The sequence below is a fragment of the Carya illinoinensis genome, chromosome 15, assembly GCF_018687715.1.
Source record: "Carya illinoinensis cultivar Pawnee chromosome 15, C.illinoinensisPawnee_v1, whole genome shotgun sequence".
Classification (NCBI taxonomy): Eukaryota; Viridiplantae; Streptophyta; class Magnoliopsida; order Fagales; family Juglandaceae; genus Carya; species Carya illinoinensis.
Window position 1 is genome coordinate 42,090,761 of NC_056766.1, and position 54,127 is coordinate 42,144,887.

A 54,127-nucleotide genomic window follows, 5' to 3' on the forward strand; every position below is an offset into this window, starting at 1 on the left:
AAAAAAGACAGTAAGATTTTTGGTCAGAGAACTCACCTCGCTCGTAACAAAGCCTCCCTGTATTCGAATCAAATACTTTAAAACCTTCCCTTGTGCCTATCACAAAGAGACTAAAAATTTCCAACAGGAAAAAAAAAATATTAACTTTATCATTCTTTTTCGTATCCATAGTATTTCGCTATAAGTTATCCAACAAAACTGTCTCCGGGAAATATCTTCCATGAAAAGAAATCCCAAAGCTCAGGAATTTCCCAGATTGAATGGAAAGCTACGGAATTCGTTCGAGAAATAGAAAAAACAGTAACAATTGCAAAAGTACCTGGCGTCCTGATTGAAGGAAGCGCAGAGGATAGGGTAGGAGGACGAGGAGGACTGATTGGCCATTGAAGGAAGGAAGATGAGCTCGATGGCTTGCTTCCCGAGGTTTATTTGGAGCTTCGAAGTTCGAAGGCTTCAACGGTGGAGTCTGTTTTCGGAAAGGGATGGAAAAGAAAGATGGACGTTGTACGACCTCTACGTGGGTCCCGCCAAAAGATTCTGACGTGGACGGTCCAGATTGGACTACGTACCAAACAGCCATTTTATTTATTTATTTGAATGTATATTATAGAGATTAAATCGGTATAAGTTTAATTATTAGACTATATCACTTTGTTTAATTTAGGTATAATACTTCCATCAAAAAAAAAAAAAAAATTTAAGTATAATACCAAATTTTAAAATAAAAATAATATTCTAATAATATTGAATAATAATCACTTTTATATATTTTTTATATATTATACTGATGTGATTAACTAAATTAATTATTTTATATTAAAACAATATGATGCAGCTAATCACATTAGTAAAGTGCAGAGTAAGTAAAAGTAATTATACATATAATTTTTTATTTCTTCTAATACATAAAGGTGCAATTAGAATTCGAGTAATGTTAGGTATCATTGTGCAAGTATCGCATACTCCTTTTTAAAAAAAGTAAAATTTAACATTAAAAAATTAATTTTTTCTTATTTACTCGTTTTTTGCAAAAATAGTATGTACCATTTGCACATTTTATATAACGAATTTTGCTATATACAAGTACAGTCGAGTATTAATTTATGTATCAATACTGATTCATTCATACTTAAAATTTAAATTAACATTGTTTTCAATAAAATTTATTTTTTAATCAATCACATCATATTAATACATAGATTAGTACACAATTATACTTACAATTATATTTTTCCTTATATAATTGTAAATATTTTTTAACAATCAAATTCTATATGTTTCTAGTGTCTATCTTGAGAAGGGCTTGTTTGATCTTGATAATACAAGAGGATGGTCCAAGTGGATAATTCATTTTTGTCCAAATATCTTATAAAAGTAAATTTATAATACGTGACTTTGTAATTTATATGAGGCATGAGATTATAAAAATAAAATTTTAAAAAAAAACTTTTACAAATTAAATCTAACATCTTATTATTTTTATATGATTCAAGTAGATTTAACATTTTTCTTATTTGCCAAAAGTGGTCTAAGATTCGAAAATAAAGGTCTTAGATTCAAACCCCTCCCCAAGGGCCCAATATATAAAAGCACTTGTGTTATTTAAGATTATAATAAAGTAATTTTATCTTTCAACTTTTCGAGAGAAATGAGATCAAGGCCTATTTGGATTGACTCATCTCGTCTTATCTTATTATTATAAATTTTTTTAATTTTTATATAAAATATAATAAATAATTTAATTTTTTTTAATTTTAAAATAATAATAATAATATTTTATTTAATTTTTATTTTTCATTTAAAATTATATAACTAGAAACTCATCTTAAACAATAATAAGGGGTATTTTGATTTACCAAAATGAGAAACCCAAGACAAAAGCGGTGGAGTGAGCCTGCAAAAGCATCAAAGGAAAAGGACCCGACCTTACACAGCTCACACTTCTAGAAACCACCACCCTTCACTTCAATTCACTTCACAGTTTCACTCTCCCCCATCAGAGAGCTAAGTTAAAACCGTGAAAACCTGATATACCAACTTTCAGTCAAAACCGTCAAAATCAACCTGTTGAAAGACTTTGGGAGCAGAGCATCTTGTGATGATGGACTCTCCCGTAGTCCTACTCCTATTTCCCTATACATCCACACTGTATATAATGTACCAAATAGACCTAATACAAAAGAACGGAAATACTTTTTACATTGCCAGGCTCAGAAATTCCAGGACAAAGTTTATGAAACAGTAAACCAAACCAAAACAAAGATACCTTGGCCTGTGGAACTAAGGCAAAGAATTCTTCTTCTTTTTTTCTTTTTCTTTTTTTTTCCAAATCTGTTTTCTGCTTTTTACTTTCTTTTCTATCTTGGGCCAGAGAGTTCCATGGCAAAGGAATCCAAAGAATGTTCATCATCATCCTCATCCATGGTTGTGCCAAACAAGCTTGATCGATCATTTCCATCATCATCATGTTTTGATGCAGTGGTAGGGCGGGACGACATGCTTTTGTTAGCATTAGTGTGAGAGTGGTTCATACTGGGATTGGTATTATTATGTGAGGCTGCCCACTTCTCGGCTAAGCCATCACCTTCGAGCATCCGGACCACTTCCGACATCTTGGGGCGGTGGGCTGGCAAGTATTGAGTGCATAGCAAAGCTACCTGCAGCATCTCCCCTACCTCTATACGGTCGTAGTAGTTGCTCCCAAGCTCTCTGTCCACCAAGACTTCCACGTTCTTCTCCTGCTGAACTTTTTTCACCTGTTACCAAAGTCATAAACTTTAATTCTTTAGCTTGTACATGAGAATGCTAGGCTTTTGGGTTAGATCTACATCTTTTTGGAGAAAAAGTATAGCTCCAATACCAACAAAACGTATAATTTGTTAAAAAAAAAAATTAACGGCTAGTTTCATATGGGGGTGCACAAGAACCATTTTAGGCCTTTTACGAAATCCATTATTATTTAAATAAGAATATGGTCAAACAAATCTATATGCATTCGTCAAAAAGAAAATATTAAGGATGGGTGTTAAGCTTTAGCATATGTTGCATTTGCTTGTAAACTTATAGATACAACCTTAGCTTGCAATAGTTTAAGAGGAAACCTACCCACTCAAGCATGGCTCCTTTCTGATTAACCGTTTTGCCAAAGTCAAGAGCTCGCATTCCAGTTATTAGCTCTAACAAGAGAATGCCAAATCCAAATACATCCGTTTTCTCAGATGACTGGCCAGTTGAAAGATATTCCGGTGCAATATGCCCAACAGTGCCACGGACAGCAGTGGTAACATGGGAGTCTTTATGGTCAAGGAGCTTTGCAAGGCCAAAATCACCAACCACTGCCTCATAGTCATCATCAAGGAGAACATTAGCAGCCTTTACATCTCTGTGAATTATCTTTGGATCGCATTGCTCGTGTAGATAAAGAAGGCCCCTAGCAGCTCCAATCGCTATCCTCTTTCTTGCATTCCAATCAAGTACTGATTTTCCTATCACAAGAAACAGGATATTGGCGGTTCATTAAAACATACGGTAGAGTGGTTTAAGAACAGTTGTTTGCAGTTTATTTATTTATTTTAATAAGTAAAAAAAAAAAAAAAGAATTGTTTGCAGCTGTTTGCAGTTAACAAAAAGAGTAAGTTGGAATTGACAAAACATTGAGGCCTCAGAAAAAATAATGGGGGGGAGCATAGCTCTAAAAACTAGTGTCAGAAGGAAAATCATTCTGCAACCACTACTCATTTTCCCCCTTTTCTGTTCGATTCACACAAGATTTCACCAAACGCAGAATACATCAAGATTAACTTCTCACGCCATGTTCATCAGAAAAATTATTAATCAGGGTGGTATTATGATCGGTGCTGTTGCTATCTATTTAGTACTTGTAGGTGGATAATCCCAGATCGGGAATCAGCATCTGCAGACCTTCTACCCCGTTTGCCTCTTGATTTGATCAGATAGTAATAAGATCACAATAAAAATTAACCTTCTACCATGACAAACTTTAGCGACAGCATTTGCAGCGAAGTAAGATAGGACCAACCTCTAAGCCTGGAGGCCACACTTCCATTAGCCATGTAAGGATACACCAGGAGCCTCTCATTAGGAGTCGCACAATATCCAGTGAGGCGAAGCAGGTTCCTGTGAACTGCCAAGCTGATCATCTCCAGTTCTGTTCGAAACTGTGATTCCCCAGTGGTTCCAGTCACGTCTTTCAGCCGCTTAACTGCCACCATGATTCCATCTCCTAGCTTTCCCTTATATACATTCCCAAAACCTCCAGCACCAAGGATGTTCTTAGAGCTAAAATTGTCAGTTGCTGATTGAAGCTCCTTGAAAGTGAACTTTCTTAGGTTGCCCAAGCGCATCAGTCCCTCTTCTTGGTTGTCTGCAACAAATATCAAAGACCAGTTTGAAGTTATTATCAGCTGTTGTAGTTGTTTACTAAAGGATTTTATTAAATTGAATTCTGAAGCTACTAACCATTCATGTGTAGGATGGTTTGCTTTTTCTGTCTCTTTCTGCACCATAGTCCAAGTGCCAAGCATATGAGAAAGATAGAACTGAAAGTGACTCCAAGTGCAATTGCTAGTTTCCTGGACTTGTGTTTTCCTGTGAGCAAAAAATACAAATCTTGTTTTGAGGAAAAAAAAAAGTAAAGATAAAGAAAGAAATGGATTAAACAGAGGATTGAGGTTTAGAGCGTGACCAGATGATGATTTCAGAGAGAAGGAAGGGGGGACAAGAGTGACTGATCCAGCGCAACTTTCACTGGAGCTGCTTCCACAAATCAACGGGTTTCCCACAATACTAGGTAGGACAATTTTGAAACAGAAAGCAAAATCAGGTCATACGTACTAATTAACCACAGAGAGAGAGAGAGAGAGAGAGAGAGAGAGAGAGAGAGAGAGAGAGAGAGAGAGAGAGCAACCATACTTGAAGGACCTAGCCGGAAATTTGGGCACTGGTCCACTCAGATTGTTATAAGACAAGTCCCTGAGTGATGTGATTATTATGAACAGAACCAATTGATCAGATTTGAACAAAAGCTTCTACCAGTTAGAAAGAAAACACATTGCACCTTGTTTCTAATTCCAAGACGCGCTGATATCAAACAAATTTGAGGAAGAGAAAGTAAGAAACAAACGAAAGAAAAAACCCATACTCACAAGAAAGTAAGCTGAGAGATCTTAGCCAAAGACACGGGAAAAGGCCCAGACAAGCTATTGTTGTTCAGCCTCCTAATCTCATTACATGACAAAAGAACACAGCATCAATATCTTACATCTAAAAACAAAGGCGAATAATACAGTCAAATTTAACTGCTCAGAAGGCAAGGAAATAGTAGAAGAGAAACCATTATATTTTATTTAAAATTATGTACATATGTAACCTTATATTTCACCTAGAAGACTATTGCAACAGTATGGCTCTGCGTCTGAGGTTTATATTTCGCTTTTCAACAAGGACGGCAGAAAACAATAAAAATCAGATTACGTTTCATGTTCTTTTCCTCGACTTTCTTGAATACCGAATAGGGGATAATAAGGATACAAAGTGAAACAGCATACTCACAGATATTGGAGAGTATTCAACTGGCCCAGAGACTCGGGGACAACACTAGATAATCGGTTGTTAGAGAGATCCAACGTCTGAAGTTTTGGAAGCATGCCGAGCTCCGGTGGTATTTTTCCAGAGATATTGTTGTTTTGCAGCAATCTACAAGTTCGCCCAGACACAGTGAGACATATAAAATAAGAATCCAAAGTGGGTTGGTAACATTCTTATGCCCTCATTCGTTGCACAAAAGTGTAGGAAATGAAAAGATAAACATGAAAACATTCAACAAGGCTGCCTTGTTCAACTACCTGGCCCAGTAGACTTGGTTCTTTCACTCTTTTCAAAAAGGCAAAGCAATAGAAAATTGAGGCTCAGAATTTCATTTTCTTTTCTTGGCAACCAAGCGGGGAAAAAAAAAAAAGAAAAAGGTGTTGCGAAAGCCAAAATATACTCATTTTTCTTACACTTGTCTAAGGTTTGTGAGATTTGCAATGGCTCCAGATAAAGTGCCAGATAGAGATTGGCTTGGCGCTCCCCTGTGACACCCAGAAACGAACATGGACTTTTTTAGCTCAGTTATCAAATCCTGTTTTAGTTAATGAAATTACAAAATAATGAAGAATACAAACTCACAGGCCTATGACGAGGTTTTCAGGAGAGCAGGTAATCATGGCCCAGCTACAAGGATCCACAGAGTCTTCGTCCCAGTTGTTCAACACTCCATGTGGATCATTCAGGCCTATTTTTATGTTTATCAACGCTTCCACTACACCAAATAAAAAAACAAACAAACAAAACTCAGAAAAAAAATTTCAAACTTTGTACGCATCAGATATTATCATATTCAGGCAAAATAGAAAAGAGGACTGGTTGTTCTCAAAGTTTCGTGCCTACCTTCATGATTGCGAGGCTCATAGGATAAACAGAGTGTAGCAGAAGAGAGAAGGAGAAGAAGAATAGGAAGAAGAAGGTCAAAGAAATTTGAAGCCATGGTCATAGGATGGTAGTGATGAACATGTTCCACTCGACCACGAAAATGTTGAACACTCTCTCTCTCTCTCTGTGTCTTGCCCTCTCTTTCTTGAGTCTTTCCACAGCGTTTCTTTTTCAGTCACCAACCTTTGCTTTGCAAAAGACGAGAGACAAAAGAAGCTACATTGTTTACAAAATATATACAAAAGGGAGAACAAGTATGCTTTTTTCGTGTGATTGAGAGAGAGAGAGAAAGAGAGAAGCGAATCAGGTGTGTGATATGAGTTGTCTAGAAGCGAGGGGTGCGTCTTTGTGAGTGTGTGTGCAGAAACTGAGAGGGACGTAGGTGGGGTACCGAGTCTGAGATTGTAAGTCGGTCTGACTGAGGGGACTCACTGGGGGCTTGGACACGCGCCACCCTGCCTTACTGCCTCTCCCTGAATCTTTACTCGTTACAGCTTAAACATGGAGAGGGTGAGCCGTGAGCCCCAAATTGCCAGAGAGAATTAAGACCCCATAAATGGATGTGTTTACGCTGATTTGATTTTAGACCTTTCACTCTCTGATTTCTGATCTCTGGGTGGCTACCTATATCTTCTTTTTTGATAGTCTATTGGTCTATCAAGAGGTGCTCCTTAGCATTCCATAATTATGGAGCCAGTGGTTCCAGGAGAGTTTACTGAACTTAATTGTTTTTTCAGAGAAATCTTCCTCACATGATTTCCTGCATTTTACCATTCATCTTAAATTCTGTGCATATTTTTTACTAAAATTTGGTAGAAATTTGACAAATGACCATCATTTGGTGGAAACTTGAAAAATAACCATAGAATGAAACTGAATGGAGCCATGAGGATCTGCAAAATGCTCTGTAGAAATTTTGAGTCGTGCATTTTGTTGTTAATACGAAGTGGTTGATCTAGAAATGTTCACGACTTCTGTGTGCTGGCAGATATCAAAACTAAACACCATCCCCCCACCATATTGAAGTCTTATTTGAATTACATAAAAGATAATCTCTGTTATGAATTTGTTAGATCTACTTTATAATAAATAACTTTATAATATAGTAAATTATACCAAATCACATCAATTTGTGAGATTATTTTTATGTAATCTCTCTGCGACTCTAGTATTGAATAATATTCATGGGTATTCTTTGTTTCAAAAAAACAACCAAAATGCTACAAAAAAAAAATGCTTAGCATTTCTCAGTTTGAATTTGAAGTTCAGATCCAAAGATTTGGGTGATGAATAAAAAAAAAAAAAAACACAAATGTTCTTGATACGTGTAGCTAGATATTTTGTCATAATGTTACATCCAATTGTTATGATTATAACAATATTCTTATGTAGAGACCCAAAAAGCTGGAAACTGTTGGATCCCAGCTTATATAAATGACGAACTATATGCAGTATGGGTACCATAATTACAAGAGAGCAAAAGTTATAAATTAAAGAATACAAAATACAGTTAAAATAATTGAAAAAAAAAACAACAAAATACTAAAAAGCTCGGCTTCTGTAGGGGCCTCTTTCTTAGAACATGCAAAAAAGCTGCTATGGGAATACAACTTTTCCAATAAAAATTCTTTGCCATCATCTAAGGGGCCACCTCTATCCTACTCCAGGGTTTCAGATTAAAATTCTCAGATGAAAAACATTTCTTTTAGGGTTCAAATCATCACATTATCTTTTTGATTTTAAGTAGGATTCTCACGGTGAATGACATGAGCAGTGAGCACAAGCATATATGGTTAAGGAATGGTGAAAAAAAGAAATTTTCTGAGACAATTCCAAGTTGTGGGTGGGGGCATATTCTCTGATGCAAATTCCATAAATGGAGGATTGATTATTCAGCTTGTTTTCTTGTCATTTTTTAGGGTTTTCTGCTCATGATACCTTGTGCAATTTGCCCATTGTTGAAAGGATCATTTGGTTCCTCTACTAAAATCAAGTCTACCTGCTGTTTTGTTCTTCATCCACAAGGGAAAGTATTTGTTTTTTGGGGCCAAAACAACTAATGAAAAAGGATATCCCCGATAAGGTCGTTTGACTTTTTTTGTTCATACATTTCTTTTATATCCTTCAACATTTTAAAAAGAAAATTTATAAGATTAGTAAAAACTACTTCCTTAATCACTAAATTAAAAAAAAAAATGAATCGAGATCCACTGTCGATAGCATTCATCCTGAGATGCATAGCATTATTCAATGAAAAATACGTCTCATTCATTCATCAAAATCGAAACCAATTATTGTGATGCTTGACAATACACCATGTTAATGTTGGTTGATTTCTTTTATTTAGTTTCTTCTCCATAGAGTTATGTGCATTAATTGCCCTTTTGTGGCCATATATATTCATCATAATCCTCAATATATATGAAGAAAGTCATCCTTCTTGCAGTCCTGGTCACTGACATTATGCTTTATTAGTAAGAACAGGCAAGAGATAACGATATTTCATAAGAATCATTGCATCATTATCCATTCATTCAATGGCCAGTACTTGAAAGGTGAACATATATCATCAACAGGAATTTTTGATTCCCGGCTATCACAACAAGCAATTAGCACAAACCCTTTTTTGACCAACTTGTTCCAATATCATTTGTCAATTTCAAAACCCACCTTCAATTTTCACTAAGATCAAATCCTTCTTATGTCTATAATAACCCAAGTGGCATAGATTAAGTCTCTGGAAGAATGCAATGGTTTTCGATTATTTAATATTATTTTGGATATTTATTGTTAAAATGATGATGAATAGTGTTGAAGTTTTTGTGATTCTGTATACAATTTATATTGATTACGAGTTTTGCTACATATAACTATTTTTACATATTCTTTATTTATTTTATTGATGTGATTAATTAAAATAATTATTTTATATTAAAAAAAGTGACGAGCTAATCAAATTAATAGAGTATATAAAAAGTACATAAAAGTAATTTCACATAAAATTTTTAATTACATAATAGTGGTGTAATATTCTCAAACATTCTCATGAGACTACTCTCATGGATTCATAGAATGATATATATTTTGCTTAACAAAATCATTGGTCGGCTTTTTAATTTAAACTATGAGGGGCAGATGCTCTACTCTCTCTCTGTTTTTATTTTTTATTTAAAAAAAACAATCATGTTTTTCTGCATATTTTATAGTAATGACTGTAGCAACTATGATGTTATGCTAGAAATGATCACACAACCAAATCTTCGTTGGAGTGCGTTTATTCTTCCATGCGATTGGCATTGATTCTTCCACGTTGGCTTTTCTTGATCTTTTGCGTCTTTCTCAGAGCTTTTTAAGATAAAAATAAAAATTGAAAACCAAAGTGAAAAAAGCAAAAGGGTGAGGCAGTACAACCCGTGCCATACACTTTTCTCAGCTTTTGGGACCCATGATATGTGTGTGAGTGCTTGTGTGTCAGTACAGAAACTATGCCATTTCGATAGCCCAAAGCTGGGTCTGTTTTCTTATGGGATTTTCACCTTGCTTGCTGTTTTGGTACTATTTTAAAGACCAGACCCCAAGCGAAAACAGTAAACAGATTGGTGCACCCTTTCCAGGTAGTGCATGAGCATGCATGATGGCTGGACATGGGCCTTCACTGCTGAATATACAGCATGGAAATGCTGAGTTGGTGTACGTTTTTTATTTTTATTTTTATATCGAGAACCTCTTTGAGGTAGGCCCTCTAAATCTACACTAAACCTAAATTTCGTGAACGGCACTCTTAAAAATTTCTCTGCACGAACCTGAATATATAGTATTAAAATGTATAAATTTTTACATTTTTTAAAAAAAATTAATCTATTATTAAAAAAGTAATTTATTCACACAAATTTAAAATTTGTCTACCTTTTCTAAAGAAAATGCACAGAAGTTATATCATTTAAAACTATAAATAACATTTATCTTATTATTTACAAGCAATGAACTTCGAATATATATATATATGTTTCTATTTACTTTTATCAGTAGAAAAAAAGAGAATAATTTTCCTATTATTTTATTTTTAGTATTATATTTTATTTCAATTATTAAATGAATTGATGCATCAACATATTATTTTTACGAGATTTACTCGTGAATGTGATTAATTTTATATTATCTCATTATTATAATTTTTTTAAAATTTTTATATAAAATATAATAAATAATTTAATTTTCATTTAAAATCATCTCATCTTATCGTATCTCATTAACCAAAACCGTAGCTGAAAGGTCGGAATACCAATATTTATTCGTGGGAAATGATTTCTATGGTCTCGTTAGTGTGTTGCTACCACATAGATCTTTTGAAAAAAGTGAGTCTTATAAAAAAAATCTTTTTCATAACAGGTCCCCTTTTTTATTCAAAGGCTGTGCTTGCATACCCTAAACATGTAGACAGCAAGACCCATTTTTCATTATTATTGCACCCACTTCAATGGTTTTTCAGGCTTGTCAAAAATCAAGTTTGCAAATAGATTTTTTCTAAGCTTCTCCATTTTATAGTTCTGTCCACAAGAAAATTGTGTCACATATACATTTTATTTCAGTCCATACTACACTACGTGACTTGATATAATATGTTAGATTATAAAATTATTAGTACTTATACTTAATAATCTCATAACACTCCAACATCTATCTTATATATAGTTTTCATTTTTAAAATTTAGACCAAATCCCTCGTAAATGAGCTCCACTAAAGTTGTCAGTCACATTTATATTTAGCTAGATGCCACGTGACACGCACCATTATATAATAAATATAAAAGCAACATATCTCTCCGGTCTCCCTTTCTTTCATATTTTTTTATTTATTTCTTTTCTTTCATAAATCATGAGGGCTATTGGTTTTTTCCTTTTCCTTTGCTCTCCTTGTAAGCAGTAGGGCTGCAGAATTTCCTGTTTGATTTGATTTTGCCTTCGTCTGCAGATCATCATGCTTGCAAGTTGGACAAGCATTAACGAACGGATAGCGTGGAGAATTGGGTACGTAAAGTCTAGCTTCGTCTCTATTTTCTACTGTATTTCCAAGCAAAACAGGGTACTTGACAACACGATGATAAAAATTGGTAAAAGTTAAAGAACACAGAAAAGTGAAGCTGGGATTGACAGATGAAGACGAGGAGGACTCTGTTGTGCATGGTGGAATCTTCACATGAGTAAGATGCTCTCTGCTTGTTTTCAGGACTGACCATGTGCAGATTGCCTTGAAGACATTGAGTTTGAGAAAGAATTGGGTTATTGAACATACAAAAATGGTTCTCACTAAGTTTGGTGCTTCTTTGGGTTGGAGAGCCCATTGTGATTTTGAAGAAATTCATTGGTTAACTCATTTCATAAAATTGGTTCCACAAGATATGATTGCTCATTACTTATAAACATGTTCAAGACCATGTCCACAGACAATATGAGATTTATTCATCAACACTCTCTCACGTGTAGGCTAATATTTTTTTCTGGACTTGTCACCGAATAAGTAGTATAGATCCTCATTCGTTCTATGGCAGATTCTGATGCCATGAAAAAATTCATTAGCCTAACTCATATCTTAAAACCAATTCTATAAAAGAGAATTGCTCATTACTTATAAACATACCTAAGACTATGTCTACACGCAATATAAGATTTATTTCTCAACAAATTTGAGTTTATAATATTGGTTGCGAAAAAGAAAACTCGTGGGATTTTATCATCTTAGTCATACCTGCTAATGTGGGATATTTGAAGTAGTTTTATATGTCTACTACTTAAATGAACAGCAGCATATGTGATTGGGAGTGACCTGATCAAAGAATATCCAGTGGCTGTGAAAGCTTTTATGTATATGCTATTTCACAACCAAGTGAACATGGTAAGGCAGAAAGGAGTATGAATTCATGCTCTTATCTTCAATTTCTCACTGTATAAGCCCTGGAACTGCAGCTTAATCAGTGAGAACTTAAACACTTAGTACAATGCTTATTGCACATTCACTTTCAAAGTAAATTTTAGCAAACAGACATGATTGGGTCCCAGACAATCCTAAAGTTGCAATCAGGATCTCCAAAATCATATCAAAATGATATTGAGCTTAATCTTTACTCCAACTTACATCCTGTTGAGTTTGGGAAAGAATAAAGTTGCATCCAAGATCCCACAATGATGTCCAAATCATTATGAAAGTCTTGGTATTTTCGTACCACTTTCTCTAGTCTTTTGATTCCACTTCACTGATTGTGTTCAAACCAGATTCTAGATATGTGTTTAGACTTGTAATCTCTATAGCATGACTAATGATTGAGGCAAAAGGAAATGGGCTAATGTAATCTCTCTGCCCATCTATTTGTCAGCACCCAATTGGCCAGATGGAGGTGGGACTCTCATACTGATGCATGAATATAAGTCTATGAGATGGCTCAAAACTTTCAAGGACACCAATATATTGTTCATGCATTTTTTTCTGTTGTTTTCCTCATGCTTTTATAACATACCAAGATAAAGCATATCACTAAACTCAAAACACAGTTCAAGCCACCGATGGCCTTGCGATTGTCTTCTCGAGTTGTGGAATCTGCACGCTCCTCCCATATTGTTTGATCAAATTTTTTAACAATTCGACTGGAAACCCAGACCGTATCCCGATGCCATTAGACTAGTGTTTTCTCTAGATCATTGAGAATACAACTATTTTTATGTATTCTCATATGTTTATAAACTATTTTTATTACTATTCACAGATATCTTAATATATTCTTAATATCCAAATGAGCCGTCTATCTAAAATTAGAACCAAAACAGTAACTGAGCCTCAACAATGGATGCCATCAAGGTAAGACTGGTAATCAGGATTCAAGCAAATCGACAGATTGATCACCAAGGCTCACTGCTTCAAGTTCAAGTCATTGAGATGGGAGGCCGAAGATTGATTCCTAAGAGAAAAATTGATAGGGGCCAGTCTTTTGTACTACTACTTAAACAGTGAAGTGCTGGCCCAGGAGGAAACAGATATCCTGAATAGCTTTATGATGTTATCTGATATTTTGGAGCCCACTACAAATCCATCCTTCTCCTGCTTTCTAGCTCCCCTTCTTTTCTCAGTTTGATTCATGTTGTGGAGGACCTATGTCCCTTACCTGGTCCGTTTGTTGGTGGGTAAACACATCACTTATCGAGGACTCATTGCATCTATTAAGAAAAAGAAAATACCAACACTTTTGTTAGAATTATATTAGCAAGAGAAATAATATTTATAGTCGTGAGTGCATAAACGCCGCTCAACTACTTTGAAAAAAGTGAATAAATATAAAATCTATATAAAAAAATTAATTATGAAAAAATTAATTTTGTAATAATAATAAAGAGAAATGCTTTAGTTATAGAGTGATTTCAAAAGTGTAAATCTATAATTTAATGTGATTTGATGCGATACATCATATTATAAAATTATTTTTATTATAAATTAAATCACATAAAAATATACGTTAATTTATAGTTTTTATATATTCTCTTTATGTTTATAATGCTTCTCTTTTATCCACTTGAAAGAAGTAGTAGCTCTAGAAAAAAATTGCATGGAAGTGTTCCAACGTTGATGGCCCCTACCAATCAATAAGTAGCCTTTCAAATGCAAACAAACTAAAGCTAGCAAAAGCCAAGATTGATATGGATAGATCTACCTAGCTCAGCTTGTTTTTAGTGTTTTATGGTAGATGTGGAAAAGCAGTCCAATTTCTGCATTGCTGACTCCTGAGAGATTCTGTACCGAGTGTGATTTCATGGGTTGCAGCTGTATGAAATGGACACATGAGAGGAAAAGTTAGGCCCACAACCTTCCCTTTCAGCAACTGAATCCCACAACCTCCATACATCCCAAGCGATTGTTCCGTTTTGTATGCAAAAGCTACCCGCAGTCTAAGGACAATAGGACAATTTTAACTTACTTTTCCCTGCACTTCGTCCATACCATACATTTTATATATTTTAAAATTATATTTTTTATATTTTTTAATTTAAATTTTATTTTATTTTTATTAAATTAATTAAATTATTCTAATTATCATTCATACATTATATATTTATTATAAAAAAATAAAAAAAATAAAAAATAAATAAATATAATATATAATATATAGTGTGTATAGATAATAAATAGAATTATTCTATTCAAAATCAAAATACTAGATACAATATCAAGGTGAGTAAGTTTTATGTATTTTCTTTAAAAGAAGTAGGACCCTAGATAATTTTAAAAAAAATGTTATTTTTTCACATAAGACTCATATTTTCCGTACTTTATTCAAAGTTAATTCACAGAATTTATATATTTTAAGATTGTATAAATAATTTTTCTTTAAAATTTTTTATTTTGCTAAAATGTATTATCTATATTTAGATAATATATATATATATATACTCGTATCCTTGTTGCTAACATAGCACATATCATCGAATCATTAAAATATATGAAAAATATACTCTTATTAAAATTAGAGAATGATAAATGACTCAACACAATTTAATGGTAATTGGATGTTAAAAAAATAATATATGTTGTAAGATTTGATTAATTTATGAAATGTGACATGAAAAATTGTTGATAATTTAGATTATATATTATAAAAGGGAACATGGATGAAAGGAATTTTATCATATACTTATATTTAGGCTCGATTTATACTCATATCTTTGGTATGACCTTTTTTTCTTTTATTTTTGTAACTGTAAGTTTCGTATAATTTCTTTAAAATAATAGACAAATATAAGACTCACATGCACACGATTCTTACACATCATAAAACTGTATTTAACATTACTCTTTATATATTTATGGGATAAAACAAAAGAGGCACTCGATTATATATTTGAACAAAAAAAAAAAAAAAACCCCACCGAAACAGAAGGAAAAGGCAACCTGAAATTCTTTGCGTATGGCACCTTTTGGCTTTTGTAATGCATGCCTAGAGCATGATTGGAGTTGGACAAACTACAACAACAGACACATCAAAATGGTTCCAGCCAAAATTGGAGCTGCCTTTCTCTCTTTACAGGAGTCACTCCCTTTCGATTGATTATAAAAACTGAACTGAGAAAATATATAAATATATATATATATATATATATATATATATATTATATGGTCTCATATATTACCAAATTCCTCCAATGTATGTGGATATCCAACTCAAAAACAAGATTATGGTCATTTTTATTTTCTTACTCTAATGTTTCCAATTTTAAAAAATATACATTGGGAGATTTGATAATATACAATAAGAAATGATATTTACAATTTTAGGATATGCAAGTCACACGCACTCTCATTAAAAAAGAAATAAGTATATGAAAAAAATGACAAAATGGTTGGTTATTCAAATAATAAAAATTATATCTAACATTACTCGTATACGGGATCATAATGGCGCAATGGTTGGTTACTCAGATGATAAGAAAATATGGAATTCATTACTGGATAAAGTTAGAAAATTGAGTAGATAAATGCATAATTTTATGAGTTTTACTACGTATAAGTAAAATTGCATATTAATTTACGTATCAATACTGATTCCTTCATATTCGAAATTTAAATTAGTATTGTTTTCAATAAGATTTACTTTTTGACCAATCACATTAGATTAGTATGCATATGAATAAGTAATTATACTTTAACTAGATTTTTCTTAATTTTATATGCATGTCATTGCACTCCCTTATCCCTAATCATTCAAAAAGTTAAAAAGTACTATATTTTTTTAATTTTCCCAAATAGAGCACAATACATAGATCTGATTTTATGGTATATTTAGTGCACTGAAAGTACTAAAACATGTACCCTTCATCCATTCCTTTTATTCTCCCAATATCATTGTGTTCTTTTCAGATTGTGTAGTGGATGCTGAGTCCTTGCCCAAGAGGATGGCATTATATATGAATAATTTAACATGCATATAGCTAAACAAGAGTACAACACAGCTAGATTTGGCAATCTTAGCTTTTATCATAATTATATTTCTATATAATATGTTAAAATTAGATATATTAAAATATATATATATATATATATTCACATGAATCCAAAATTGTTTTGTATTTTAGGGAGACATTGCTCATCTTTTGGACTTTTATATGTCTATAATGCTTAATAATGACAAACCATGAGCAGAAGGAGACTCCAATGGTGTTTATAAATTAATACATACCTTTGATCCACAAAAACTGGCAGATCTTGAGTCTTGACAAAACTTTCAACTTCTTGTTTGACTCAAAAACAATGTTTTATATCTTTCCAAAATGAACCTCCCCTTTCATATGGACATCTGTCCCCTTTATTATATATATAATTTATATTTATATTAGTTTTCTAGGCTAAAATATCATGGTATAATATGACTTTTTATTTAAATAATTGATATATAAAATATATTAAAAAAATATTTATATTAATATAAAGTTTAGCTTTTGTGAAATCATCACTTGTCTTAAGGTAGAGTGTAAAGTTAAGGTTCGAACCCAAGATCAGGACCTCTACCCTGATATTATGCGATATTTTCACTTATTCTAAAAGTTTAAGCTAATAGAAAGATATAGATTTTATTATTTAATTTACATCTTAACAGCTTTAAAATTTAAAATAAAAAATAATATTAATTAAAAAAACTAACATAGCTAGGGAGCTTTGTGCCCGAGTTTACTAGCTTTATCCATTTATATTTTTTTATATGGAGAGGTGCATGACCTTTTGAATAGATAGTGATTATAATGGGTCAATTATTATTTTATTTTATTAATTAGATAGGCTAGGCACATTTGGAGTATAGCTCCATGACAATGCGTGACACGAATATCATACATAGGCAAATTGCATAATAACATGCACATGTACTCTACTTCATTGGTGACTTTAATCTATTCCAATATTATATAATATAGTACATGAAATCATAGTCGAGGTTTTACAAGTGGGGTTTTCAATAAGACTCATTTATATATATAATTTCTTGTGAGTTGGATATGATTGTGATTTCTTATAATTTATGTCACCAATACTTTTTATAATTAGTAGATTTCAAAATATCTATTGCTCTGTCCAATAACATTATTAATAAAAAAATCATTTTTAAAGTATATATATGTTTACAGTCAGTATTTGATTCATATAAAAAATAAATTTTTTAATAATAGACTTTACTCTTTTTTTTAAAAAAATATACGATACTTATACAATCTATAAGTAAATATATATTACTTTTATTTAATATGTATATATAATACTGAATCATAGAAATAATATCTCTCTAAGTCATAGAAAACTATTATTTTTAGTAAAAAACTATGAAGAATTCTTGTCCAATTGAATTTAAGGATACCTCGACTAATATATGCGCTCGCGCGTGTGTTTAGAGAGAGAGTAATGCTAACTACTCTGCCGCCTAGTGGTCATCGTTGGGCGTGCCTTATAAGATAAATGTCCCTTTTTAATTTTTTTTTCTTTTTTACTTTTTCACATTTTTTAACATGTTTAAATAATTTTAAAAAATAAAAAATACACTTATATACTAATATTCACTTTATTAATCATTAAGTAAAAATAATAATTAAAAAAATTTAAATACAAGAGCAGTCAAAATGATAGGACAAATTCATGGGATACACTAACATTTTCCATATATATATATATAGTAATTAGATGTAAATAAGAACATTACTAACAATCATGTTAATTAATAATCTAAGGGTATTACCTAAACACAAAGCTATTAATTTGTAGAAGATTCCCTATGTCTAGGTCACATTATGCATTACTATTTATATATTCTCTAGTAATTATCTTTCCAGCTCATGTCTTCATCTGACTAACAATATCACAAATTTTAATATATTATAGCCTAAATACATGAAGCTAGCTGCATATGCTATCCCTCTTAATTGCAACAACAATTTGACCCTAATGATTCTAGAGAGGTCTTCCATATCTTGAATATTCCAACCTTAGGTTATGTGAATTTTTGTAAATCTATGATCATGATTATCAAATGTAAATCTAACTTTTTTTTTTGGAAATTATTAGATTCAAGAATTTCAAATTGACTAATAAATAAGAAAAATCGTGTTCTCAAGTTGATGTGTAGATTATAAAAAAATCATGATAAAATACTTATATAAAATAATTTAATTTGACAGATAAATTTTAAATTTAGAATCTTATAAATCAAATATTACTATTTAAGTTATGTGGATAATATGCTATACACAACGACTTGAGGATAGAATAAGTCAATAAATAAACATATGCTTTATTACTCAACATCACATGCACAATATTAGTCAATTAATTTTGGTCTCAAATATTTATTTATGTATCTTTTTATACATTGATATGTATGACTTGATACGACACGATACGAATATAATTATATAGTGTTTATGCACTCCCACCACTTTAGGAAACATAAGTGATATAGGATTGTGAAGAATTATATATTGGAGATCTATAATTCAATGGCAAAGTAGTTATGAATTGGACACAATATTCTGATTAAGAATCAGAAATCATTGGCCTCGAGACTCCCATATCTAACTTATTAAAGAACCCTCAATCCCAGTGTGGAAAAGAATCCCAATACGATCATCTTATCTTTGACTATAACAACATGTCTTGCTGTCTTCTATAAACTGCATATTTACTGCCATTTTACCTGCCCACCCCCCACAGGACCACTCTCTGCAGACAGCAAACCCAAATTCCTATACATACTCAGTGCATCAAACCCACCCCTTAGCAGACAATTTTCTTTTCTGTTTTGTATAGACAGTGGGTGGTGGTTGGGTTTTGCCTTTGGCATTGCATCAAGTTTAATATTTTGGCATTATCAAACGTGTTGGGTTGGTTTAATGTTGATTGAATCATGTCTAAGTGATTTGACATGAATTGAGTCTTGGATTTGAATTTGAATATGGATTTAACTTAAATTTTTTGTATTATTTACCTAAGTATTTATCAAATTTTCTAGTGAATTCGAGATTTAAACTATAGATTAAACCCGACTTGAAAGGGTATCTAAATGACAAGATTTGTCATCTCGACCTCTCTTATCCGATTTTAACTGATAGGATGTTGTTATGGCCCCGACCTAATATAAAAGTCACTTCTGATGTATCATTTTTACCTTTTTATCATTAAAAAATAAATAAATAAACACGTTTTTTGGTTGATTTAAAAGATTTAGGTTAGGGAACGAAAGAGAGTAAAAGACAGAGAAAATGAGAAATAAAATGAAAGTAGCTTTTCACTAACAAACAAAAAGTAATAGAGGGATTATAGCCACAGATCTCGAGACACCAATGAAGACAAATGGCAATAATAATGCATTGCTCAAACAGAGGGTTTGAAACCACAAACCAAAAGCAAACAGATCTCATTTATTGCAACACTGACACAAGCATCGTCATTTCTCATCTTTAATCATAGCTCATCTGGCGTCTTTCCTGGTAAGTCCACCCAACTTGAATTCTAGATTCCCCAAAAAGGAAAAAAAAAATGTTTTAACCATTATTAATTCCTAAATTCTACTCTTTTTACTTTCTTACTATGTATATTGCTCATGATTGTAATGATTCATCACACTATATATTACATGTAAGAGTAATGCTAGTATATATTTATAAAATGTATAAATGTTATGTAATTTTTTAAAAAAATAAAAAAATTAAAATTTTAAGACATATGAATAGCGAAGGGGCCCTACGAGACCTCTACCTAAAGTGAAAATAATAATAAAAAATATTAAAATTATAAAGAAATTTTATAAAAATAAACATATAAATAATATGATTTTATGTGATACTTTATATTTATTTTATTATAAAAATTAATTTTATAACTTAACGTACTAAATTAATTTATAAATTTATTTTTATAAAATTTCTTTATAATTAAAATATTTATTGACAACAATACATTCACCCTAGGAGAGGAGATGAGATTCTCTTTTAGGATAAACCTATCACGAGAGATCCAAGGGTTAGTCAAGTTAGGTCCGAAAGAGGGATTCTATCCATGTTTTGGGTGAAACTCCATTGCGATGGAATGGATACCGGCAATACTATGACCCAAGCAGGGGTGAGGCTACCACCAAGGGTGGTGTGGCCATCATGAAGAGCTGATGTTGACTCCTTAAGGTGGCCACATGACAGCACACGTCTCCTTGTAAGAGACTTGGAGGTGGCTTACGTGCCACACCTTTTCAAATATATTATATATATTTATGTAATAGTTTTATATTTATATTAAAATTTAGATAATTAAAATAAAGATACTACTCATTTAAAACCCAATAGTTACATTTCTTGATAGAAGGAAGCAATATTTAGAAAACAGTGGATAAGGGTCTTGGCCTATCTATATATAAATATCTGTGATTTTCTATCAGTCACAATTTTCATGATCTTAAAATAAAGATAGGCTGAAAACCCATACCCAATACTCTCCATATAAAAATATGTGAGGGTTCACAATCTAGAAACAATTGGTTCCTGCAAATACTTGATCAACGATGGCCAGAGGTTAGTGTTCTAACGATTCTTTTATTATTAGATATTCTCCAAAATCTTACACAACATGCACATGAGAGGCGGTGTGGCCAAACTCCGCCATTCCTAGAGATGGATTGGAATGACGGACTTTTTATGCAACTGATCTCTATTCATTTTATTTTTTTAAAATATTAATGATATATGAATAGCGAGAAATGATATTTACAGTTATAGTTGTGCAAGCGGCGTGTAGTCGTTTTAAAAAAAGTGAATTAATATGAGACCCATATGAAAAAAAAATTATTTTTATAATTTTTTTTATTCATTCCGTACAACCGTTTACATCTCACTTACATGTGCCGACTGCATCTAACAGTTCTGATGAATAGCTATTAATATAAGTCTTTATATAATTATGTTTTAAAATGAGAATATTTATATAAAATGATATTATTTTACAAATTACTTTACAAAAATGTCCCTCACTTAAAATATAATTGCATAAAATATGATAAAAATAGTTATATCTCTATCATTTTCTATTTTTAAAATGCTTTATTTTCATTATTTAACATGGCAAATTTTACATCCGTTGACTTGATTTTCAACATATTCTCATGTGTTAAATGAAAATGTCTTTTTGAATAAAAATAAAGCGCATGTAGCATGAGATGGCTCCCGACAACAGTTTTTATTTATTTTTTTATATTGTTAACAAATATATTTTAAAAAAAAAAAATTACAGTATTATTAAAAAAATTTCCTTAATTATTAAATAAATAAATAAAAATTGTTGGACCCATTCGGGATGCAACTCTCGGTGATAATAATATTTCTCAAAAATAAAAGAGAAAAAGGAACAAACAAAATCATGAGTTAAATGATTAGACAATCAAAAAATAATGGGTTGAAATTCTACATTTGTCATGACATTTTCGAACTCTCAAGACTTCTCTTTCAATATTTCGAAAAAATATGGTTGGACGTCCATCCATCAATATCTGTTCAGCCATCAATTCAAAGAATACGATCGTAACATTAAGATGCTGTTTGGCATTTTTCATTTTAAATAAAAAAATTTTATTTTATTATTATAATTTTATTTTATTTTCTCATTACAATTCATCTTGTCATATAATAAACAATTCAATTTTTTTAAATATTAAAATATTTTAATATTTAATTTCAAAATTCAAAATTTTCATATAAAAAATTTTAGTGGTCAAACAGAACCTAAGGATTCAAATAGATAAATGCGATTTTATCCACTTACTTTGACACTTTATTTTGACATTTCATTCATCTTATTTTTTTAATTTATTTTTTACTTAATAATGAAATAATTATTAGTGTATTGGTTTTTTTTTTATATTTTTTTAAATGTTTTAAAATGATTAAAAATATGAATAAAAAAATTAAAAAAAAATTAGAAAATTATATTTTTGCCCAAATGTAACAAAGAGTGGTGCTACTCAAGCGGTAGAGTAGCACCGCTCTTAAATATAACATCAAGACCAAAAAAAAAAAAAATTACTTATTAACATTGAGTATAATCCTTCAACAGTGATTGAAAGGTAATTTTATTTTTGTTATATATAGTTATTTTTGCATAATATTTATACATTTCACTTATATCATCAGTCAAATAGTTATTTTAAATTAAAAAAGTGGCTCAACCAATTATATTAATAGAGCATATAAAGATTACGTAAAAGTGATTATACATAGAATTTTTATTATTCATTTATACGTATTTTCATTTGAGTTAAAAAAAAAAAAAAGGGAAAGGAGCTAAATGCTACTAATATTTAATTTATTATCTAGATTTCATGGAGTCAAGATTCGTGGATGTTTATGTTACAATAAAATAAAATATTGTAACATAAAATATTTATGTTAACTTAAGAGTTTGATTAAATGAAGAGCTAATAATATCGATAATGTTTAGGAGCTATTTATATTTTGAAAAAAAAAATATTTATATTATATCTTATAACTTTATCTACAAGTTTTCATAAACAAGTATTGAGTTACTATAAATATCTTTATATATAATTATATTCATAAAGATTTAAGTAACACGCTTATAATGTGATTTCTTCTTATGATAATTAAAAGTAATAAAAATTCTATACACCATACTATTATCTTATTTGTATTTTACTAAATAAGATATGATATATTTATCATAATTGAGTGATCATTTATTACATATTTTTTTATCATCAAATAGTAATAAATACGCTACATTATATAATACTAGGTGGGAGTAACGTGCAAAGCACGTTTGTCTAATTTTATGAAATAATTATTTGTAAAAAATAATATATATTTTATATAAATTATTGATGTCACTTAATAATTTAAGGCATATTGGAGAAAATAAAAAAAAATTAGTTCAAAATATCATATAATCCAATACATGTGTATAACATCTATAATTTTAGCAAAGATGTATACGAAAAATTTAATAAAAGTTTAACACAAACCGGTAGTTCAAAATATGTATCGTTTGATATTTATATTATAATTCATCAATTTATGTCATCCTGTAGATAATCAATAGAGACAACATTGAAATTCTAATTTCATGTTGTTTGAGTCGATCAGGGACAACATAAAGTTAAAACAATCTTTTTATAAAATTTGTGGTATAATATTTTCTATATATAGCATATATATAAATCATAAAATATATTTTGAAATTATTAGCCAAATTTACTCTTTCTTGATTAGCTCAAAGACCAAGGCCTTTGTCACGTGCCTATCATAGCAAGCCCACGTATGGAATATGACTTAGCGGAAGATACATCCTACTACCATGGGGAAAAAAAAAACACTTTGATTAAACACACTTGTATTATATATTATATGAGATTTTTAAATTTGGAATACTCAATAATCTGAGTTAATGAAATGTATAATACACGTATATTATATTTAGAGATTTACGTCTTATGCACCTAATACATGTGTATATGTTAAGGAGAAAGAGAAAAATATAATAACTAATCTTTAATTACTTATTATTATATACACTATTAAGTATTATAATTATTGAGATTAATAAATCACATAACAACATTGAATGCTATCTCTCTCAATATTTATGTCTTCATTTTATGTGTCAAATCGTTAAAATAAACGGTGTTAACTTTAACGGAAAAACAAGAAAAACCGTTAAAACAAGATTTTTCGTTTCATACACACTTTTTATATATAGAAGATAAGATATAAGTGAGATGATGGTATTGTGAATAATATTATTCTTTTATACGAGTTATATCGTTAAACAATTGATATGATTTTATTCATGAATTGCTCGTTTAATAAACAAATCAAGTTAAATTCAAACGGTTTTGAATAGTTTGTGGAATATTCTTTTCCACTCGTTATATTTTAGAAACTTTGACGTACAAGAAAGGCATAGGGCTTGGGTGGATTAGGGCAATCGAAGATGAATACTTTATATCTTCGTAAGTAATAGTAAATCTAGATTCTCTAAAATTTATTGTCAATGCTAAAAAATATAGTCTGAATTTTATAGAGCCCACTTTTTAGTATCGTCTCCTCCAATGAATCCCTAGTCAATAGAGGGTTTTTTTTTTTTTTTTTTTCTCAGCTAGATCGGAAAATGTGTTAAGAAATAAATCTTATATTACTTGTAGACAATCTTAAATATGTCTATAAATAATGAGTAAACCCCTCTTATTAAATTGGTTTTACAAATTTCTCTTATTGAATTCATTTTATAAGATAAGTTAAGTGAATAAATTTATTTATAGTATCAAAGTCTACCATAAGACAAATAGGGAGCCCACATTACTTATTTTGTGACAATGATCATTACTTATAGATAAAATCTTGAATATATTTATAAGCAATGAATAAACATTTTTTATTAAATTGATTTTACAAGATAAAATTTATTTATATCTTTATACGCGAGACTTATAAACTTTTTCAATTTATCATAAATGATATTAAACTCATCTTAATATCTAAATTATACATATAAATTCATTTTAAATAAACTTTACATAACTTACTCTGATAACTTAACTCAGTATTATTTGTCAAAAACTCAAATCAATCCAACTAATTTTAACCAACAACACAGCCTAAAAGAATACGCGCCCACACTTCCGTACTCCCCAAGCGCCAATCTACAAGGTTTTGGCTAAGAACAGTAGCTGTGTGATAAATGTGTACGGCGCATGCGCATCAACACTCCACGTGCCACCCACACTAGAACATACGATCGTAGTGTCTATAAGTCATAGTCAATTGATTCATCTGTCGAACAAATGTAAACTGTTTTTTAGCGATCTCATGCTGGACGATGAATTTATTGCCCATTTCTTTTTATACTTAACCCTTCCCATTTCGAGTATTAGAGTATCTTGGTTGGCTTGACTAAATTCATTCTTAAATTTAGTTAATATCATTTTTTTTTTTATATTTACATATTTGATCTAAATTTAACATATTCTTAAATTTGGTTGGCTTGGGGGTTGTTTTTCTCTCAAAATGAAAACGACGCCGTTTTCATTTATTTGCCACGTAGGACACGGGGGTTACGCGAGGGTTACGCGAGCGGTTGCAAGTAGCCAATAAATAATAGCTATTTATCTTTAACCAAGTATTATAACTAAAATCTAAATTAGTTTAGATATGTCCAATCCAATATGTCCAATCTTTTCATTTGGTCAAGTTAACGAAGATGCCCTTAGAATCTTAGGAATGAGAATTTTGTACGAATGCATCTATCCCTACTTTTCAAACTTTTTATTTAATTTTAATGTATCTTTATTTTAATAAAATAATAATAACAATAAAAGACGAAACTCTCAAAAACAAATAAAGAATAGAAGACGAAAAGAAAATTCAATTAAAGTTTACCGGGACCCCCCAAAATAACATGTGTTAGAACTACATTAAATTTGCCAAACAGACATCTCTCTGGCCAGCAGAAGGGCCGGCCACGGACGACCCTAATCCACGCATGTATCATTTTCTATAATTTTCTTATATAATTTTATTTTAAATTATGAATATTTTTATAAAAATACATGTCATTTAACATATGGTTGTCTAAAAAGACTTTTTTTTTAAATATCTAAAAAAACTTTTACCGATTTAGATATTGAGCTGAGTTGAGTTATTTATGAATAATAATAAATTTTATGGAGTTAACTTAAAATAAATTTAGATGTATTTGAATATTTATATATATTTATGAGAAATTAAAAAAATATTATAAGTCTCTCATGTAAAAATATATTAAGCTAAAAAAATTATAAATCTCACGTGTAAAGAAATTTTAAATTGAGATGAATTTAGTGATATGAGAATTGAATGTTTGAATATTAAACTTAGTTTAAAATTATATTAAACTGCATGGATCTCAATTCTGTTCAAGTTTCAAACACGATTAGTGGAAAGAGTCCTATGTATATCATCTTTTATTTTTATTTAATGTTATTTTTAAGAGATACTCCACGCCTTGTTAGCATTGGGAAATTTTACCTATATTTTAAATTTAATCAAATAAACTAAATTGAACATACCATATTTTAATCCTATTTTCTTAACTTAGTAAATATTATCTTAAATTAAATTTAGAGAACATTACATTTTATATAATTTTATATGCATATTATTGAATGGATAATCACTTCAAATATGTGCATTAAATATAATTAAAATGAAAAATAAACAATTTTATTTTTGAATTTTATTATTTTGATATATTTAAGTGAATATTTATTCAAGTGGTTAATAATAAAGCCAAATGTGTCAGGTCAGTAAATAAATAAGATTTAAGATTAAAAATAAAATGTTACTTTCATATATAGATAATAGAAAAAAAAAAAAAAATTTCTAAAAATAAGTATTGCTTACTGCCAAAGAAAAGGTTTCGCCGCTAACGTTGTGAACGATTACACCTCACTGCAGAATCCGTTCCTTTCTGAGTTATTTTTTTACCAAAATACGCCTGCCCTCACATTTGCTCCCCTATAAATCAGTTCTTCTATTTGCAACCGCCGTTGCGTAACCGGCGCGGAACCGTCTGACGTGGCAGTGCCACGTCATTTAAAAAAATAATTTATTTATAAAAAAAAAAAAGAAAAAGAAAAAGAGAGGCCGATTGAAATATGCGGGAAAATGGGAGGGAAAGTGCAGACCCAGAACCACAAAGTTTTGAAACTCCCTCTCTCTCCGACCGAGCACTCTCTCCGACCGAGCTCGGAGCTGACAGAGCTGAAACTCTCTCTCTTCGACCGAGCTCTGAAACCGTGTCTCTCTCCGATTTCGTTTGTGTATGCGGTGCATTTAGGCGTTCGGAAACTCCCTGGATCTCCGACCGAGCTCTGAAACTCTCTATCTCCGACCGAGCTGAGCTGAAACTCTCTCTCTCCGACCGAGCTCTGAAACTCTCTCTCTCGTTGTTATTTACCTCCATATCTCGTTCTTACAAAATCTTTTTAGTCTCAAGATTCTGTCTGGGATAAGTAAATATAGTTCCTTTTTGGATTCAAGTACGTAGGTTCTGGGGATCTTATAAACATTCACCCTTCAGAACTCAAATTCCAATGTAAGTGTTTGTTTTTTCTTTTGCTCAATTTCTTTTATATCAGTCTACTTTTTTTGTCCCATTGAAAATATAGTAACCTGAATTTATAGTTTTGAAAATAGAATAAAAGACTTGTTTTTAAAATATTTCTAGTAACCTGAATTGAGGTAAAATAGTAGTTATTGTTTTCTTTCCGTATCCGTAGGCATTATGCTATTTATGTTTACTGCTTTGTCCAGTTGTTTGTGATGTCAGTTTTACTCTTTGAGACTTATGTAATGTGTTTGTTTAAATTGTTTCTGATTTTGGGTCTTCTGATGAGTATGCTATCGATATCTTTTGTGTTGTGAGTTATACAGTTGGTGATAAGTAATAAAATGAAAATGCACATGGATCTTAATTGAAAATCACGACCCCACGGTATCACTCATTTCTTCAATGCTTTTATGATCATCCAACCGAATATTTTCGATCCTAAGGAAAGAAATATAGGCAATTTAGTATTCTGACAGCTTGTTCCCATTTATGGGGTTTAATTAAACTTATACCTGGGTTGGGATTGAATCCCAAGTATCGAGCATGTCTTTTATTTTTTTGTGGTAAATAACCAAATTCTATACCCCTAGAAGTTGGTGCTAATGGATTGGTGATTGGTGGTCCAAAATGTCTGACATACTAGTTTGTAGATTTTAATGTGGTTGGATGTTATGTTATACAATCCATTGCTATTGAGAAGCTGCATTATCTTCCCCTCAGCATGGAAAAAGGAAAAGAACATCCTAGCACGCTAAGACCCTCTAGCTCAAATCCCGAATCCGCGGTATGTAATTTCATTTAATATATCAATCCATGGTAGAGTAGATATTAGTTGACTTTTATTTTCAAAATACATCAACTATTTGAAAGTATTTCATTTTAGGACATACCATCAACTTCTCCAAACATACCAATTCACGGTTACTATGGACCAGTGCCTGCGTGGTCACCGGCCTTTCTCGATGCCAACCAATATCCAAGCAACCTACAGGTGGTGGTGTCATGTTTTCTGTTATATTTTACTAAGTTGGTTTGTGTCAAGAGTTTAATTGTGTTTGTTTTTCCTTTTTGCCAGAATGCTAGTTATCCAATTCAACATGGCATGGAAGGGCAGTTGTCGGACATCAATACAAGCTCCGCTACAAGCAGATTTCAGGGTACAGAGGATAATAGATATGTAGTTGGGGAGGAGACTGATTCGCCATGTACATCTTCTAGAGTCGAAGAAGTTAATTTTGATATTCCAGATGAACAAGAAACCGAGTCTGGCAGTGCAGGAACAACTAAGAAGACACAAATGGATGACATTGATGAGCCAATGTCGGGGATGGAGTTTAATTCCCTAGAAGATTTAATCAGTTATTATAAAGAATATGGTAAGAAAAGCGGGTTTGGGGTGATGACTAAAAGAAGTGAGAGGGGAGAGGATGAGACTGTTAGATATGTCACCCTTGCCTGTGCCCGTGGTGGGAAGGCAAGGAATAGACTCTTGAATGTCTCCAACCCACGTCCGACAGGAAAGACGGAGTGTAAGGCCAAAATAAATGCCTTAAAAGCTGATGATGGAAAGTTTAGGCTGACTCAGTTCATAATATCCACAATCACGGCCTCAGTCCGAAGAAATCCCGCTTCTTTCGATGTAACCGAGAAGTGAGTGAATCTGTCAAAAGAGTTCTAGATACAAATGATTTAGCTGGCATCCGAATGAACAAGAGTTTCGGATCTCTGGTTGTAGGCGCAGGTGGATTTGAGAACCTCCCGTTTTTGGAAAAAGACTGTCGTAACTACATCAACAAGGCTAGGCATCTACGACTGGGCGCAGGTGGTGCCGGAGCACTTCGAGACTACTTTTTACGGATGCAGTACAAAAATCCAGGGTTCTTTGCACTGATGGACCTGGACGATGACGGGAGGCTAAAGAATGTATTTTGGGCAGATCCCCGTAGTAGAGCTGCATACCAATATTTCGGTGATGTGGTAACCTTCGACACCACATACTTGACGAACCGATATGGGATGCCCTTCGCACCATTTGTTGGTGTAAACCACCATGGGCAGTCAATTTTGTTGGGAGCTGGTTTGATTTCATCTGAGGATACACATACCTTCGTGTGGTTATTCCAAACCTGGTTGCAGTGTATGGATGGTGTCGCGCCGAAGGCTATTATCACTGACCAAGATAGAGTCATGAAAAATGCAATTGCAATTGTCTTTCCAGAAAGCCGCCATAGATTTTGCCTATGGCATATCCTGAAGAAAGTCCCAGAAAAGCTTGGATGCTATGGTTCCTACAAAAGTGGCATGAAAACTGCACTGATGAAATGTGTTTATGACACACAAAAGCGGGAAGAGTTTGAAAAATCTTGGCATGAGATGATCAGCACGTATAACTTGCATGATAATGTCTGGTTGCAGACTTTATACACTGAGCGTTGCCATTGGGTACCGGCCTTCTTGAAAGACATTTTTTGGGCTGGGATGAGTACTACGCAGCGGAGCGAGAGCATGAATGCCTTTTTTGATGGTTACGTTCATGCTAAGACGAACTTGAAAGAGTTTGTCGATCAGTACGATAATGCCCTGAAAAAGAAAATTGAGAACGAAAATGTCGCTGACTTCCACTCATTTAATCTCACAATTCCTTGCATCTCTAGATCGCCTATTGAAAAGAGATATCAAGATTTGTATACAAATGTTAAATTCAGGGAAGTTCAGATCCAGCTTACCGGCATTATCGACTTGGACCCAGTTTTACATAGAAGAGAGGGTACTGTGAAGACCTATTTGGTAGAGGATGAAGTTCGTGTTGAAGATTTTACGAAGCAAGTGACACGCTCAGTAGATTTTAATGATGAAGATGGTGTCGCGAAATGTTCTTGTGGTTTATTTGAAATGAGGGAGATAGTGTGCCGGCACATCTTCGCTGTGTTCAAATGTAACGGGATTAAGACAATGCCACAACAGTACATTTTGGATCGATGGAGGAAGGACATTAAAAGAAGATACACGTTAATTAACAGCAGCTATGACGCAGGCGAGGTGCGGGAAGATGCTAATAGATATTCAAGTCTGTTGAATATTTGTTATAAAATGATTACTTGTGCTGCGGGTTCGAAAAAGCATACTGAGGATGCAACAACTAAGTTGCATGCAATGATTGACCTGTACTCTGAGACCCAAGAACCCCCATCGCTGGCTGAAAATTGTTTAAATGTTGGTGGTGTGACAAAGGAAAGTGCAGCTACCACTGGAAGTTCAACTCAAGTACTCAGTCCAAAGATAGTTCAAGGGAAAGGCAGGCCCCCATCTATAAGGAGAGCATCTAGGATGGAGAAAGAGCTGAGAAAAGTTAAAGAGAAAACGAAGAAAGCGCAGGGAAAGGGAAAACACAAACAGGTGCATTCACGTAAAATTACATTCTTGCATTTAATCCTGCATCCAGATTTGTTATTAATTACTTCCATATTTTATTAGCGGGATGGAGACGATACCCATGGTGTGGACACTTGCAGGAGCTTATTTGGCCCCTCCGATTTGGACGTCTCCAATATTGGACACGTGCAGGTAAAATTTGTTGAGTTTGTTATTTATTTTATTGTACTATTTTTAAGTCTATTGCTGTACTTTTTACGAAATTTTGCCACATCAGGCTATTCCAGACAGGTCGCTAGCATATGACATTAGGGAAACCCAATCAACAGATCCAGTGATTCAAACTCAACAAAGTGTAAGTGGATCTTAACAGTTTAATGCTATTTTAATGACATTTGTCGTCTACACTAGTTGCTAATACACTAGTTGTTATTAATTACAGATGGGATTTGGGTTGGACGGATCACAACCGCTGCACGTTGAGTTTGATGGATCACAACCACAGCAATGACAACTAGTGTGTAATTTTTCCATATTGCGAAGTATTCATCTTCTTCATCTACTTTTACTTCAACATTTGTGTCAATTACAATTGTAAAGAAAGTCGGCTAGTTTGGTGTGTATGGTTTGGTAGAAATTTATGATTAATATGCAGGAACTTTCTAACGACAATCTCATTTGGCATTGAATTCATAGGACCAATGGAACCTGCTGCATAGTTGGTAGTATGTTGGGAGCAGTTTTGAGGTAGAGCTATTTCAGAAGTCACGTCAAAGTGGGAGAAGGGAAGTTGATGACTTTTTTAATATGTATCTATTTATAGATTTTATGGGTATGTATAGGCCTTTGGATGGAAGTCTACTGCAATTTATTATGGCATAGAATTTTCAGATTTTGGTGGTTATGTTGATAAATTGTAAAGAAAGTGTAAAGATTCCAGATTTATGCGTGTCATGGTATTTTGGGCAGATTTAATGCTATTGGAATGATATTTAATTGGTTTTGTAATGACATTAGAAGTTTAATGAGGAAGATGGTTTCCATATTCAAGCTTGTATGGAATGATGTCTGGGCACTGCCCAGCTGTGTTCAAATAAGAGTTATTGTTGTGTAAACATAAATCGTAGTCCAATTGATGAACTACGTTCAATTGGAGGTAATTCTACTACTTTAATCCTGGGTCTGTGCGCTGGCAATAAGTTGCATGCAGGTCGAGAGCATGATTGGTTTAATGGCAGAAGAGAACAACACGGATACGGGAAGAGTTTTGAACCTTCGCAAGTTTGTTTTTGTTGCACTTATAGCATCATTTGGCAGGTGGATTCACAGGACAGGCTAGAGAACAAACTTGCATGAAAAATACATGTTCTACTAGTCCTGTTATAAAATCTAGAGAAGTTCTTATGTGCCCAGCTACCAATTAGAGAATATTTACAGAGCTGAGAAGGGATCTTAACATTACAAGACCAATTACAAACATGAGTTCCAACTTCACCAAACAACTTCAATGTGTAATTACAATGTGGGTTACTCTAATCCCAATTCCAAGTCTAGAGTACAAAAGCCTACAAACATTCTGACTTCCAAAATATTGCATAAGCCAACAACGGGTAATCCCATTCACTCAAAATACTTAAAGTTAACAGGAAGGCTCAAAACAGAAGCCAACGTCCAAAAAGAAAACAGAGTACTAATGCAGCAGCCCAATACATCCCCAAGAACCGTGACACTAAACACTTCCTTTGAGAACGTTGTGCATGACGCACCAACTCCGTCTCGAGCTGATCCACTATCTTGCGAAGGTCAATTTCCCTCTTTTCTAGCAGCTTGACTATCTTCTCGAGATCTCTCTCCTTCCGTAGCAGCTCATCAATTCTTTCTCGGATTTGGAGCTCAATTACTTGATTACTATCTGCCCATTTGAAGTACTTGCAGAATGGTAATCCCTGAGCATACAAGGCCAAGAATATTAATGAATGCAGATAAGAAAACCTTAATGTACGTACAAGAATGAGCTATCCATTACCTCTGTGTTATAGTTTGGACACCCTAAGAAGGCTCGTCCAGGATTTTTTGCCGTAGTTGAGTACTTCAATGTGGGTTTGACCTCACAGAAGCACAGAGCTTGACTTGAGGTATGTTTAGCAAAAGAGGAAGACATTGATGTTGATGATGATGATGATGACATTTCTACCATGAACCAAAATAACATCAGCTCAAATAGAAGAGAGGCAGTACCAAGAAATTCAGTCCATAATATCCAATGTGTGAAGAAAATCATATCAATTCCAACAATTCAGTAACAGCTAAATGTAGCAGTCCCAACAAAGTAAACGAGAATTATGTTTCACATATAGGAAGATCACAACATCACAAGTGGCATACCATTAAAGCTTTACTTATAAACCAAAAAAGAGAAGAATTAATATTGAAACGGTAAAGAATATGCTAAATAATATACTTGGGGAAGATGACAGCAAGGTGTGCAAATGAGAATATGTTCCTTGCACTAATATGTATAAACCTGCAATGATTATTAGAACAATTAAGTACCCAATTATCCAATCAACTTTGAAAAACATGAGTTCCACTTAACGTAATTAGTCAATAATCATAATAACTGATCTGTGTGCGACACATCTAAATACTTTACAAAGAAATAACGCCTTGATGTATAACTTTTTTACCAACATTAGAAGGAGTTAGTTGATATTCCCCTTGCTCCAAGGTCCAATTGCACCAATGGTAGTCATCCTCAATCCAATTGCACCAATGTACATTAAAGAAACAAACGAGTGTAAAACAATCAGCCAATACACATACCTCAGACTTTACGGCTCATCAAATAGAAATTCAGAAAACAAAAAACATCAGGTCAAATAGGGGGATTCAGAGTGATTTTCACCTCTGATTTGGACTGTAATTTTTCTTTATGATGATTCACAATGTACACCAGAGTATCAAAGCTCAAAAATATAGGAAGAAAAATATAAACGATATGTTAGGTTCTTAATCAGAGCTCAAACTAATATAGGAAGAAAAATATAAAGAATCATAATGGTAATTAGAGCTTCTTAATCAGATCTCAAATACATAACAGAAAAAAAAACAAACAATCATGGACTTAATGATATCAGATTCTAAATACATAACAAAATAAAATAAAGAATCATGGACTTAATGTTATGCTCAAAAGCATAACAATAAAGATATAAACAACCAGCTAATGATATCAAATTCTAAATACATAACAAAATAAAATAAAGAATCATGGACTTAATCAGAGCTCAAAAGCATAACAATAAAAATATAAACAACCAGCTAATGATATCAGATTCTAAATACATAATAAAATAAAATAAAGAATCATGGACTTAATAAGTACCCAATTATTACCACTTAAAAATATAAACAACCAGCTTCTTTATCAGATTCTAAATACATAACAAAATAAAATAAACAATCATGGACTTAATCAGAGCTTAAATACATAACAAAATAAAATAAAGAATCATGGACTTAATAAGTACCCAATTATTACCACTTAAAAATATAAACAACTAGCTTCTTTATCAGATTCTAAATACATAACAAAATAAAATAAACAATCATGGACTTAATCAGAGCTCAAGAACTTACCAATAAAAATATAAACAATCAGCTTCTTAATCAGAGCTCACATACATATCAAAAAATAAATAAACAATCAGCCTATTTATCATTGTCATAAATATATCACAAAAAAGCCCAATCAGAAATCGATACACCAAAACACATTAAAAGGGGGAAAAATAACATGATTTCAAAAAAAAATTAGACAATCAGCCTATTTATCAGAGCATAAATATATAACAAAAATGCCCAATCAGAAATCGGTACACCAAAACACATTAAAAGGGGGAAAAATAACCTGATTTAGGGTTAGGGTTAGGGTTAGGGTTAGGTTTAGGGTTAGGGTTAGGGTTTCGGTGCTATGTGGTCTTCACATTCCAGATCTGGTGGAGGTCGCCGGGGATCTGTGTTTCGTCGGTATTCGGTACGACCGGTTGCAAGTTTACCTGTTGTTGGGTCTTCGGAGAGGATGAAGACAGAGAACAGACATACCAATCAAAGAACAAACAAACCGAACGAACAATAGGTCTCGGTTTGGATGGAAGGCAGGATCTGGACGACGGTGGAAGTGGAGGGTCGCGGTGAGGAGGGTCTTCGGGAGAGGGAGAAAGTGAAATGAAAAGTGAACCAGTTGTTGGGTCTTCGGAGAGGATGAAGACAGAGAACAAACATACCGATCAAAGAACAAACAAAACAATAGAACAATAGGTCTCGGTTTGGATGGAAGGCAGGATCTGGACGACGATGGAAATGGAGGGTCGCGGTGAGGAGGGTCTTCGGGAGAGGGAGAAAGTGAAATGAAAAGGGAAACTGAAATGAATGAATTCAAATCGAGTACGGGGTTGGGCTTGGGGGTTGTTTTTCTCTCAAAATGAAAACGACGCCGTTTTCATTTATTTGCCACGTAGGACACGGGGGTTACGCGAGGGTTACGCGAGCGGTTGCAAGTAGCCAATAAATAATAGCTATTTATCTTTAACCAAGTATTATAACTAAAATCTAAATTAGTTTAGATATGTCCAATCCAATATGTCCAATTTTTTCATTTGGTCAAGTTAATGAAGATGCCCTTAGAATCTTAGTAATGAGAATTTTGTACGAATGCATCTATCCCTACTTTTCAAACTTTTTATTTAATTTTAATGTATCTTTATTTTAATAAAATAATAATAACAATAAAAGACGAAACTCTCAAAAACAAAATAAAGAATAGAAGACGAAAAGAAAATTCAATTAAAGTTTACCGGGACCCCCCAAAATAACATGAGTTAGAACTACATTAAATTTGCCAAACAGACATCTCACTGGCCAGCAGAAGGGCCGGCCACGGACGACCCTAATCCACGCATGTATCATTTTCTATAATTTTCTTATATAATTTTATTTTAAATTATGAATATTTTTATAAAAATACATGTCATTTAACATATGGTTGTCTAAAAAGACTTTTTTTTTAAATATCTAAAAAAACTTTTACCGATTTAGATATCGAGTTGAGTTGAATTATTTATGAATAATAATAAATTTTATAGAGTTAACTTAAAATAAATTTAGATCTATTTGAATATTTATATATATTTTGAGAAATTAAAAAAATATTATAAGTCTCTCATGTAAAAATATATTAAGCTAAAAAAATTATAGATCTCACATGTAAAGAAATTTTAAATCGAGATGAATTTAGTAATATGAGAATTGAATGTTTGAATATTAAACTAAATTTAAAATTATATTAAACTGCATGGATCTCAATTCTGTGCAAGTTTCAAACACGTTTAGTGGAAAGAGTCCTATGTATATCATCTTTTATTTTTATTTAATGTTATTTTTAAGAGATACTCCACACCTTGTTAGCATTGGGAAATTTTACCTATTTTTAAATTTAATCGAATAAACTAAATTGAACATACCATATTTTAATCCTATTTTCTTAACTTAGTAAATATTATCTTAAATTAAATTTAGAGAACATTACATTTTATATAATTTTATATGCATATTATTGAATGGATAATCACTTCAAATATGTGCATTAAATATAATTAAAATGAAAAATAAACAATTTTATTTTTGAATTTTATTATTTTGATATATTTAAGTGAATATTTATTCAAGTGGTTAATAATAAAGCCAAATGTGTCAGGTCAGTAAATAAATAAGATTTAAGATTAAAAATAAAATGTTACTTTCATATATAGATAATAAATTCTAAAAATAAGTATTGCTTACTGCCAAAGAAAAGGTTTCGCCGCTAACGTTGTGAACGATTACACCTCACTGCAGAATCCGTTCCTTTCTGAGTTATTTTTTTACCAAAATACGCCTGCCCTCACATTTGCTCCCCTATAAATACCCTCTTTCCGTTCCCTTTCTACCTTCACTCACAACCTTGCGCCTCCTTCTCTCTTCCTGTGAACCTCTGAACAATTCATCACGTTCTTCCCTCTCTGTCGTCTTTTCCTGCATCCCTATTCCCATTGTTGGCAAGTTTTAGAGCGATTTGTTTGATTTCCTCAACAAGCGATTAATACAAAGGAAAAGTGAGTATTTTCCATGTGTTTTTCCTTTTTCTTTTTTGGCTTACATAGCGCTGCTTTGTTCATTTTATGTTTCTTGTGCTTTCGTTGTTATCTGCATGTACGGTTGTTTCTTTGGAATCGTTGATCTGGGTATTGAGGATTTACCTCTCCAATGTTCTGAAAGTTATAATCTTGATACTTTTTCTGTGACAAAGATTTGTGGAATTTGATGTATATGTTCTCGATTATATGTTACAATTTTTGGAGGAAAAAATGGTTAAAATCCTGATGGATATTATTGATTTCAGAAGCGTGGATGTTTTAATGGAGACCAAAGGTGGGAAGAAGAAGTCTAGTAGTAGTAGTGGCTCCAAACAGTACGAAGCTCCCCTTGGCTACATCATTGAAGACGTTCGTCCCAACGGTGGCATCGAGAAGTTCAGATCTGCTGCTTACTCCAACGTAAGATCACTCTTCTCAATCCCATTACCAACTTCCTCTGATATTCATTTATTTTTTCTAATTATTTCTTGGGTGATTTTTGTATGCAGTGCTTGAGGAAGCCATCCTGATACGTTTCCAGAAATGCCTCCTTCGGTAGACTAGGATTCCATTTCCCAAATCCTTTCTTTTCTCCCGTTTTTCTCTAATTTGCAGAATAAAATCAATAATCTGTTGTTGTAAAACGAAACCCAGAAAAACAGAGTCTGTTTCATTCTCTCCTTTGTTGATTAGTTTTCAGTGAGATCAGAAAAAAATCGTATTCAGCAATGACCGCCGACCGTCAACCTCCGCCCCCGCCCTCACCAATCGGATTCGAAGGCTTCGAGAAGAGGCTCGAGGTGGCATTCTCGGAGCCACCAATTTTCAAGGACCCAGAGGGGCTCGGTCTCCGAGCCCTGACTCGATCCCAGCTCGACTCCATTCTCGAGCCAGCTCGCTGCACCATCGTGTCCCAACTCTCCAACTCTGAGTTCGATTCCTATGTTCTCTCCGAGTCCAGCCTCTTCGTCTATCCATTCAAAATCGTTCTCAAAACATGTGGGACGACGAAGCTTCTCTTGTCTGTCGCACCAATTCTCCAACTTGCCGAGTCTCTCTCGCTCGCCGTCAACTCCGTTAAATACTCTCGGGGAAGCTTCATTTTTCCAAATTACCAACCTGCCCCTCACCGGAGTTTCGGCGAAGAAGTCGCCGTGTTAAACGAATACTTCGGGTATTTGCACGGTAAGGCCTTTGTGATCGGCGATCCCAGCGCCCCAAATCGTAACTGGTACATTTACTCGGCGACAGAGGAGGGTGAGAAATCTGTGAAGGCTAATCGAACGAACGACATCACTCTTGAGATGTGCATGACCGGTTTGGACCGCGAGAAGGCGGCGGTGTTTTTCAAGAAATCGGAGGACTATGTGGCTTGTGAAATGACCAAATTGTCCGGGATATCAGAGATCATTCCTTCGCACGTGATCTGTGACTTTGATTTTGACCCGTGCGGGTACTCGATGAATGGGATCGACGGTTCAGCATACTCAACCGTGCACGTGACCCCAGAGGACGGCTTCAGTTACGCGAGCTACGAGGCCTTGGGATTTGATCCGGAGGCAATCCGGTTCGAGCCACTACTGAAGAGGGTGCTGAGCTGTTTTGGACCGACCGAGTTTTCCGTTGCGGTCACTTGCCGCGGAGGTTGGGTCCATCAATGGGCGGTAGCTGACGTGGAGGGATACACGTGTAACAGTTTGGTGAAACAGGAGCTTACAGGTGGGGGCAGCGTAGTGTACCTGTCGTATTCGGCGAAGGCCAAGGGTGTTTGCGCAGTGCGGACACCTACCAAGGCTCTCAAGCAGTGCTGGAAGGAGGCGGTGACGGTGACGGGTGAAGAGGAGGGCAAGGCGTGTCCTTGGATTTCGTCAGCTTAGACCAGCCAACCAGCCAAACAGAGTGACCAGTTGTCAGTCTCATCGGTTACTGCCATTCAGTTTGTTGAGTGGCGTTTTGGTGATTACGTTGGATTGCTATGGTGTATCGTTGCATTTTGGGTATTCTATGGGTATTTTGTTTTTTTTTTAAGGCGGTCGTGTAATGGGTCTTTGGTCTAAGATTTGGAATAAATTGAGGTTAGGGTATGGTCGCTGTTGTTTTGTGAGGTTGTGGCTTACATGTTAGGGTCATCATTGCAATGGACTTTTAAGGAACAATCGTGTATTGTTTTTCATGTTTTTAAAAATGAAAGGATTCCAAAACATACAGAGACGATTGGTATCTTAAGGAACAATCTTGTATTGTTTTTCATGTTTTTAAAAATGAAAGGATTCCAAAACATACGGAGACGATTGAATACCAAAAAAGTCATTTAATTTATCATATTTTATATAATAATTTATCTTACTTTCAAATAAAATATGATAAAATAATTTAATTTTTAAAAATTTAAAATAATATTAAAAAAATAAGATTTTATTCAATTTTTATTTCAACTTACTTTGATGTCAATTTATTATCAAAATTTTTCATATCAAAGTTAAGTATTTTAAAATGAGTTATGCGATTGATTAAAGGAATTATTTTATATTAAAAAAGTATTATAATTAATTATATTAATATAATACGTAAATAATATATAAAAATGATTATATATAAAATTTTTATTTTAATATTTAATAGTTGTTTCTATCTTGCATGGAAATAAGTGGCGTTGATAATGTTGTTTTGGTCAACACAACAATAACGTGGGGTTGGAAATGATAGACAAATTTCTATGGAATTTTCTTGCCCCCATTCAAAGAGGTTGTTGCATACTCCAAGTCTTGTTCACGTGAATTAAGAAAATTTAGATGAACTACTTGGAAAATGTAGATTATTTTCCAACTTTGGTCAATCTAACATCTTGATTGGCTGACACAGTCTCAAATTATGTTATATCAAGTTATTAAACTGATGAATTATATGAAGTCATCTGATCAGATTTATTTAAAAATGTTATTATCAAATTTGAGTTGCATGGCATGGCTAAGGTCAGATTGAATATTCAATGTTATGAAGTTTCGAAGAAATAAATAGGCATATAATAGTTTAAAGAGATGCATTGGAAATTTGGAGGGAGACTTTGAAAATGGGATTTTACTACAACAATCAAATAGGAGTTGTTGGTGCAGATGAAAACAAAATGTAAAACTCATACTAGTGGAGATCGGCTTTGGTGTAGTTCATACCCTAATATTTTAACCACATTTTTCAACTTCCAAATCGTGGTCAAGAAAGTTATTTTTGCACAGGAAAAGAGACTAGAATATATACATGGTGTGATCTCTAAATTATGTTGTATAAAAAAATAATAAAACTACAAAAAGATTTCACTGCAATAATGATATCTACAAGTTTTAAATAGATAAATTTCGTGCATACATGTTATAAAAAAATGTCAGTTCTATTAATAAAAAAGAAGTTTTTTTTGGGATACAAGAAGTGTTTCATTTTATCTCATCTTATCATTATAACTTTTTAAAATTCACGTAAAAAATAATAAATAGTTTAATTTTTTTAAATCTCAAAACAATAATAATATTAAAAAACTCTTCTAATGATATTTTATTCAAATCACAATTTATTTCAACTCACAATTCAAACGACACCTTAATTTATAATACTAACTTTATAATATGACAATTACATCAATTCACATTAATTTATAAGTTTATTTTTGTGAAATTCACCTGTGACTAAATTATTTCTCTATATTATGTAATGCTCTATTAATTAAATGATTCAGTTAAATTTAGCGATCAAGATAATTTTTTTTGCCTTTGCAGACCTATTATTTTATGCAAAAACTAATGGGATACAGCTACTTTTTAATATTTTCTATTTTAATATATTATCGCTTTTTTTTTTCTTAAGAAAAAGGGGAGCTGGGGCGAGCAGCATGGTAACCTTCCTTGAAAATGACTGTAGGAGTCATTCTCTACTATAGAATGTCTGATTTGAATCATATTTACTATCTTAATGGCGAGCTTATTACCATAATACTTCTAAAATATCCAGCTAATCCAAAACTCATCCCACGATCCAAATATCAAGTTTTATTATCACAAGTGATTTTAACTTATATCTTGACTTGACTCGAAATCCTAATATTGAATCATAAAATATTAACTCGTACCAACTAAGCTATCACCTTAGTGGTTTAATATATTATCACGTATCACTAGTCCGGAACTATTCTACCCTTTTAGAGGATCATCACTTACTACTCATTACAAAAAAAAAATGAATTGGTTACGAATAGTTTTTTCGTTGTAATAAATTAGTCACAAAAGCTTATTTTTTTTTTTTTTTTTTGTAGTGACTAATCCATAATATCATTTAATATGAATCATGAAGAAGAAATTAAAATGAAAGAACAATATTTTTATAACGTGAATGAATTTTGTTGTATGACATGATGATCTCTCTTCAATATTGGTAAATCTTGAGCTTGAAAAACGGTAATCCTCTAATCATTGAGATATCACACTATTCAAATATAGATAAAGTATTATAAATAATTTTCCATCGTTTAATATTATAATAATAAATTATAAAAAGTAATAATTGAAATAGTGCTGAATAGTATTTCTGCATGCTTCCTGAAAATTGGTGGGACTGTTGGATCAAACAAAAACTCAGAAGGTTCTGGTCCATACATTTGGCACGTAAATAACTAAAGAACTGGTCCACACATTTCTCATATCCACACATTTCTCATATCCTTTGTCCAGAGCTCCGAGGATGTTCATGCATGACGCGGCAGTCACAGATTGATCACGAAGACAGCTCTCTAGGCCTTGTTTGGTTAACCAAAATCAAAAATCTCATCTCATCTCATCTCAACTCATCATTACACATTTTTCAAATCTCAATATAAAATATAATAAACAATCTTACTTTTTCAAATTTCAATACAAAATTAATATTCAAAAATTATATTATAATAATATTTTATTTATTACTATTTAAAACATCTTATCTCATCTCATCTCATCTGTATAACCAAGCGGGACCCGAACCAAAAAACAGGACAATCTCTTTTGAAGTAATTTGATTGATATATGTCTCTCACCCTTTTTCCCTCGGGTAGAGACAAGAAGGATGGGCCCCTGATCTACCAGACCTTGTAACATGTACGCGACGCTGTCGATAAAGGGTGGGGGCAAAAAAATAGAGAGAAAAATATGAAAGAAAGCAAAAGAATAAGGAAAATAAAGAAAAAAAAATAATGTTATATATAGTATTCTATTAATATGATTAATTGTATTAGTTTTTTTAATATTAAATTAATTATATCGATGAATGTAAAAGTTATTGTATATAAGATTTAGAAAATATTTTAACTATAAATAGATTATACACAAGTAACTCACAAGCTGACGTGATTTGATACGGTACGTCAGATTGTAAAGTTATTTTTATTACAAAATATATGTAATAAATTATATGAATCCACGTCAATTTGTGAGTTTATTTTATATAATTTTTTTTTTTTTATATATACGTAACACTTCTCATAAAATTTTTGAGAAAAAAAAAAAATATTTTTGGCCCTTTTCCCTTCTGGGTTATCTTCCATACATCTACGGGTCTTGCTCACCGTTCTTTTCTGTGGATGGATCAGGCAGATTCGGGGACAAGGAATTTATGGCTTTTTTTATTTGTTATTTTATTTTATTTTTATCTCTCCTATTAAGAACCTCATGTTTCAAATCTCCTTTTTGGTTTAAAGCTAATAATGATGTTCTTTCGCACATTCTCGTGGATCATACGTAATTTAATTTAGTACTGTTTTTTTTTTTGGTTTATTATTCTGGTTCCTTCTCGGCTGCGGGGGCCCCTCGAGAAGCAAGATCCTTGGCTACGGATCCTTGGTTCAGGCCTCCAAGCCATCCTTGTGACTGACAGACATTTGATGCTCGGACAAAAAGATTTGATTTGTGGGGCTTTTGTACCCGCAAAAAGCATGAAAAGCAACTACGAGCGTATTCAGAGGACGTTTGAATGCAAATTTTCTTTAAATTTTATACAAATTTGTTACTGTTTGAAATTCAATTTAACCTAATTTAAATTTAAATTTAATATTTAAATATCATATTTTTATCAATTCAATTTTTTTTTACGTGATACTCATAATATTTTTTAAGTAAATATCTCTTTACACGCAAAATTTATAATTTTTTTAACTTTTTATAAATATATTTAAATTCGTCTTGATATTTAAATACATCTAAATTTAATTTAAATGAATTCTATAAAATTCACAACTCATTACTATTTATAAAGAATTCAATTTATATCAAATTTTCAACTTAATTCAACATCTAAATAGGCTTAATCCTCGTAAGCTTGGCAATATAAATTGAGTTAAAAAAACAATATTAATTTTTTTTATAATAATATGTTTCAATATTTCAGTACCTTACATGGTGGGGTATTTATTGAAGATAGAGTGTATATAATGGAGAAGTTATCCCCTCGGAACACGCTTCTCATGGGAGGGGTCCTTCCAGAGCAAATCTCTCTGCAGGAGATGCCTTGTCGATGGAAGCCACTTGCGAGATAACTCTTTAGGCTGTGTATATAATCCAGAATTCGTTACTTTTTTAATTTTTAATAAAAAATTAAAATTTATATCAATTTATTTAACATATTCAAATACATATTTTAACTTATTTATATTTTATCCTAAATTCTTTTCTTACCCATACTACGTAATTTTTTCCAACGCTTAGATTTTATGAGGTTGTGTAAAACTTTATAGTATTCATTTAAATTATCTGGGAATATAACTGTTTTAAGATATTTTTATATTATTTTATTATTATTTATAAATTATTTATTATTAATTTTGTTACTATTCACAAAATTATTTGAGATGCTTTTATTATCTAAATGTAACCTAGTCTCTATTAAATAGAATTTTTGTTTGGATTTTAAAAAAAGGAAAATGCTAATTGAACTAATAAAATTGACCGATAAAAAGGATCAGTTGAATTTTTTAATTTTAATTTTAATTTTTAATTTTACTTAATAATTAAAGAAGTGAATATTAGTGAATTGATTTTTTTTAATTATTTTTTTTTAAAAACATTTAAAATTGTGTAAAAAATTATTAAAACAAAATAAAAAAAATACATTTACACTTTATCGATTCACTTTATCGATTAACCATATTTACTATTAGTATTATTCTTTAAAAAAGGAAAAATATAGTTGTAAGCATAATTGTGCACTAATCTATACACCAATGTGATGTGATTGCTCAAAAAGTAGATTTTATTGAAAATAATTTTAATTTAAATTTTAAATATGAATAAATTAGTATTGGTATACAGATTAGTGCGCGACTGTGCTTGTATGTAGCAAAACTCTTAAAAAATGGTGGGATATATTAAAAATATATTTGGGAACAAATTCTTGTGAAAATTACTTGTATTTTTGTGTCTTATGAAACCGAGATAAAACGGGAACTGTTTCATATAAAGATGTTTAGAATCTTATATTAAGAGGAAGCGATTTTTTATTAAAAAAAAAAAAAGAAGGAAAACTAATCTCTTTATTCTCTCTCGTAGGACCTTAGTTTGACTAGATTCTTGGGTCCTCAGAACAGAGAGCATTGTGCTGCCTCGGGTTTGGGCCCAATCCAAATACAAGCTCGAGCCCAATGCCTAGAACATTAGAACAGAACTTGGGGCACAGTTGTTGGATAAAAAAATGAATTGGGCTGAGTCAATTGGAATTGATTGACTGGGTAAAAATGACATGATATAAGTAGGATTTAGCTATTCTAAAAAAGAATAGGTTGCATTTAGATGTTGAGACTAGTTGAGTTGAATTGAATTCTTTATGAATAGTAATGAGTTGAATAGGTTGAGTGAGTTATGTAGAGCTCATCTGAAATAAGTTTAGATATGTTTAGATGTTAAGATGAGTTTAGTACTATTTATGAGAAATTGAAAAAGGTTGTGGGTCTCACATTTAAAGATATATTGAGTTGAAAAAGATTGTGGATTTTACGTATAAAGAGGTCTTGAGTTGAGATGAGTTTAGTAATTTAAGAGTTGAGTATTTAGATATTAAATTCAATTTAAAATTAGGCTGAACTGAATTGATCTTAGTTGAGTATTGCAACCAAACAAAGCCTAAAGACTTCTATAAAAGGAGGGGACAAGTTGGATGATCTAATAACTCAATAAGGAAAGACTTCCCTACACTTTCTAGTCTCTGGATAGACATCTTCTTTATCCCTCCTTAAACCTATTTTTTCTATTGTAATAAAAATTATATGACGTCATGAGAAACTATACAATCACCAAACATAATGGATGTCACCTTCAAACAATTCGTGAATGTAGACTTTATGCTAAACTACATAAATCTCTGTATATTTTTCTTTATTTATACTTAATACGTTTTATTTATTATTTATTTTATGAACCACCATCCAAGCACTGTATAAATGCCTCAACAATCATTGTGGGACATTCAACCATACTATTGGGATTCATGGCATCAACAACAATAAAAATACTTGTTTGTTTAGCAAATGAACAAAGAGAAGAAAGATTACTCACTAGACCTCACGTTTTCTACACACGTTTTAAAGCCCAACACTTTGCACAACAAATGTGAGCCCAACCCAATATCATTAGAAAAAATCTACACAACTTCTCAACATTCTAACATCCAATATTTTTTCAAATTTTTAATATTTTTTTTTGAATTTATTCTTTTTAAATTAATTTAATTATTTTATTTATTATTTATATATTAAATAATTAATAAAAAATAAAATAATAAAAATTAAAAAAAGAGGTGGGGGTGTTGGGGGCGTTGGGAGGTTGCGTAGCAAAGCCCGTACCATTAACAGTTCAACAGTCAAATTCCTCCGCGACCATTTTCAGACTTCCAGTTCCAACCTTTCAGCAAAGCGTCGGCAGTTGGAGTTACTGCTCTGAGCAAAACCTCAATCCCCAACAATGGCAGACACCTCCAACGGTACTCTATTTCTCTCCCTCTCTCTTTCTCATTGAGTTTACGTGTTTGGTAGCTGAGAAAAATGTATGAAATGAGGAATTGAAATGACACTTCCCAGAAGAACCGCAACTTCAATTTCGTTCTTCTTAAGATCTGAATCTCTTTCATTTTGTATGTTTTTTTGTCAAATTTGCTCCGCACCCAAACGCTTATATTGCCCATCGGATTCCTACGAGTCTAATCCAGGTCTTGCTTTCTTTATTTCAACAGGAAAGATTCCCTTCTCTTCCTTCCGTGCCGATAAAACGGCGAAAATCTGCGTGCTTGGTCACCGAGGCCTCGTCGGCTCCGCCATCGTCCGCAAGCTCCGGGAAATCGGATTCACCAACCTTCTCCTCCGCACCCACTCCGAGCTCGATCTCACTCGCCAAAACGACGTGGAATCCTTCTTCGCCTCCGAGAAGCCCCGGTTCGTTATCCTCGCCGCGGCCAAGGTTGGCGGCATCCACGCCAACAACACCTACCCCGCCGACTTCATTGCCATCAATCTCCAGATCCAGACCAACGTAATCGACTCCTCCTACCGCCACGGTGTCCAGAAGCTCCTATTCCTCGGCTCCTCTTGCATATACCCCAAGTTCGCGCCCCAGCCGATCCCCGAGGACGCTTTGCTCACTGGCCCACTGGAGCCCACCAACGAATGGTACGCTGTCGCCAAGATCGCGGGGATCAAAATGTGCCAGGCCTACCGAATTCAATACGGATGGGACGCGATTTCTGCGATGCCCACGAACCTTTACGGTCCGAACGACAATTTCCATCCCGAGAACTCGCACGTCTTGCCGGCGTTGATGAGGAGGTTCCACGAGGCCAAGGTGAATGGGGCGAAGGAGGTGGTGGTGTGGGGGACGGGTAGTCCCCTGAGGGAGTTCCTGCACGTTGACGATTTGGCTGACGCAGTGGTGTTCTTAATGGAGAGCTACAATGAATTGGGGCACGTGAATGTGGGGAGTGGAAAGGAGGTGACCATCAAGGAGTTGGCTGAACTCGTGAAGGAGGTGGTGGGGTTCGAGGGGCAGCTCGTTTGGGACTCGTCCAAGCCCGATGGGACTCCGAGGAAGCTGATGGATAGCTCGAAGCTCGCCAAATTGGGATGGACCCCCAAGGTTTCACTCAAGGATGGGCTTATTAATACCTATAAGTGGTACTTGGAGAATGTCAAGCAATAGTTAAGGTGATTGCTCGTCATGATTTTCCTTTTTGAAGTATATATAGTGGATTATTGACGTCCATTGTACCAATAATATCGTATAACTATTTGTGATGTTTTATTATTTGATATCATTCATCTGTATTTGATTTTGAGAATTAAGGCCACCGAGCTATTGTTTAGAACTTCGCAGGTGTTGTTATATATTATTTGAATTGCCGTCTATTGAGTTCATTATTAATAATTGCGGTTAATTAATGTTCAGTTGTTATGCACTGTTTTTCTCTAAAAAAAGTTGTTATGCACTGTAGTTTACTGTTGGTCGTTGGACAAAATGGCGCATGTCTCCTCCAATAAACTATGTATGGAGGGTGAAGCCATGACTTCAATTTTGCACTGGTCCGGTTGTGTTTATCTGTAAGAAAGATGGATTTGCGTGAATTCGGGTATGGCATGGTATTAAGCCTTGCATAATGTATATATTCATTATCCAAAATTGGTTCCAGGTGTGATTCTTCTAAGGTTTTGAATCTAGTACAAATGGTAGAGGTGTTGGCCATATAGTCATTTGCAGGCTTCTCCCCTCTATCTGCCACCTCTGCCATGTTTTATGTTTTGAGTCAACCAGTTTACAGGCATTTGAACTCTAGGCTCTAGAATTGAATGCCAATTATTTTTCTTCATTTTTAACCTTAAATTGCTCTTTTTCTTTAAGAGGGTTATCTGTGCACCTAGTCGTTGCACCTAGCCTGAGGGGATACATGGTACTAGGATGGTTTCGCACTGACTGGCTTGGGAAGCACCTTAAAACCTGGGTACTGAAGATTCAACGAACCTTGCTCTGTTTTTATTCCCACTTATATTCTCTCATGGAATTCCTCTGCCACTTCGTGAAGCACTGTGGGGAGAATTATGTGATGCATCACTTTACAGTTCAGCTTTGCATGGTGCGAGCTAATTTTTTTGCTTTCCTGGTTGTCTTAATTATATTTGTATTAGTCAGGTTCTTCACTGAAAAATGCGGATGTTGGTCATCAATTCAACAGTTTTTTAAACAATTTGATCAAATCTTTAAGTTCTGTTATGAATCTCTCATATAAAGAGTTTCCCTTCTGTAATGGTTGTTTGTAATCAATTGATTACTGGTTGTTGGCCACTTCCTTATGTTCATGATTCAAGGATACCAAGGACGTCTTCTTGCTTATTAGGTGATTAGTATTCTACAACCCCACCATCAGAGGTTTGTGGTTCTTCCAATGTTTCACATAAACACATGCACATTAACATATTGATAGAGTAAAAGAAATGTGTTCCAGAAAGGCAGAATTTCCAAATTAGTAAATTTTTGGTGGGTTACCTTTTACCTATTTATCCTTTGTTAGAGTAGTTATATTCAAATCATGGAGTGATGCCTGTTTTTGTGCTAATGATTCATAGAGCTCTAAATTCTCAAGTATATCTAATTGCTAGCCCTTGCAAAACTTCATTTCTCGAAATTTGTAAGGTTCAAAATGGATTCATACAAGTCCAGAATTTGCATAATGTGTGGGAAGATAGATTTTTTACTCCTGTAAGGAAAGATTAAAATGTGAGTCATTGGATATTAGTATTCATTGGTCGGTTGTAATTGATTTTAATGGCATGAATATGCATCATGCATAGGTGGCGCTCTTGTATATGTCCCGTGTATTTGGGCTCTTGCCCATTCTGATTATTGACAAGAATTTTGTTTAGCGATAGAAAAAACAGATACTAGTATTCAAATGCTTCTGTATCTCTTTGAAGTGAATGTTTCCAACATGTGTGGTATGTGAATGTGAGTATTCTGATTGGAATTTTTTTTGGAGTCAAATTGAAATAGCCATCACGATATGAAATTATTCTTGTTGCTTAGCGGCTAGTAGTAATATTTGCATGCTTCCTAACAGCAACAATGGTGTATTGTCTAACAATTTTACCCTTTTGGGCTCATCTCAGCGATCAGCTTAGCTTGAGCTTTAGTAGCTAAATTCAGCAAGCTGTGAAAGACTTGAGCATGATTTGGATCCTATTTTAAATCCCATTCCATATTCCTTACTTCAAAGATATGGCAATCTGAAGTAGATAAGTGAATTCTCCTTTTTTTCTTTGATTTCTATTTGGTGAATGCTGTGGCTTTCTTTGTTTTCCCTCCAATCTGTGGCCGAAACGCTAAGGTGTAATGTATGCATGGCATATGAGGAGACATATAATTGCAGGCAATACTGAATTATCTAGTAATTGTTGGTGGCAATCACATAATCATAATGGAGAAATGCAGAAAGTGATGAAAATCTTAAGAGATAATATTAGAAAAGAGAACAACCTTTTGAGAGGTTGGGAGTAGGTTATGGTTGCTTGAAGGAGCGTCCCAAATAGGGATATGTCTGCTTGAAGAAGTGTCCCAAATAGGGAGATCAGTCCATTATCCTTTTCGTCCATGACCGAAAAGGTCAAAAAAAAAAAAAAAAAAATACAGTTTCATTCTCTAACCAATAGATGTTTTGGAATAAGCACCTAGATTATTTAAACTGACACACGACATCTTTCAACTATTTTTGTCGGTTAAAGAGCACTTAACAGGAGAATACTTGGATTTTAACGAAGGGTAAATGTCAAATAGCAATTACATCTAATTCTAGCATGTTTTAATTTTTTTCTATAGCTGGATGATGCAACTTGTTAATTTTGATAATGTGGCATTCACATTTTAAAATACATTTTAAGTACAGGGCAGAAGGTGAGATTTTTCTGCCAGAAATTGGTGTGAAATCCTTCCTTGCATTCCTCAGCAAAATAAACAGAAAAATGTAATCAAAAGCCCACGATGCTAAGATCAGGATGCTGTACTTGGGTGGTTACGGAAGCCTATTTTCTTCCTTGTTGGAAAAGTAAGATGCTTATCCTTGTATATAAATGGAATAAAACACTTTCAACTCTGAAAATTGGTGCTGAATTCGTTGGTTCCAAAACTTGATTACTTGGGTCTGATTGATAGTCTGGTCCGTGATTGATAACATGGGGCCAATCTAAATGATATTATATCATATAAGAGCCACTCTAATTCTGCGGGACAGCTGCTGCTCCTCTCCATTTTCAGAGACAGGAGGTTGTGGCCGGCCAGTGCGTACTATCTGATGTAACTCTTCTGAACCAAAGAGCAAAAAAAAAAAAAAAAAAAAAAGAAGAAGAAAAAAATGCAACCCCATCAAGGTTTGTTTGTTTCCGATACAGAGTTCATCAACTAATTTTTATTTTTTATTTTTTAAATTTCATACGTGTGAGTGGAGGCAAGTTTGGCTTTCCATTATAGGTACTCTGAGGCAGACACTGGGACATAATGGTAGGTACGGCTCCAACTCTTTTGTGGGAAATAGGACCAACTCTTTAGTTGAACCTACATTACAGCTCTTTTAGGTTTTCCAACAAAATAAAGAGCCTTTCTCCAAGATATTTTCGTTACCTGAAAGTGAAGTGGTTGTTTTACCCTTGTTTGCATGTTGTTTTCATAGGTTTCTTCTCTTTTTTTCTCAATTATTGTTACTGTTAGTGGTTCTTATCCTTGGGTAAAATAGGGAGTGCAATCTTGTGTCAACTCCATTGATATTATAATAATTAGAATGATTGAGTTAGAAGGAAAGTAGCATTTCCTTGGTTTATTTTGTTTAAACTTCTCCATCAAACCTAAAACCAAGATAATTTGTTTCAACTATTATTTGCATGCTGTTTTCATGGCTTCTTTTTTCTTTTCTTTTGATGTTACTGTTTGTTTTTCTTATCCCTAGGTGAATCAATAAGGAGTAGATTGTTGTGTCAACTCCACCTCTATTGGGATATGGCTCGTAGGATGTTTGAATAAGAAGAGAAGTATCATCCCTTTAGATTGGATTATGGCTCCTCTAGTAAGCCTATGAGGATATGAGCATGAATAATATACTGCAACTAGGATGGTGATATTTATCAAGCAACTCAATGTTTGTATTGGGAGGTTTGATTTTCCCTTATTCCCTTATTTACATAACAATTGTTATCAGAACTAGCTATCTATGGACAATTAGCCATGGACAAGCAATGGTGGTATTATTTTTTGGAATGGAGCTAAAAAAGATGGAAAAATAGGAGAAATATTCTGAGTATTATGCAAAAATTTAAGACTAGTAAGACAGCCGAGGTGAGGGGGCAGAAAATCTGCAATGCATTCTGACTAGATACTTGTACAGTTTGATCTGCACATTTTAATGAGAAGGCCAAATTGGAAGTTCAAGGCGAGTGGCCGTCCAGAAAAACGGTGGCCAATCGCAATATGCAATCATGATAATATAGACACTGCTTATTATAAAACCGATAATGATTATGTTAACATATTTCACATACGAAGAATATATATAGAAGCCTTATTCGAAATATTAGATTGCCTCAAGAGACTATTTTTTCTTTTTTTTCCCTGAAAAATGAGATGTGGGGACGATCAACCAGCATAACAACCCACCTTAAACATGACCAAAAGAGCCCCACCCCACTGTGGAAGAGACCCGTATTTCACTTTAATAAGTCGTAACAGGTTTCTTTTGGGTCCTTTTTTTTACACTCTTCCTTTGTTTTGGCAAGCCTGGCATCATTTTTCCCAAGTAGCTGGGTTCATGTCTTCAAGAGCGCAAAGAACCGATATATTAGGCTACAAAATGTGAATATATCAAGTGGGTATATAAAACAAAAGAAGAAAACAAACCCCAATCTGGAAAGAAGGCCAGAATAAAAATATTTGCAAAAAGGTTGGAAATGAAATTCAATCGAATTTAAATTCCATTATAAATGCCAAAACTTTTAAAATCATCCTTCTTCCTCGAAATTGCCATTATTTCCAGGTCCCACCAAAGATAACAAAACTTCGAAAATGGTCTCCGTATAAAGTTAATAAACAAAGCCATGTTTTCACATGCACACAAAAACCAAAAAGGCAGGAAGAGAACCCAAAATTGCAGTGCAAAAAATTGATAGGACACTTCATCGACTATGAGGGCCTTTCCCTTCCATAACTTAATCCTGCACTCTCCTTGTCTTTCCTTGTGTTTTTTTCTTGCTCAGTCTTTTTTCTCTGCTGTAACCAATGCTCTGTGTGTTTATAGCACAAACTCTAGGGGCCATGGACCTGCAGTTAAAAGTGCGTTTCTCACCACCAAACCCTCGTGGTTTTTTCAGTCACTTCAACACCCAAAGCAGTAAAATCAAAACCAAAATTAATGGGAGTGAACACAATACATAGAAGAGGAAAATCCAAAGGATGCATTCCCATGAATATATTTTCTTTGTTTCCATGTTAGTATACATAAATGAAATGAAATCTCCTACTTGATTTGAATACAATGAAGCCCCACGTCTTCCAAGGAGAAAAGGAAAACACATTAGGAATAGACGTCCAGAAGCAAAGACTGACAGAAAATCTGAAAATTGATAATAAAACAGTGTTTGAACATTCATGGCTCTACAGATTCAGGGACTCCAAAAACTAAAGCAAACAGTTTAACTGCCCCCCTAGCTATTTACTGCATAAAATTTATCTGCTTCGTTTCTTTCTTTGATATCTGAAGGAATGGGGTTCTCTTCAAGAAGCAGTAAGGCACAAATGCAAAACCAAAACAGCAAGTTAGTGTCAATAGAAGGAAGAACTTTTGCATAAACTTTCAGTATGAACAACATCATAATGAAGAAAAGAGGAGGAGAAGAACTATGTCATAAATTTAAGAGATTGAGCCGTCCCGCCAATATCACCACCACCAACACCATCGTCAAAAGACAAGGAAGCAGAAAAGGAGGAAGAGCAGAGCTAGTTGCGAAGATTGGACTTGGGAAATGGGGTTCCTTTTATAACCAGAGCAACCCACGCATAAGCCAGGGAAACCCATTTGTTTCACGAACGTTCTGGTTACAAAGATAAACCGAGATTCACGAATAGTGACAGCCACATGAGGCCTCTCCATACTTTCACCGCTCCTGTTACCACTCCCTCCAGAAGCCTAGCATTACAAGATGCACAGAAAAAATGAGATAAAAAGTTGGGCCTTTTTTCTGTAGCGCCTTCAAAAGAACTCAAGAAAAAAAGAATACTGTGAGTCGGTGCATAATTGTCAGGAAAAACAAACATGAACTAATTGAAAAGAAGAGTGAACATGGGATTTGTGTCGTACGATTTTTCCTCCTACTTTCCTCCTTCCTTTGAGAAGCAATCCTTCTAAATCCCTTTGATGATGGGGTTCTCTCTTGTCCTATCATAAGAAAAGCAAAATATATGTACATGTTAAATAGACTGTGCTGCGTTGTAATAAGAAGCTGAGAACATGAGGCTTTGCCTTGTGTGCGTGTCTTCTGTCTGTCCCACGCTGCTGCAACTGTGTGACTGACTGTCTAAACATAATGAGGCCAATTAAATGTGGGCAAGACATGAGGGAAATGGGTGTGTATGGTACGGTTTGAACTGGGCATTGTTGCTTTGCTTGCCTTAAGCCCCAAACTCTCAGCCCCTCCTCTCTCTCTCTTCCTCTTACCTTGCTTACCCAAGAAGCCCAGATTAGCTAGATTTGCGCAAGCAATCACTGTCTGCTTCTGGTTTCCTTCCCTACCCTTCATCAACTCAAAAATTTCCCTCCAAGTTAGGATCTATACCCTTTTTTTTATTATTATTGTTAGTCTGAAGTAGGGATCCAAGTAGCTCCTGCATTATATAATTATGAATGAAAA

At 33.3% G+C, this 54,127-nt stretch overlaps 7 protein-coding genes across 24 annotated transcripts in view; 3 read left to right on the forward strand and 4 right to left on the reverse strand.

Moving 5' to 3' along the window:
- LOC122297316 (autophagy-related protein 18b) overlaps positions 1-493 on the reverse strand; it is a 9,879-nt gene extending 9,386 nt beyond the window's left edge. For 3 of the 6 annotated variants that reach the window (XM_043107349.1, XM_043107348.1, XM_043107347.1), the window contains exons 1-2: positions 320-481; positions 37-110 (exon numbers count right to left, since the gene is read on the reverse strand). In XM_043107349.1, coding sequence (XP_042963283.1) covers positions 37-110; positions 320-384 — 139 coding nt within the window. In that variant the 5' untranslated portion in view covers positions 385-481. Of the gene's footprint in view, positions 1-36; positions 111-319 lie in introns of all 6 variants that reach the window. The other 3 variants (XR_006238711.1, XM_043107350.1, XR_006238710.1) reach the window with 2 other exon arrangements.
- Positions 494-1,941: 1,448 nt separating this feature from the next.
- Positions 1,942-7,079, reverse strand: LOC122297314 (probable LRR receptor-like serine/threonine-protein kinase At4g30520). Of its 2 annotated transcripts, XM_043107345.1 has the most exons (12): positions 6,884-7,079; positions 6,451-6,675; positions 6,190-6,322; positions 6,021-6,092; positions 5,572-5,715; positions 5,166-5,237; positions 4,933-4,992; positions 4,706-4,806; positions 4,480-4,608; positions 4,040-4,384; positions 3,106-3,485; positions 1,942-2,756 (listed from the first exon to the last, which is right to left on the reverse strand). In XM_043107345.1, exons 2-12 carry the CDS (start codon positions 6,551-6,553, stop codon positions 2,358-2,360), a joined length of 1,938 nt encoding a protein of 645 aa, XP_042963279.1. In that variant the 5' UTR covers positions 6,554-6,675; positions 6,884-7,079; the 3' UTR covers positions 1,942-2,357. The 2 variants fall into 2 exon arrangements, with proteins under 2 accessions (XP_042963279.1, XP_042963277.1); XM_043107343.1 differs by lacking the exon at positions 6,884-7,079 and having other exon boundaries at positions 6,451-6,807.
- A 22,280-nt stretch (positions 7,080-29,359) lies between these two features.
- Positions 29,360-32,366, forward strand: LOC122296956 (protein FAR1-RELATED SEQUENCE 5-like). Its single transcript, XM_043106750.1, has 4 exons — positions 29,360-31,051; positions 31,130-31,219; positions 31,305-31,382; positions 32,238-32,366. The coding sequence occupies exons 1-4, from the start codon at positions 29,360-29,362 to the stop codon at positions 32,364-32,366; spliced, it is 1,989 nt and encodes a 662-aa protein (XP_042962684.1).
- Positions 32,367-32,679: 313 nt separating this feature from the next.
- LOC122296957 lies at positions 32,680-33,707 on the reverse strand. The gene is made up of 3 exons (XM_043106752.1): positions 33,489-33,707; positions 33,054-33,217; positions 32,680-32,973 (listed from the first exon to the last, which is right to left on the reverse strand). Exons 1-3 carry the CDS (start codon positions 33,607-33,609, stop codon positions 32,680-32,682), a joined length of 579 nt encoding a protein of 192 aa, XP_042962686.1. The 5' UTR covers positions 33,610-33,707.
- Positions 33,708-37,003: 3,296 nt separating this feature from the next.
- On the forward strand, positions 37,004-39,426 carry LOC122296465 (S-adenosylmethionine decarboxylase proenzyme-like). Its single transcript, XM_043106205.1, has 3 exons — positions 37,004-37,179; positions 37,467-37,620; positions 37,710-39,426. Exon 3 carries the CDS (start codon positions 37,929-37,931, stop codon positions 39,075-39,077), a length of 1,149 nt encoding a protein of 382 aa, XP_042962139.1. The 5' UTR covers positions 37,004-37,179; positions 37,467-37,620; positions 37,710-37,928; the 3' UTR covers positions 39,078-39,426.
- Positions 39,427-46,016: 6,590 nt separating this feature from the next.
- LOC122297626 (putative GDP-L-fucose synthase 2) lies at positions 46,017-51,539 on the forward strand. Of its 4 annotated transcripts, none has more exons than XM_043107736.1 (3): positions 46,017-46,185; positions 46,435-47,398; positions 51,178-51,539. In XM_043107736.1, exons 1-2 carry the CDS (start codon positions 46,167-46,169, stop codon positions 47,391-47,393), a joined length of 978 nt encoding a protein of 325 aa, XP_042963670.1. In that variant the 5' UTR covers positions 46,017-46,166; the 3' UTR covers positions 47,394-47,398; positions 51,178-51,539. The 4 variants fall into 4 exon arrangements, with proteins under 4 accessions (XP_042963670.1, XP_042963671.1, XP_042963669.1 ...); XM_043107737.1 differs by lacking the exon at positions 51,178-51,539 and adding an exon at positions 48,090-48,458; XM_043107735.1 differs by lacking the exon at positions 51,178-51,539 and adding an exon at positions 47,686-48,023.
- A 1,113-nt stretch (positions 51,540-52,652) lies between these two features.
- Positions 52,653-54,127, reverse strand: part of LOC122295431 — a 3,411-nt gene continuing 1,936 nt past the window's right edge. For 3 of the 9 annotated variants that reach the window (XR_006238071.1, XR_006238069.1, XR_006238072.1), the window contains exons 3-4: positions 53,578-54,127; positions 52,653-53,406 (exon numbers count right to left, since the gene is read on the reverse strand). The exon at positions 53,578-54,127 is cut by the window's right edge and continues 1,053 nt beyond it. Coding sequence is in view for 1 of the 9 variants with exons in the window: in XM_043104449.1 (XP_042960383.1) it covers positions 53,179-53,406; positions 53,578-53,655; positions 53,740-53,832 (399 nt within the window). In the remaining 8 variants the exon portion in view is untranslated. The remainder of the gene's footprint in view (positions 53,407-53,577) is intronic. The other 6 variants (XR_006238074.1, XR_006238067.1, XR_006238073.1 and 3 more) reach the window with 3 other exon arrangements.

Bases quoted from the DNA above. Each gene is read 5' to 3' on its own strand.
- LOC122296465 (XM_043106205.1), top strand. From the start codon at position 37,929: ATGACCGCCGACCGTCAACCTCCGCCCCCGCCCTCACCAATCGGATTC.
- LOC122296956 (XM_043106750.1), top strand. From the start codon at position 29,360: ATGAACAAGAGTTTCGGATCTCTGGTTGTAGGCGCAGGTGGATTTGAG. The intron at 31,052-31,129 runs GTGCATTCACGT...ATATTTTATTAG, and splicing joins GAAAGGGAAAACACAAACAG to CGGGATGGAGACGATACCCA. The intron at 31,220-31,304 runs GTAAAATTTGTT...TTGCCACATCAG, and splicing joins CCAATATTGGACACGTGCAG to GCTATTCCAGACAGGTCGCT.
- LOC122296957 (XM_043106752.1), bottom strand. From the start codon at position 33,609: ATGTTTTTCAAAGTTGATTGGATAATTGGGTACTTAATTGTTCTAATA. The intron at 33,218-33,488 runs GTATATTATTTA...GGTTCATGGTAG, and splicing joins CTTGCTGTCATCTTCCCCAA to AAATGTCATCATCATCATCA. The intron at 32,974-33,053 runs GTAATGGATAGC...TTGTATGCTCAG, and splicing joins GTCCAAACTATAACACAGAG to GGATTACCATTCTGCAAGTA.
- LOC122297314 (XM_043107345.1), bottom strand. From the start codon at position 6,553: ATGACCATGGCTTCAAATTTCTTTGACCTTCTTCTTCCTATTCTTCTT. The intron at 5,238-5,571 runs GTGAGTATGCTG...TAATGAGATTAG, and splicing joins TTGAATACTCTCCAATATCT to GAGGCTGAACAACAATAGCT. The intron at 3,486-4,039 runs GTTGGTCCTATC...TTCTTGTGATAG, and splicing joins TGTGGCCTCCAGGCTTAGAG to GAAAATCAGTACTTGATTGG.